The 70,818-nt window shown below is 41.9% G+C and overlaps 1 protein-coding gene across 1 annotated transcript; it reads left to right on the top strand.

Moving 5' to 3' along the window:
• The first annotated feature begins 29,383 nt into the window (after positions 1 to 29,383).
• On the top strand, positions 29,384 to 58,448 carry LOC126161586 (glutathione S-transferase D5-like). The gene is made up of 5 exons (XM_049917532.1): positions 29,384 to 29,527; positions 49,578 to 49,636; positions 50,851 to 50,989; positions 56,862 to 57,023; positions 58,308 to 58,448. The coding sequence occupies exons 1-5, from the start codon at positions 29,384 to 29,386 to the stop codon at positions 58,446 to 58,448; spliced, it is 645 nt and encodes a 214-aa protein (XP_049773489.1).
• The last annotated feature ends 12,370 nt before the right edge of the window (positions 58,449 to 70,818 follow it).

Below are 70,818 nucleotides of genomic sequence, written 5' to 3'. Positions count from 1 at the left end.
TTGCGGTCGCAAATGAGTGTGCTACGTCAAATCAATTTTCTCGAGCTTGGTGACAGGTAGAGACCTTCATCACAGTCTAAAGTGAAATTCAATATGTTAGCTAAATTTCATACCAAGCAACATACTGTGTACTATACAGTATACCAAAGCCAAACTCACAGCGGCACCTATTTTTCATTGAAAACGTTATCGAATTTCGCGCAGTGTCTCACTCCCCCGCAAATATCAAAATTGGTATGACTGTTAACGAAATGTTGGGCACATAATAATGAACCTTACCTCATGTAAAGCGACAAGTAAGTATATAGGCAGCAGAGGACGCGATATAGGGGTATATTCGAGTCACAAGGGAGGTGATTTACTGTCTGCGGCATGGACAGTTGGAGCTCCGAGTTTACCGATGACGTGTTGGGCTGAACAAAGCTGGATGGTGGCGGCGTGGCCTGTGGAGTGTTATTGACTCCTTCAGACCAGTTGGAGTTTCAACTGTCAGCTACATTACCGTTGGAGCCTGTTTGGCGAACCGTTGTGCGCCGCCTATATTGCGGACTGTTCCGGAGTAACGATAAGCGACGGCACCAGCAAAGAAGGCTGTGAGACGACGTCAGCCAGTGGCCCGCTGACAAGGACAGCACCACGACAGGAGCGGCCTTTATGCGGAGAGAATACAAGCGCCGCTCCTGCCAGGCTCGGCTGCACAGTATTAGCACAGTACTAGACCCGGCCTAGCAGAGAGCACTACTATAGTGGTTATTAATGATCCATATCAATTGCTTACATGGATCTTCTACATAGCAAAGGACTTAGTTTGCTAGTCGCCCATCGCTTGCGACACCATTGTAAATTGAAAGTTAAGTATTGTAATAAGAACTATCAACATGATTTGCTTGAACTGTTGTATAGCAACCCGCGAAAGCAGCATCCTTTCAGCGCCCTTTACACGACGAGTGGGCAGGTCCACACATGAACTACACTCCTGGAAATGGAAAAAAGAACACATTGACACCGGTGTGTCAGACCCACCATACTTGCTCCGGACACTGCGAGAGGGCTGTACAAGCAATGATCACACGCACGGCACAGCGGACACACCAGGAACCGCGGTGTTGGCCGCCGAATGGCGCTAGCTGCGCAGCATTTGTGCACCGCCGCCGTTAGTGTCAGCCAGTTTGCTGTGGCATACGGAGCTCCATCGCAGTCTTTAATACTGGTAGCATGCCGCGACAGCGTGGACGTGAACCGTATGTGCAGTTGACGGACTTTGAGCGAGGGCGTATAGTGGGCATGCGGGAGGCCGGGTGGACGTACCGCCGAATTGCTCAACACGTGGGGCGTGAGGTCTCCACAGTACATCGATGTTGTCGCCAGTGGTCGGCGGAAGGTGCACGTGCCCGTCGACCTGGGACCGGACCGCAGCGACGCACGGATGCACGCCAAGACCGTAGGATCCTACGCAGTGCCGTAGGGGACCGCACCGCCACTTCCCAGCAAATTAGGGACACTGTTGCTCCTGGGGTATCGGCGAGGACCATTCGCAACCGTCTCCATGAAGCTGGGCTACGGTCCTGCACACCGTTAGGCCGTCTTCCGCTCACGCCCCAACATCGTGCAGCCCGCCTCCAGTGGTGTCGCGACAGGCGTGAATGGAGGGACGAATGGTGACGTGTCGTCTTCAGCGATGAGAGTCGCTTCTGCCTTGGTGCCAATGATGGTCGTATGCGTGTTTGGCGCCGTGCAGGTGAGCGCCACAATCAGGACTGCATACGACCGAGGCACACAGGGCCAACACCCGGCATCATGGTGTGGGGAGCGATCTCCTACACTGGCCGTACACCACTGGTGATCGTCGAGGGGACACTGAATAGTGCACGGTACATCCAAACCGTCATCGAACCCATCGTTCTACCATTCCTAGACCGGCAAGGGAACTTGCTGTTCCAACAGGACAATGCACGTCCGCACATATCCCGTGCCACCCAACGTGATCTATAAGGTGTAAGTCAACTACCCTGGCCAGCAAGATCTCCGGATCTGTCCCCCATTGAGGATGTTTGGGACTGGATGAAGCGTCGTCTCACGCGGTCCAACTGAGGCGCCAGGTGGAAATGGCATGGCAAGCCGTTCCACAGGACTACATCCAGCATCTCTACGATCGTCTCCATGGGAGAATAGCAGCCTGCATTGCTGCGAAAGGTGGATATACACTGTACTAGTGCCGACATTGTGCATGCTCTGTTGCCTGTGTCTATGTGCCTGTGGTTCTGTCAGTGTGATCATGTGATGTATCTGACCCCAGGAATGCGTCAATAAAGTTTCCCCTTCCTGGGACAATGAATTCACGGTGTTCTTATTTCAATTTCCAGGAGTGTATATGGTAAAGCCTTGTGTAACGGGTTGTAGTTTTGTACTTTGCTGCATTCTGGTTCCTTTCGGGTCTAGTTGATATCTGAGGCCGTACTTCCGACTTCTTGTTGTGAGCAAAGGCGCTCTTTTGTATTTTTCTATCAGGCTATGTCCAGCCGCTTCTTCTGATCGCGTATTGGCAATTTGACGTAAATGCGGATTATAATTACGTTTTTGTTACCTACTCGTCACACTATTGTGTAGCCTGGCTATGTTGTTTGTGTACGCAAGAACGCACTTCCTATAAAAAAAAAATTTAAAAAAAAGTTCAAATGGCTCTAAGCACTATGGGACTTAAGAGCTGAGGTCATGAGTCCCCTAAACTTAGAACTACTTAAACCTAACTAATCTAAGGACATCACACACATCCATGCCCGAGGCAGGATTCGAACCTGCGACCGTAGCAGCCGCGTGGTTCCGGACTGAAGCGCCTAGAAGCGCTCGGCCACCGCGGCCGGCGCACTTCCTGTCAAGTATGTCTGGTGTATTATCTATTCAGTGATTACTAACCTTCTTTAATTCATTGGTGTTTTTCCAATTTATTAAAACAGTATTTAACGCATTTACTATGTAGCTACTGTCACCTACTTGTAATCAGTGCTTACCGAGCATTAATATTTGCACTGATGTTTGCATTTCGTTAGAATAATGTTTCAAACTTTCAGTGCTTGCCAAACCTATTTTATTCCTTGGCGTTTCTGTAGCCTGTTACTAGAACAGTTACAAGACCGATTAGCCGTTATTTAATGCCTTGCTTAGTGAAACTAGTGGCAAACCCAGAAAGGGGCCTCATTGTATGCTTTGGTTGCTCTGGTGGCATTTTCTTGTTGCATTCTGGAAATGATTCCTCGTACATCTGTCGAAAAGGTATCTATCTGTATAAGATAGCTGGCCAGCTGATTCTAGTACGGCTGCATTACCTATCATTAGCTATTATGCGAAGTAGCCGCCAGTATAAAAATTATCTTGTGCTTTGTTTATTTGCCTTTTCTGCTAAGAAGATTTTTGTATATTTGGTCGGTTATCGCCACTGCTTTCTTTCATGTAACCTCTGAAACTAAGCGTTTGCCTCGATTTGGTGTTTTATGTTTAAGATTCTAGATACAATGGAGCTGGTTTCTTCTAATTCCCTCTTAAATAAATCCAAGCTACACCGTCTAGAAGTAGCATTTAGTATGAATTCAAACTGATATTCGGCCATTCTGCCGTAAAGCTCATTGCGTTTGTAAGCCTGATAACATGCCTGCCCATGGATGAGTCTTCAGACGTAAGCATAAAATCCTCCTAATGGTTTCCTTGGATTTTAAACAAATTTCATTTTAATCCTGAAGCACCTTCCCCAGTTCTAAAATTTGTTCACAGGGCCGCTGACCGTAAATTTAGTCACGCTCTAACTGTCTCAAATGCTATTGAAGTCCAGTCAAATTCTGTTCACTTCAATAAACTGGTCTTTACGGCCGAGGTGACGTCTCCTTAATGGAAGCCGTTTATGCTATTGCTTTATATACTCATCTGCTTGCTCAATGATGTTCTCGCCCTTTATTTGTCTGTTAATAACGTCGATGCAACTACTTGATACTTGGTGGACATTCATCATTGGGCTTTAAGCCATTCGTGGAGACGCTAATTATAGTCATGTGCTTGATCAATTGATCTTTTTGACCTATAATTGCCTATTAACAAGCAAAGCTGTATGGCAGTTAATAATTTGGTTTTAACTGCTTAGTTCTCAGGACTATTTTGATTATTTTATTTTGGCCCGTCAACGTGAAACGATCTTCGTTGTTTTCTTAATTACCATCCTACTCCCTTGCATTTCAAGGATTACATTTAATTGAATACTTTCTCACTGCAAGTAGTTCGTTTCTGATAATAAATTGCTGTTGGTGTATACTTCATTTTATGGTCCAAGTACCTTATCACGCCGCAACCAGCTCTCCACCGCTTCACAAACACTTTGTGCAAACTGACAGTTGCTTACACATGACAGCTGGTCGACTGAGACAGAAGGTTTCAGAGGCACGTAATTGGAGATCCCTCCCTCAACATTTGCTACTGACTGCATACTTCTTTTCAGTTTCAAGAGTTACCTACTTGACGTTACGCAAACTCACAAATTCTGCAGCACAGCTGCAGAAAATTTTCCAGTAACTGTGACATGTAACGGATAACTCCTAGTCAAATCTGTGGCAGCGATAAGAAAGCTGTTTTACTGGAAAAGTCACTTGACAACATGATCTCAATGAGTCACGTTCCATTTCGGTACGGAATCCCTATAATACCAGATATAACTGGGATAAAATAATCTACTATTACAGAATATAGATCCTTACATCAAACCATGATACAACCACTTCAGATCCACTCGTGTAACGAAAATTGATTGGTTTCCCACAGTAAATACAAATACTGAAGAAATAATGTGAGCTGTGGACTTTTTGGTGTAATATGTTCGTTTTTCCACTTTTTCCTGGAAACAATAGTGAAGTTAATCATTTTGAAACGAATATTAAATGTAAGAATAAAAGTAAGAGAGATGTCTTAGGTCTCCATCACAGTCGCAGGGGTCTGTGGACTGGGAATATACATAAGGTTTTACGCAGCACGGCAATTTGGATTCTTCTTGAGACTATCTATAATTCTATGCATTTCTGCCGGAGGCTGGCTCTGTTCTGAAAATGTAGGTCGAGTACTCACCTTAGAAGGTCATTCTTAGCGCTGATGGAAGAACATTACGAGAATTTAAAAAGTTTACGGTTGTATTTTACGTTTACTATATCCCATAGCTGCTGTTACTGTCACTATAATAGTCGTCAAACGTTAATAGCTAAGTTCTAAGTATTAAATTTACTACAGATGTATAAACAGAGCTTTTTTCCTCCGTCGATTATATAGCATTTTATATGAGTCTTGGAGAGCGTATGTGGGCTATGAGCGGAAGAGCTACAGGCGCATAATTCCGTTCACGAACATTTCACTTCCTTTATGTCACACTCCCTCTCTGCAAACAATCATTGCTAGATATTGCTCCATATTCTGTATCCGTGGGGTCCTAAGTAAGTCACTGGCGACTCCTTTTCTTATAAAGTGCCAACAGGCTGTTTTAGATATTTTGTCAGCTTTAAATTGATTACACACCACACTCGGAAGTCTGTTACAAGCGCATATAGACTGGTTGTAAACAGAGCGGTTTGCCTAAACTTGTCAAACAACGCTTCATGGAAGACAACGCGTTCTAGATTTCCTTCGTCGCCACAATTCATGATGAGTGTCCTACCAAAAGATTCAAAACATGTAGCATGATTCGAAGAGAACTGAAATTGCACTTTTTCAACGTTTCCCGGGTTATCAGGAAGAGGGATTAACCCCGTCGGCTCTGAGTGTTATCTTATCGACTCTGTCAAGGAACAAACCTCTAGTCTTTTAACTGGAGTTTATTGGTGAACCTGAAGAATGTTTCCTCTGAGAATTTCTAGATTTTTGTTCCTTGGCCAACATGATACTGCACTGTAGCTAACAGTGACGTCTGTCAGGTACATTCAGAGAACCACGTGTAGTTAGTTCACTGGATTATTTCGGGGCGTTCTACACTCCTGGAAATTGAAATAAGAACACCGTGAATTCATTGTCCCAGGAAGGGGAAACTTTATTGACACATTCCTGGGGTCAGATACATCACATGATCACACTGACAGAACCACAGGCACATAGACACAGGCAACAGAGCATGCACAATGTCGGCACTAGTACAGTGTATATCCACCTTTCGCAGCAATGCAGGCTGCTATTCTCCCATGGAGACGATCGTAGAGATGCTGGACGTAGTCCTGTGGAACGGCTTGCCATGCCATTTCCACCTGGCGCCTCAGTTGGACCAGCGTTCGTGCTGGACGTGCAGACCGCGTGAGACGACGCTTCATCCAGTCCCAAACATGCTCAATGGGGGACAGATCCGGAGATCTTGCTGGCCAGGGTAGTTGACTTACACCTTCTAGAGCACGTTGGGTGGCACGGGATACATGCGGACGTGCATTGTCCTGTTGGAACAGCAAGTTCCCTTGCCGGTCTAGGAATGGTAGAACGATGGGTTCGATGACGGTTTGGATGTACCGTGCACTATTCAGTGTCCCCTCGACGATCACCAGTGGTGTACGGCCAGTGTAGGAGATCGCTCCCCACACCATGATGCCGGGTGTTGGCCCTGTGTGCCTCGGTCGTATGCAGTCCTGATTGTGGCGCTCACCTGCACGGCGCCAAACACGCATACGACCATCATTGGCACCAAGGCAGAAGCGACTCTCATCGCTGAAGACGACACGTTTCCATTCGTCCCTCCATTCACGCCTGTCGCGACACCACTGGAGGCGGGCTGCACGATGTTGGGGCGTGAGCGGAAGACGGCCTAACGGTGTGCGGGACCGTAGCCCAGCTTCATGGAGACGGTTGCGAATGGTCCTCGCCGATACCCCAGGAGCAACAGTGTCCCTAATTTGCTGGGAAGTGGCGGTGCGGTCCCCTACGGCACTGCGTAGGATCCTACGGTCTTGGCGTGCATCCGTGCGTCGCTGCGGTCCGGTCCCAGGTCGACGGGCACGTGCACCTTCCGCCGACCACTGGCGACAACATCGATGTACTGTGGAGACCTCACGCCCCACGTGTTGAGCAATTCGGCGGTACGTCCACCCGGCCTCCCGCATGCCCACTATACGCCCTCGCTCAAAGTCCGTCAACTGCACATACGGTTCACGTCCACGCTGTCGCGGTATGCTACCAGTGTTAAAGACTGCGATGGAGCTCCGTATGCCACGGCAAACTGGCTGACACTGACGGCGGCGGTGCACAAATGCTGCGCAGCTAGCGCCATTCGACGGCCAACACCGCGGTTCCTGGTGTGTCCGCTGTGCCGTGCGTGTGATCATGGCTTGTACAGTCCTCTCGCAGTGTCCGGAGCAAGTATGGTGGGTCTGACACACCGGTGTCAATGTGTTCTTTTTTCCATTTCCAGGAGTGTATATGCACAGGCCCCTGTACTCGACACACAGCTACTCTAAGCCCCTCGGAGTACAGTCGGTCTTCCAATTCTTTAACTCCAAAACTGACTGTCGCTATTGGCACTGTCATTAGCTTTTACAGAGGTAAGTAGCATCCTTAAATTTGTAGTTCCTGTACTTGTTATGTTGTACATTATGTTATACGGCATGCCCACTATACTTCAGAACTGGGCACTGTAATTATGTTTCTAATTAATTTGTACCCTAGTGTATGTGTAGATGTTTCTAGCTATGAAACTGTTGCCTAATTAAAGAGACAGAATTTGTGTTAGCGATGAAGTACATTTAAACAGTAGGTGCCGGCCGGAGTGGCCGTGCGGGTCTAGGCGCTACAGTCTGGAGCCGAGCGACCGCTACGTTCGCAGGTTCGAATCCTGCCTCGGGCATGGATGTGTGTGATGTCCTTAGGTTAGTTAGGTTTAATTAGTTCTAAGTTCTAGGCGACTGATGACCTAAGAAGTTAAGTCGCATAGTGCTCAGAGTCATTTGAACCATTTGAACCAAACAGTAGGTAAACAATTTTGTTCGCTGAATTCGTCAGTTTCTTTTCTTCACACCACTTCATAACACACTTTGATAAACTAGTGACTATTCTGAAAAACCACCTTGAGTTGGCGAAAACCACTAGAATACTATCGTCAATGTGCGCTAGACTCAGTTAAGAATACTGTCCCCATCCATTAAAACCGATGATGGATTCTATTGGCAGATACACATACTGACCTCTCAGAACATTCCTTCATGACTATCTGAATACTTTCCGGTAACCCGCAGGCCACTCTACTGCTAGTCCCTGCCAGTAATAACGGAAGATATAGCAGAATGACGCTGGCAGATGTATATACCTTATTGTCAAACTCTCGAACAACGCAAGCTAAAATAAAGAAAATAAAAATGATCAGCGGACCTTACGCTGTCGATCATAACTGACGTTGCGTATTTCCGAGAGGGTTCGTTTACTATGTCAAGTGAGTCGTCTATCCGTCCATCTTGTTCTAATGCCAGCTACGTTTATGAAGGTCCCTGTGTTCTTGGAGTCAATCATACAGGATGCGCTCCTCGACCATAGCTAGAGTATTGAAACGCGAAGCAGACATGTCGGACTTTCATTTCGATGGGTTCTTTAATTCGGATTTTTTGACAATCAACGATCTCACCAACTTCCACGATTCAGCTACGACGTACTACTGGACCCTATGGGTTTATGACATGATGACACAGAAAGTATTGATAAATAATAAAATTTAAATGACGAAAACATTTATTAGGAATGAGAAATGTAATCCACGGAGAGAAAAAACTTATCAGTTGCACATGCTTGCTGTCACCATGCACTAGAGCGAAGCTGTAAAAAACGACACCACGAAGTGGGACGTTCCACAGGCACCAGCTCCAACCCAGTGTTTCGTTCGTAACTACTTTGCATAAGGTACGGGTTTGCGACGTTATTTGTTGCATGACTTCAGCGTGGATACCGTTAAATGCCCTTGCAACCTGCTCTCGAGAATGAACTTTGTCCATTGTCTCCCTGATTTATGTGCGTTGATTGCAGGTAAGTCATTGTCGGAGAGGAGTTGTTACATCAGACGTTCCGCTGTACCTCTGTTCCCTTGTGAAATTACTGTTATTCTGAAGTAGTGCTTAAGTGTTTTGTTCCAGTCAGCCAGTTCATAGTGACCCATATACGGGTCCTACCAACAGTTTTAACAGAAATTAAAAAAAATTCTATTTACAGTATGACTGTTAACTTTTTAACATACTCTCCATGAGCAGTTGTAAATTTTTCCTTCGCTTGAAACCACTTCGAAAATGGCCCAGTCCTAGCTCCTTTAGCGAAGTCACTTAGTAAAAGTTTGTAAGCTGTGATAGCCTCGTTACCATATGAAATACCGTACCCACAATTATTTTCTTCGTCTTTGGAAACAGGAAGAAGTCACAAAGGGCTATATCAGGTGAGTATTTTGGATGCGGTATCACTTGACCCTTATCTTTCTGCAAGAAGTCCACTACACTGGCAGCCGGGTGTGCTGAGGTATTGGTGTAATGGAGAAGAAGGTGCCCACTTTTCGAATTTGGGTTCTTCTTTCGTCAAACATTCAGTCACACATAACTCACCATTGACTGTGCAAATTGTGCCCAGGTTCACAGACCCATCTTGGTGACGAAAGTAGCCACCGTCTTCTTTCCGGAGATCGTTCTTCTCTAAACGGAAACTCAAAAACACCGTACTGAAGTCTGCATTTCCATTTCGCGGTCATAATGGCACACCGATGTTTCGGCACCTGTGGTGATATTGCGTCTTTGCAGGGCAATTTGTCGAATTTTTCGGGCACAAAACGATACCAGTCCCTTCTTGTGTATTTTTGGGCTTCTGTTAGGGAATGTGGCAACCAGCGGGCACATATCTTGATTAGGTCTAAGATCGTGAAAGATGGTGTGCACCCCAGCAATTCCAATATTTAGAGCCACTGTAATGTCTTAAAATACAAGATGAGGATCACCTTCTATCATTTGCCTCAGAGCATCAATGTTTTTTTGGGCCACTTCCGTTATTGGGTGACTGGCAGGCCGTTCTTCTGCATTTAACTTCTTTTTGTAGTCATAAAACATCGCACGAAAATCGCGGCTAACAGACCCCTCTTTCACTGCGTCTGACTCAGTACTAACTTCGTCTTCACTCATTCGCAGCGTGAAGTGAAATCCAGATTTGGGGCAACCGTCGCGCGCATCCCCCAACGTCGAAAAGCAACGCTCCTTCAATCTGAAATAATTCCATTATCGACGGACTTAAGGTGCAGCAGCTGCTAAAAGCTTTCGGTACGGTCGTCGTATACAAGGCTAACCAGAAATCCATCAATAAAGTTTCAGAAGTTGTTCAGGGAAAGCTACAGAGAACTGTGATATTAAAGACCCAATGCCTCCAGCGGCTCGTTACAGAGTTAATAGCGTTATTGCACTTTATTCCCCTTGTTACGTCAGTGACACTTGGTCTGTGAATATACCTTCACAGAAGTGGAGAAGCCAGTAATGTGCAACAAACAACTCAGAGTAACGCAAGACACGAATGCCGACTATGTGGGTGCGACGGGGATTGAGCACACACATACATATCTTGAGGGTGAGCCGCACCGACAAAAATTTTACTTTGATAAAAACAAAATAAAATAAATATTTCGCACTTACCTTTATCAAAAAGTAATGAATTATTGAACCACTGAGATGGAAGTTAAAAATTCTGACCTCTAAAACGTATGTTTGTTTCAGATGTCTTTGTGCAAAGCCAATCAAACAACACACTGCCCCATTCCTTGCCTTTCTCTGGCCAAGTCAAAGGCACCCCCCAGAATAACAGTCGCACAGTACTGTCAAAAGAATCCCATCTATACCGCTTGCATTCATGTTTCCTGACAACTGATACCCGCTCTATTCGTCAAAAATGGTTTTAAAATATCTGCTTGCCAATACTGAGCAATAATTTGTTACAGACTACCTCAAAAGCTATTTTTTGTTAAATAACAGCGATGTGGTTTAAAATTTCAGTGACATTGTTTTCACGTAACCTAAACAATGATCTTTCTGTTTGTTGATAAAATGGCCTTGAATGACGTGGGAGCTTACATTATGAACTGTGTGGGTGTTACCGCATTAATAGTACAAAGAAGAGGGTCTACTAACGTGAGACATGGCGGGAAAGCTCTTCAAGAGCAACAATTTTCGCAGTTTTCAAATGTTCTGTGGTTACTGGACGAGTGTCAAAAGCCGAAACACAATATTTAGTGTTGCTTCTATACACACTTTCGAATTAGAACACTTTCCTAGTCGCTATGGACAAATTCGTCATATGTTGGTCATCAAGAAACCGTCAGGCACGTCACACCATTAAGGATGGAAAACCACCTTTCCTTGGATTTATTACGACGAAGAATTGGACGAAGTGTTCCTTAGCGTTTCAGATCAAGGCACAAAACTTTACCTATTTTTAACTATTCCCGTTGCTGTTTCTTCTTCTGAACGCTTGTATTTGTAGCTTATACTTATTATTACTTATTTTGTGGAATTCTAGGACGCAAAACAGGGTTAGTGAACTCAGCCACCACAGTATTCAACGTGATCTATTGATGCCAATGAAATAATCGATACCTTCCACCATAGAAAGTACGGTAGATGATCCGATTTCACTAGAAGTCAAGGTGAGCACAGTAAGGTTTCCTAAGTACAAATCAGTCAAACAGCAGATAAACTATAGGCCTATGCTTATTTATATTGACTGTCCACCATTACAATGTGTTTAATTTTCAATAACATTTATCGGTATTAAAAAAATTATTTAATACTTTGAATATACTAAACGAATAATCTCTCAGTTTATATTACATGGGATTTTACAACACACTCCGTTTCTGTTTCTTCCTGCTGTAATGAAAGTTAATGATAGGTTATACATTTTAACTTAAGGGGTCTGGATCTAAATTTTTGCATGCGGGCCTATATCGCGTACGTGACGCCTCTGGGTCTGAAGGTTCGTCCAAGTACATTTGAAGCCGAGTTTGATCTCTTTTCTGTTGCTTTTAAGACAGCTGTGTTACCGACTGAGCTAGGACAGTCTCAACGTAAGCTTACAGTACCGGTGCAATTTTTATTTATCACAGCAAAGATCTTTACGCAAAGGCAGTGCTCATAAAAGATTATAAATGAAACGTGATGTTTTTAAAAACATCGAGACCGCCCAGAAAACTTATACTACATTCTGCCATTGATAAGCACCCACACAAATTTTGGGAAGTCGACACCATTGACTGCAGATGTACTACTTACTGTTCGATTCTATGAAATTCTGAGTTATTGCACGTTATGTGTTAAGTTAAACTCATAGACAAGAACATAAATACAATACGAAAACACAACTGGTATAGAAGACAGCGCTTTTTAGTGGTACATGTGTAAATTCTTGTTCCTATCACAGCTGCATCACACACTTTATAGACACAGTACGGAAGATTCATTGTAGCTACTAGTATTACGGTTGTATTACTTTTCAACTACAATTGTTTCATCAGCTACAACTATTTCATGTATTGTAGTGCGTCATGACACAGGTGCTTCATACCTTTCTCAGGATTTTTTTAATTGTAACTTTTTGTATTAGAATGCTGTATCGCGATGATATTACTGTTGTTCTAAGAATCATACTTCATTTTGGCAAGCCTGTTGGATAAAGTAGTATGGTAATTCGTACCAAAGTGATGGTATAGGTAGGAAACAATAGATGGTATTCTTCATATTGTTTCTTTGGTCTTTTACCGCACTGGTAATGTAATGGTGCCTAAATAATCAAGGTGTAGATGCCATGTCAGTACTAAAGTTATTATTGTGGAACGGAATTAAACAGTCATGAAGCAGTAGTTCGAAAAGCATAAAATGTAATCAAACAAAATGATTATCGAATAAATAAACGCTTCACGTGTCAACAGTAATACAAAAGTGTATTACCTAAAAGTATGTTCTATATAGTGTAATGTTGTTCTCAGGTACAATAAAATGGTTGTCACGTCTCAGAATTACAGGAATGTTCCAGATATATTTCCGTGTAATTCGTTTCAGCTCCAGGAGTGCTGGTACTGAAATTCGCAGGACGTTCTTAAGTCAGTTACCAGGTCAACTTAGTCCACTCCTGAAGGAAGTCATTCACAAGACGTGCACAATGGGGGCGCGAATTGTCGTCCATCAAGACGAATGACTCGCCAATATGCTGCCGGTATGATTGCACTATCGGTCGAAGGAGGGCATTCACGTATGATACAACCGTTACGGCGCCTTCCATGCCAACCAGCGGCGTACGTCGGCCTCACATAATGCCACCCCAAAACAGCAGGGAATCTCCACCTTGTTGAACTCGCTGGACAGAGTGTCTAAGGCGTTCAGCCTGACCAGGTTGCCTCCAAACACGTCGCCAACGATTGTCTGGTTGAAGGCATATGCGACACTCATCGTTGGACAGAGCGTGATGCCAATCCTGAGCGGTCCAGTCGGTGTGTTGTTGGGCCCATCTGTACCGCATTGCATGGTGTCGTTGTTGCAAAGATGGACCTCGCCATGGACGTCGGAGGTGAAGTTGTGCATCATGCAGCTTATTGCGCACAGTTTGAGTCGTAACATGACGTCCCGTGGCTGCACGAAAAGCGTTATACAACATTATAGCGTTACTGTAAGGGTTCCTCCTAGCCATAACCCGTGGGTAGCGGTCATCCATTGCAGTAGTAGCCCTTGGGCACCCTGAGCGAGGCATGTCATCGACAGTTCCTCTCTCTCTGTATCTCCTCCATGTCCGAACATCGCTTTCGTTCATACTGAGAGAATCCTTCCTGGCACAAAGTAACAATGCGGACACGATCGGACCGCGGTATTGACTGTCTAGGCATGGATGAACTAAGAGAACACGAGCCGTGAACCTCCTTTCTGGTGGAATGGCTGGAACTCATCGGCTGTTGGACCCCCTCCGTGTAATTGGCGCTGCTCATGCATGGTTGTTTACATCTCTGGACGGGTTTAGTGACATCTCTGAACAGTCACAGTGACTGTGTCTGTGATACAACATCCACAGTCAACGTCTATCTTCAGAAATTCTGGGAACTGGGATGATGCAAATTTTTTTTTTTTTTTTTTTTGATCTGTGTATGTAGCTGCTGTAATGCTGGGTAGAGGTAAATAAAAGGTGGCATGGAGAAGTACAAGGAACTTGTGCAATGGGCGGGTGTGGCCGAGTGGTTCTAGGAGCTTCAGTCTAGTACCGTGCGACCAACCGCCACGGTCGCAGGTTCGAATCCTGCCTCGGGCATGGTTGTGTGTGATGTGTTTAGGTTAGTTAGGTTTAAGTAGTTCTAAGTTCTAGGGGACTGATGACCTCAGATGTTTAAGTCCCATAGTGCTCAGAGCCATTTGAACCATTTTTTTGAACTTGTGCAGAACCACAAAAAAACAGGAGGTAGTGAGGAATGAAAATTTCAAATGAACGAAGGAGATACATGAAATGTTCGTATGTCCATATTAGACAGGTGGATGGTAAAAGAACAACCGCAAAAATCGTAGCGCGTGATGTGGCGCGTTGGTTAACACACTGGACTCGCATTCGGGGGGACGATGATTTAAATCCACTTACGGCCAACTGAATTTAGATATTCCGTGAAGTCCCTATATCGTTTCCGGCAAATTGTGGCATAGATCCTTCGACAGGAAATGACCGAACTTCTTCTCCATCCCTAATGACCCAGTAGTCGACGAGACATTAAACTGTAATTTGTTTGCTTTTTTTTTCAAAATGTGTGGATATGGATACTTCCAGGAAAGTGGAAGAGAGATGGATGTGGAAAGGACTGAGCTGAAGCAGTTTCAGAGGCTGCGCAGGGAAGAACCTGTCTACAACGACATCTACGAAAACAAGTTCCTAGTCGAGTTTCGCTGTTTTTTCTCCACGTGACCACTGCTCTACTTACACTACGCAGGAAAGTCGTAAGAATGGACGCATGAGATTTTAAAAAGTATATTTAGTTTAATGAAATCAAAGAGGCGCATTGCTTAAAACAACGCTTAAAATTTCTTTTACGAAAAATCCGAAAGGCATCTGCATTAAAATTATCAGCTTTGCAGGTGGATAAGCCAGTTTTATTATTTATAAACCGACATGTAGGATATGAATTAGCTGCAGATAATGACTACGCCAGTACATACTCATCAGCAGGAATAGTGAAACAGGCTACAAAAGTAATTATAGAAGCAAAGTTATATAGCGCCAAGCGATGATTACAAAATCTAAAACAAGTTATCAGTGTTGCAAGGTGTGAGTGTATGGGCGACGACATGAGGTCAGCATCAAAAAAGTTGAAAGGCTGTTGAGTGATAGACGGCGGACTAAATGATTCGCTGACTCACATCCATGTTTATAATTAAAATGATCCAGTTAGGGAAGCGAATCAGTACGATTCACCAGTATCTGTCTTCTTATCGCGTCAGTGTGCTGGCAACTGCAGTCACCGTGACGCAGCACTTCCCAGCGCTATTGAGGCAGGAGGTAGTCTCCCATCCCGATATAGACGCCGAGGGATCCGGCAAACAGCTCTACGCCCAGCTCTCGCAGCCAGACGACACACCGGGTATGTAATGTACCGACACTAATTTTCCTAGCTGTATCACATAAATAATTACATGTTTCAAGAGCAGTGGGACTAGTCACAAAGCCAATTAAATCTTTTTTTATAAGAAACTACCTCAACACGCGGAACTGCCCGGTTACGTAAACTGTCGCAACACGAAAAACTAATTAACGTAGAGAAACGAATTTTCGGAAATACATTTGTCTAGGTAGGATTAACAATACAAGATCTCAGGTTAATGTAAGAGCGAGATAAGCCATTACAAATGTGAAATGCTCGTACATTAATAACTAGCGTAGCCACCAGAATGTTGAATGTAAGCATGCAAATGTGCTTGCACTGTGTTGTACAAGTGGCGAAAGTCAGTTTGTAGGGTGGAGTTCCATGCCTGTTGCACTTGGCCGGTCAATAAAGGATCGTTTAATGCCGTTTGTTCATGACGCTGGAGTTGTCGTCCGATAATGTCCCATGTTCTCAATTGGAGACGGATCTCGTAATCGAGCGTTATCCTGTTGGAGAACACCCCCTGGAATGTTGTTCATGAATAGCAGCACAACAAGGTGAATTACCTGAGAGATGTACAAACTTACAGTCAGGGTGAGTGGTTCAAATAGCTCTGAACACTATGGGACTTAACAGCTGAGGTCCCCTAGAACTTGAAGCAGAATTCGAACCTGCGACCGTAGCGGTCTTGCGGTTCCAGACTGAAGCGCCTAGAACCGCTTGGCCACATCGGCAGGGTGAGTGGGATAACCAGAGAGTGCTCCTGCTGTCATACGAAATCGCACCCCAGAAGGCAACAGCAGGTGCAGGCCCAGAGTGTCTAACACGCAGACAGGTTGGTTGCAGGCCCTCTACCGTCCTTCTTCTAGCCAACACACAGTCATCACCGCCACCGAGGCAGAACCATCTTTCATCAGAAAACGCGACAGACCTCCACGCTGCCAGCCAATGAGCTGGCGCTAGACACCACTTATGTCGCAAATAGCTGTGGTTTGGGGACAAGTGGAGTGCACGCAACAGAGCCACTAGATCCGAGCTGACCTGGAAGTACCCGTTTTGCGCCAATTCGTTGTCACTGTGATGCCAGCTGCTGCTGAAATTGGCGCCGCAGGTGCAGTACGACACGCCGGAGCCATACGCTGAATACAGTCGTAGTGCCTCGCGGCCGTGGGGCAATCATGTACAGTGCCTACATTCCTGCAATATCGCAGAGGGAACATTCTGCTTCTAGTAGCCCTAATACGATACCTCGTTTAAACTCAGTGAGGTGTCGCGTTAAAGGCATTCTTGACTAACTTCAACTCAACACGAGCAACAGCGTTTATTTAAAGCAACCATGATTCGCATCCTCACCTGGTTTGCACCACTAGCGCCACTCTTGTACTATAGCCGCAAATTAATAGATATAACCTTTCAGATTTAGAAACACGCCAACTAATTTTCGTTGATGTCACACCAACTCCTTCTTGGTGTTGCGAATTTTTTGCCGTCAGTGTACTGATTCCACTCTTTTATTTATTAGTCCGTCTCCTCCCCCCACCTCTCTATCAGCTCCTCCTTCTCCTCCTCCTCCTCCTCCTCCCATCTCTCTCTGCCCATTTGCTCCTCCCGCCTCTGTCAATCTGCTCCTTCCCCCTCTGTCCGTCTCCTCATCGAACCCTCTACGTTAATCTCCTCTACATTTCTATCCTCTCCTCGCCTCATGTAAATCCCTCTTCTCCCTTCCCCTCTCTCTAACCATCTCCCCCTTAGGAGTTTGTTGATTCTTTCGCTCACAGTATTTCTTCCTAGATAGTAAATACTAACCAGTATGTGTACCAAGTTTGGTTGAAATCGATCTAGGTGTTCAGCCAGAACTTTATGACCAGCTATCAGTCAGCCGGCATGTCCACTTCTGACAAGGGAAACAGCGACGACACGTTGATGCATGGAAGCAATGTGGCCTTGGTAGATCGCTAGAGGAAGTTGGCACCACATCTAGGTGCGCAAGTGACCGTATTTACACAAATTCCGGGGGGAGGTCGACGAGCTCTGACGGCACATTCAATCACATCCCAGATGTGTTCGATTGGGTTCAGATCACGCACGTTTGGAGGAGGCCAGCACATCAATTGGAACCCTCCACTTTGTTCCTCAAACCACTCCATCATAAGCCTGACCTTATGACATCGCTCATTATCGTCTTGAAAAATGCCACTTCTGTCGGGAAACATGATCCTCATAAAGGAGTGCACACTGTCTGCAACCAGTCATGGTGCCTTGCACGAGCTCCGCTGGATGCCCGCATGGATGTTCCCCAGAGCCGCCATGAGCTTCTCCCCGTGTAGCCGTGCAGGTGACAAGAACCTGTTGGCCAGGTAGACGACGGATTCGCTCCCTCCCATTGGCGCAGTGGGAAAGCGTTGCATGGTATAATGAATCCCGAAGGAATCAGGATTCATCATAAAATTCAGTGCTCTGCCACTGCGCCAGCGTCCAGGGCCGATGGAACCGTGCCCATTTCAGTTATAGTTGCTGATGTCACGATGTTAACATTGGCACATACATGCATCATGTCGGTCCATCGTTAGGAGTGTTCGGTGCCCTGTGTGTTCAGACAAACTTGTACTCTCACCAACATTAACTAACGTCTGATGTTAGTTCCGCCACAGTTCGCCACCTGTCTTGTTTTACCAGTCCGCCCATCCTACGACGTCTGACGCTTGTAATTAGGGGTGGCCGCCCAACCACACGTCTGGACGTGGTGTCACCTTGGTTTTGCCAGGTGCTGAAGACACTCACAACAGCACTCATCGAACACCCAAGTAGTGCAGTTTCAGTAATGTTTGTGCCACCGAGACTCCGGGCCATCAAAATCTGCCCGCTGTCAAACTCAGATAAACCGTGCGCCGTCCCCATTTTACAAACAGACAGCACGCTCGCTGATAATACATGCATCGTGCGTGTTTGACTAGCACTCATTCCTCGTCAAGTGACTCTGCTGTCGCCTGGACGAGTTTATATTGATATTAGGTCGTTGGTCATAATATTTTGGCTGGTCAGAAGAGACCGGATTACATGCATCATTAAAAAACCTTAAAATATGCAAGCAAATGTGCATGAAAATGCGTAAAAAATGTCGCAAAATTCAAGATCAAATAATGAAAAAAACGTGGTAGTTAAGGCGTTAATTATGTCCCAAAGTCGAATCTATGCATGTCAATTACGCGGAAGAGCACCGTCCACGCGAAAAATCCGTACGTTTAGAACGCTGATACCATTTTATGGATTATTTCTGGTGAAGGTTAGGAAGGGGGTCTTTCGGTGATTATTTTCCAAAAATTTGCAGAATGGGGACGCATCCCGTGTTTTAAGAATTGTACCTTCTATGCTACTGTTGTCGGTAACAAGCGGATACAATGTGAGTCAGTCGCAGCGAAACACTCGATGTGTACAGGACCAACTTCGAGATATATCGCACGCGGAGAGGAAGCTCAGAAACACTGTAATATTTCTTTTAAAATACAACATACAATCATGCAGAAACGGACCGTTTTACATCAACTGAGGTAACTGGCAGGATTTGAATTTGGGTGCTACGTCAGCACTCACTGTTTCTGGTAAAAGTTCACCTGTCTCATTAACAAAGCTATCAATTTGGCACTAGGGTTCAAAGCCTGGGTAATTGCTTAAAATGTTTGCAAACTTATCTTGTTTTCCTGTGAACACCTCCGGCAGTGAAGCGTTCACTAGAATAATTTTATTCGTTAACTGAACAGATTTCTTTAACGCCAAACCTTGAGTTCAAGCTTTTTAGTAGTTGCAGGTATATGGGAAAAATGAGAGCTAATCAAAGAAATGTCTTTTTCAATATCTGAATCACTAAAAGCTTCTCCGAACTGGCAAACTGCAAAAACCTCTGCAGTATCGAAGTTGTTTACTACCACTCTAATGGCCTCGAAATGTTCATTGTGAAACAACACACCTTCGACCCACGTACCCCATCGAGTCACCACTCGTTCGGGAGGTAAAGGCACATTTGGTAGTTTTTTTGTAAGTCTCTTGATGTGAGCAGAAGCCTTTCGAAACACTTTCTTTGTGGTTGAAATCAGTTTATTTGAATTCACACGTACTTCTTCAGCACGGCGAAGTATTCCATGAGAAGAGCACGTCACATGAGTCAAATTGGGATGAAATATTCCGAGGGCTTTCCATGCTTTGATCATATAGGGAGCACCATCTGATATAAACACAAACACCCTTTCGTCAGCTAAAGATTCTGGAAGATTTTTTCTAAAGCCCTCAGTCACAAATCTGACGATCGTAGAATGATTTACTTTTTGAAGTTCTTTGCAGGCTGCTAAATAGGAAGAAAAAGGCTCTTCTTTTAAAGCACCAACAATTAAACTTGCAATGTAATGACCACAAGTGTCTGTAGTTTGGTCAACTGAAATTCAGATAATGCTGTCCTTGAATTCATTGCACATTTCTTTCAGAACATTTACGTAAACTGTCGGTATATAATTTTTACGCAATGTTGATTCGTCTCGTACATTTTCATTTAAGTAATATTTACACAGGAAGCCTTTGAGGGTAGGGTTTGTAAGTTTGTGAAGAGGGATATTGCTTGTAATCAGGGGCGCCGACTTATAAAAAATATTGGGGGGGGGGGGGGCATACTGGGTGTCTTGCCCCGGGAAATTTTCTAAATTTCAGATGAAAAATAGTGAGTTTTAAAGTATTTTTAAGCATTTTAGAGTCATATGATCAACACTAGAGCCCCGAAAACTGGACTCTCTATAACTCGACACTCCGGGAAACTCGGCAAGCCTGGCACAATTTTAGGCTTTGAAAAAAAGAAACAAAACATAAACACGCAAGGTATTTTCGTAAAAAGCAAATTTAATCTACTGTAATAATCATATTTATAGACCATTACAGAGCAGTGAATATATAGCTCTGAAAAGACTGAAATTATATTTAAATAAATCATAAACTATCATTAAAAGCATGAAACATTAAATATTGCTGCCGCACAGTAATAGTATTTTGATTAATAAGTGAAATATCTAATTTAAGCTTACTCTGAATAAGGCTCAGGGTTCATTAAATAAAAACAATGTCTCAAAGTTATTACCTCAATACAGTTAATAATGTTAATACAGAATGACTAATATTTTCAGTCAAAAAGTATGTAAATAGCGAGTTTTAATTGGGTCTTATACCCTGAAAATATTTAAGTATTTGAAAATAACTAATACAGTACTATAGTAATATAGTAATACAGTACTAAACTAGTACTAATATTTGGAAACTGAAAATTTAACATTTTGTCTGTATTTAATTTTCTGTTTTATAAAGATTTTTAATGTTGCTGATTATTAGGGCTAGAGTGTCTTTAGAATGGTGCAAATGTCGACCGTCTGACTGGATTATAGAACATGAAGTCGTTGATGGGTTGTCGGATATGCAATTAATCCAAAACATCTCGATGGGTATGAAGAACAGTCAAGTTTTTCAATCACTTCTGTCCCATTGACGATCGCAGTTATGACTTCAAACGTCTAAGGGCGCTAAATGACCGTTCTGCTGTTGCTGTCGTGATTGGAACTACTTGGAGAAGCTTAATGCACTTCACTACTTCACATAACATTTCTCCAACTACAGGCTCTTGTGTAATGTACTTTCTTACATCACGCATTTTTTTTAAGACCAGTTGTTTTTTATTAGCGATATAAGCTAACATAGTCAAGCGTAAGCGCAGTCTCTCAGTGTCTAGGTCAGTTTTGAAAAACGCGAGTGTTTTTTCCAAATTTGTTTCACCTCTGTTTACTAAAAGCAACCGTTCTTGTTCAACTGCAATGATCTATGTGAGTCTAGCTGAAGCAAACCGCTCAATAATGCAAGATTGCACCGTTTGACAAACTTCAGTGCAAATAGCCTTGTAGTATTCCTTTGGGGTTTTGAAAGTTTGGAGTGAGCTGACATCGTTGTTTTCATACTTCTTTGGTATTCCGAGGAAAAGAACGATCATCAACCTGTGAAGGTTTCTCTTTGAAACACATTTCCCAAAAGTGTTTAAAATTATCACACTTTCCATTCAATACACAAATCAAGCGCTCATATATTTTTTCAGATCAGCAACACATAGATAAAAAGCACTCCGTCTGCAAGCCACAAGTGGTCCATCGGGACCACCCGACCACCGTGTCATCCTCAGCTGAGGATGCGGACAGGAGGAGCGCGTGGTCAACACACCGCTCTCCTGGTCGTTATGATGGTTTTCTTTGACTGGAGCCGCTACTATTCGGTCGAGTAGCTCCTCAGCTGGCATCATGAGGCAGAGTGCACCCCGAAAAATGGTGACAGTTCATGGTGGCCCGTATGGTCACCCATCCAAGTGCCGGTCACGCTCGCCAGCGCTTAACTTCGGTGATCTGACGGGAACCGGTGTATCCACTGCGGCAAGGCCGTTGCCAACACTTAGATAAGGGCATTGAATTTTATCATTAATCCTCTACTGGGTTCACTGCATGGCAAAAAGATGTAAACCGAAAGAAGTCTTGAACTGTAACATTGACTCAAGGTAGCCTGCCTCTCTGTTGTCCTCTGCAGAAAATGTTTCAAAAAACTCTAGAAGTTCTTCAAAGTTTTTCAATATTCTCAAGATGCTAGAAGCTCGCATAGTCCATCGAGATGGGCAAAGGTGTCGTAGACCAGCTTGGTCGTTGGTGCCCTCACAGCATACACTTCTGAGTAGTCGCATCCTTTTGTTGGATTCCCTTACAGTGTTTATTCAGTCCTTGGCTAAAGCCATAATACCCTCATAGTCGTAAGGTGGTGGAGACTGTCTACAACTGCTAATTCTAAACTGTGAGAAGTGCAGTGGTTGTATATCCAAAACTAACTTTTTTAATCCTTTGAACTTACCTCTCATATTCGAGGCACCATCATAGCACTGTCCTCTTAAGTTATCCATTGACAAATCAAGATGAGCAAAAACGTCTTTTAAAATACTAAACAAAGCTTGTGATTCCATGTTGGGGGTCTCGTATAAGCCAATAAAGTCTTTGTTGATGATTAAGAAATCATCGACAGTACGAATACAAAATGACACTTGTAAATAATAGATTTCAGCTATCAGTCGTCCTTTTGAAGTTTTATTGGCAGATCTAGATTTCAGCTAGAAGCTAGCCATTCTCATTGCACTATCATTTTTGATCAATGCATGTAATGCCTCTTGGTTGGGCTTCATCCACAATTCATTCCTGTTTTTCAGCTGGCCTGCACACTTCCGTTTCATGCATTTAAGCTACGTGTGAAACAGATGAGGAGTACCATGTATAGGGCTCTTAAAATGCAGGAAGCCTCTTGGATGCTTTCAGCTTGTAACAAGACAACTGTGAAATATTATAACTGCTGCTGTAAGACTGAGATGTACAAGAATCACCTGTAAATAATAGCTAAACACACAAAACTAAGTGGAAAAGTAAAGTGAATCATCAACATACTGAGTTACAGTGAGACACAGGTGTCATACAAAGGGTGGCAGTAAAACTGAGGCATTTGGATCTCTTTGGTGTTCAGTTAGTAACCAACCACCTGTCTTTTAAGCTTTACATAAATGCCCAAACAGAATTTTGAAACAACTTTGGAATTGATTCATGGCCACTTTTCAGTCATAGCTCTTTGATAACTATGATTCAGAAGATATACTGACACAAGCCTAAACTTTCGCAAGCGTAAGGCAAGCTTGATAGACGTGCTTCTGAAGAAAAGTGACTGATTAATCTTAGCTTGGAATTCTGCATGGATAACGAATTTTTTGTGTAATGATTCTAATCTTATAGACGACGACTCGTGCAGTGCAAATGTCATTGCTGCCTGTAGGATCGGAATCTAAAAGTACAAGGAAAGTGAAAATGTAAACCCTAAGCGTTATCGATGAAATAGCGAAGAAGACTGATCTGAACTGTGACCGCAACAATATATAATGTGGACGTGAACATACTATGTAAAATGAAGCAAAGTGCATGATGGTGCAAAGCATGTCCATTACTCTTTTCAAAGGATCCGTTAAATGGGACAAAGAGTCATGTGAAAACCAGTGCTAGGTCTTAATAATCAAAGCCACTTGGTTTCATTATCACACAAAGGGAAATTTTAATATAGTGAAAAAGAATAATGCTGATAATTTTTATAATTGCGATACAATTTTCGAGTACTTTGCTTGCATGATACGTTGCCCAGAATGAACAACGGCAACCATCTCAAATGTTGCAGAGAAAACCACTGAATTCCTAATTTTACCATAAGTAACGAAATAACATGATCAGCATAACATGCTTACTAATACTCAAGAGAGAGCGGGACTGATTTGTATGTGTGCTCACAGATGTCTTTATCCACGTGGGTCCATGCGTCTGAATATATCACGAAGGAATAATAAGTTCATAGTATTTAAAGAAAAGTGCAACACGAGAAATTTCTCTGCAAGAAAAGTGATTCAAAAGTAATGTGCGCTTAAAGGAACATAAGTGAAGTACACCTGGAACATGCAGTGTAAGCTAGGAGCATTTAGCAATCTCAGTCATATACTTGTAACAGTGGAGATAAACGTAGACTACTGTCTGTTTGATACCAAAACTAAAACCAGACAGAATGGTGACTCTTCGAGCTAACCATGCATTCTCTAACTGAAATTCGCATTAAGGCCAATGATTGGCTTGCGCAAGGCAAAGTCCTTGAGCCCTGTAATGATTTCACTAATGTCTACACAGAGATAATGTCGCATGTGAGCTAGGTGGAGCAACCTGCATGTGGGTATAATATGGGGAGTTGTTTTGACGTCACAAACTTGAAGCTGATATTCGCAGTGGTGGAAGTGTCTTGATAAAAATGGAACTGTTCTGATAAAAAATGCCAGCTTGCATCATTTACGGGCGCACTAATGAATTTGATAATAGTCTAAAGTATAAAGGAATCACATTCCATTCATAAGTGAACTCGTTCAAGCTGTATTTTCTTTTGTATACATTAATTTTTGTTGCTCTGTTCACTTTTAACATAGCGCATTTGTTTCTGACGTTTGACGTTTTCTGTCAGTCCAACTCGAAGAGAAGGAAAGATTGGAAACTGACAGAACACTACAAACAATGCCCTTAACAACGTAGGGAAGAGAGCGTAGACGAAACATCAGTTTCGTCAGTCCATATTAAGGAAAATGCTGGATTACGAAAGCAGTCTTTTCATATCACATACTCTCTTCTTGTTTTTTCGCAATATATACCCCAAAATTCATTAAAGAGACGAAATGCGTCGTATTATTGGATCAAAAATGCATTAAACACCAGAAAAGTGTCTGAAAATGCCTTCCTGTTGTAGTGTTATTCGCGAAAGCTTTGTAGCATTTTTGTATTTAAAGCTGCTGTTGCGTACATACGACAGAAATAAAGAAGGAGAAGCAATCGTAAAAGGCACTCTGACAATGTTTTGGAGCATCTAAAACGGCGGTGTCGGCTACATAGCAACACACAGCGTTAAGTCTGCAGAGCCATATCATCTTATTATACCTCCATGGCAGCCTGACAGAAATAACACTTCGGAAGGAAACGGAAGACTTGCGAATGGCGCATTTGCTCGCTTACGAAATAAATAAGCGGAGATAGCCGACTAGTTTGAATTTATCTTTGGATGTAGCGGTGGCACTATTTCTTGGCGCCACAAAGAATAACAAGGGATTTGAGTTTGCACCTGAATCATGCAACTCCACATTGGCAGAAGAATAAAAGCCTGTTGCGTAGTTTGGCACGTTTATTATGTAACTATTCCTCTCGTCAAGTCGCCAAACAACGGAGTGAAGTTTAACAAAATAATCGTATGTTTCTATCAATCTAAATAATACTTTAGACGACGAGTTGCAAGCCTAGTTCCGTGGAGCCGATGAATGTAGTTCGCTACTTCCGCTTATCTTGTAGCGTAATTTCGTGTGAGTCAGCTGCGACCGTGACGCAGCATCTTCAACGGTATAAAACAAGCTGCTGCGTCCCAGCCTGATAACAGGTGCTGGTAACTCACATTTGGTACGTTATGCACAAACAGTCTCTCTCTTACCTACCGACACTAATTCTCCATAATGCGTGACAAGAATAACACTGGCCAACAATTTTGCTGAAAATAACATATTCTTATGTTTATAGGGTGGGAAATCCAAATATGATACTTAAAAAATTGGATCACGCACCAGTTCTTCACAGTTTACAGTTAAATTTATTAAATTAAGCGATTTTTAAATAATTTAACGGCTTTTAGATAGTTAAAATTAAAAAGGAAGTGTAATGAATGTAGATGACGTTAGTAGCACTGCTGAAAAACATTTCCTGCCAAAAAAGGTCGATTCTATTTTTGTTCCTAGTCTCATGAATGAGTTTGGTATTGAATACAAAAAGGGAGACTAGAGGCTGTTTATTGATTCATCCAAAACTACACTCCTGGAAATTGAAATAAGAACACCGTGAATTGATTGTCCCAGGAACGGGAAACTTCATTGACACGTTCCTGGGGTCAGATACATCACATGATCACACTGACAGAACCACAGGCACATAGACACAGGCAACAGAGCATGCACAATGTCGGCACTAGTACAGTGTATATCCACCTTTCACAGCAATGCCGGCTGCTATTCTCCCATGGAGACGATCGTAGAGATGCTGGATGTAGTCCTGTGGAACGGCTTGCCATGCCATTTCCACCTGGCGCCTCAGTTGGACCAGCGTTCGTGCTGGACGTGCAGACCGCGTGAGACGACGCTTCATCCAGTCCCAAACATGCTCAATGGGGGACAGATCCGGAGATCTTGCTGGCCAGGGTAGTTGACTTACACCTTCTAGAGCACGTTGGGTGGCACGGGATACATGCGGACGTGCATTGTCCTGTTGGAACAGCAAGTTCCCTTGCCGGTCTAGGAATGGTAGAACGATGGGTTCGATGACGGTTTGGATGTACCGTGCACTATTCAGTGCCCCCTCGACGATCACCAGTGGTGTACGGCCAGTGTAGGAGATCGCTCTCCACACCATGATGCCGGGTGTTGGCCCTGTGTGCCTCGGTCGTATTCAGTCCTGATTGTGGCGCTCACCTGCACGGCGCCAAACACGCATACGACCATCATTGGCACCAAGGCAGAAGCGACTCTCATCGCTGAAGACGACACGTCTCCATTCGTCCCTCCATTCACGCCTGTCGCGACACCACTGGAGGCGGGCTGCACGATGTTGGGGCGTGAGCGGAAGACGGCCTAACGGTGTGCGGGACCGTAGCCCAGCTTCATGGAGACGGTTGCGAATGGTCCTCGCCGATACCCCAGGAGCAACAGTGTCCCTAATTTGCTGGGAAGTGGCGGTGCGGTCCCCTACGGCACTGCGTAGGATCCTACGGTCTTGGCGTGCATCCGTGCGTCGCTGCGGTCCGGTCCCAGGTCGACGGGCACGTGCACCTTCCGCCGACCACTGGCGACAACATCGATGTACTGTGGAGACCTCACGCCCCACGTGTTGAGCAATTCGGCGGTACGTCCACCCGGCCTCCCGCATGCCCACTATACGCCCTCGCTCAAAGTCCGTCAACTGCACATACGGTTCACGTCCACGCTGTCGCGGCATGCTACCAGTGTTAAAGACTGCGATGGAGCTCCGTATGCCACGGCAAACTGGCTGACACTGACGGCGGCGGTGCACAAATGCTGCGCAGCTAGCGCCATTCGTCGGCCAACACCGCGGTTCCTGGTGTGTCCGCTGTGCCGTGCGTGTGATCATTGCTTGTACAGCCCTCTCGCAGTGTCCGGAGCAAGTATGGTGGGTCTGACACACCGGTGTCAATGTGTTCTTTTTTCCATTTCCAGGAGTGTAGTTTAAAGGCTGTTTTATTACACAATAGTAACATGTATGCATCTACACCTGTTGGACATTCTGTACATAAGAAAGAAAGCTATGAAAACCTAGAAATAGTGCTAAATAAAATTGGCTATTCTGCTCATGATTGGATGATATGTGGCGATCTAAAAGTAACATGCACGCTCCTTTGTCAGCAAGGTGGCTTTACCAAATTTCTATGTTTCTTGTGTGAATGGGACAGTAGGGCTAGGGAACAACACTGGTGCAGGAAGATCTGGCGTGTGAGGGAGTCTTTAAAACCTGGTGAGAAGAACATTCTACGCAAAAACCTTGTAGATCCAAAAACCGTACTCCTACCACCTCTACATATAAAGTTAGGCCTAATGAAACAGTTTGTATAGGCTTTGCCTAAAAATGGACCATGTTTTAAGTATATCCTCCAAAAGTTTCCACACCTTTCAGAAGCTAAACTAAAAGAAGGCGTCTTTGTCGGACATGCAGAAAATTGAAGTTTGATGTTAGCTTTGTATCCACAATGACCTTAAATGAGAAATAAGCATGGGTATCATTCAAGCAAGTCGTTACAAAGTTCTTAGGACATGAAAAAGACCCAAAATATGTTTCTATTGTAGCTACAATGTTAAAGAAGTTTAAAACTTTAGGATGTTTAATAAGCCTGAACGTTCACTTTTTGAACAGTCACCTTGATTGCTTCCCGGACAATCTGGGAGATGTTAGTGAGGAGCAAGGAGAGCATTTTCACCAGGACATTAAAGTGATGGAAAAACGCTACCAAGGCCGCTGGAACACCAACATGATGGGGGACTAATGTTGGCCACTTCACTGAGAAGTTCAGCAAGCTACACAAGAATCTGCAAAGAAAAAAGAGAAAGTAAATACAAACCAATTCCAGCTGACAAGTGAAACCTCTATTAACACATATAACTGTTTTAAGTAGCTTATTGTAAGTACGAGGGTTGGAACTTTAATAGTGGCAACTATTTATTTACAGCTCGTACAAAATAGATATGTATTTCGAAGTTTTACTGACCTTCAAAGTAGTCACCAGAATTGTGTATAACCCACTGCCAGCGATGTGGAAGTCGTAGGATACTCTTAGCAGTCCCAGTTGTGTTTACAGTTCGAGTGGCGCGGTCTATTGCCCGACGAATTTGTAGCAGTTCTGAAGCGAATGCCGTGAAGCGTTTCCTTCAGTTTAGAAATCGAGTTGAACTCACAAGGGCTTAAGTCAGGTGACTGCAGTAGATGGTACAGCACTTGGCAGCCCCATCAGTCAAACAAATCAGTAACAGCTTGCACTGTATGTGCTTGAGCATTGTCCTGCAAAATGATGGTCAGGTCCTGCGGAAAGTGCCACCACTTCTGTCTCTGTGCTGTTCACTTTTGGGCACAACCTATCACCAGCTTCGGAGTTTTTCTCCACATTGAGTTTCAAAGAAATTTTTCCTCCCATTTTTTCTTAGGTTAATATTAATTTCTCATTTGTAGTGATAAGTGATCTGTGCTACACTTATGCTGTGCTATGCCGGATCTGTTTGCTACAGTATTTTGTAAAACAGAACCTAAAGAGGTATCAAGATTAGGATTGGTACAACTGTTATAGCAGCTGTAATCTTACAGCCTATCAGAATGGTGATATTGTGACGTAAATCAAACTGAAAATGTATCCCACAATCACCGGCTGATTATAAGGCTAATTCAAAATTAGCTGCACCACATCTGCTCGTATATTTCGTATTTTCTTAATAAAATCGTTAATATTGCAAAACTTGCTTCTATTCTCCTGTTTACTGCACAATGCGCCAAGTCCCAAATTGCTGTGGAGGAGTGGGTATTTTTGCAAAAGTTAATTATTTAATGTTCAATTTATTTTTCAGAAAGCGAAATGGCTCCGCTGATTCTTTACAACCATCCCTTGAGCCCTCCATGCCGTGTGGTACGAGTGATCGCCGGTATCATCGGTGTTGATCTCAAAATAGAGGATGTAAAGGATGTCTATAAGGACTTGAAGACGCCTGAAATGTTGAAGGTAAACTGTATGTTACTATTTACCTAAATTACCTAATTCATTATTTATTGAGCGGAAGAATATGTTTTCACAAACGTTCGAGGATGAGAGTTTATATAGAAGAAAACTATATAAATTGCTTCCGATGAGGAAAGGAAATTTCATGGGAAACATCCAGGCATTCGCTTTACGTTGTGTAGAGAATTAATGGAAATCATTTTATGTATAGTCTCCCAAATAGGAGTCAATGCCACACAGCCTCCTCTCCTCGCTGGTATGCTTTAGGTGAGAAAATGCTCGTAAACTCTATCATTACCTTTGACACCAGCGAACTTCTTTCCGTGGGATCATCATAGGAATTTGGTTTTGGTGTATTCTAATTACGTGCAGCTGGTGAAAGATCACATGGCTTGGATTTTAATGACATTCAGGTTTTCCAGCCAAAACTTAGATACCAATAGATGCACTTACTGCGTGTGTGCTGAAAGTGGACATATCGCGCCATCACCACTGCAACAGTGAGTAATAACAGAATGTTTTGTTGGCTAAGTGGACATTTGTTAGACTAAATATTCAAATGTGTGTGTTGCAATGCTAAGATGGTACAAGAACTTTTTTTCTATTAATTTTCGCTTCTTTCACCTCTGGCAGTGATTTTTGGATTTTGTAAACGTTTGTTCGGTTCATGTGTACCAATGTGCACAGCTTTTATTAATTCAGAGTTTAAACAGACACAGAACAATCGTCAAATTCAGAAAACCTGAACGCCCTGGGTAGGCAGCAGCGAGCGAACTTTATTGTGGAAGAATAAGCCGTAAACTCCGTAAAGCCTCACAAAGTCATTATCAGCACTGCAGGTAAAACTCCATATGGCAATATGTAGCCCAATCCAGAGTCGAGCAGCCAGGTTCCAGTGCATCATGAGAATGACGTCAGCAATCTTCGCTTAACAAACGCAATGTTAGTGGAGCTCTTGCCCGCTGCTTATAAAGGCATTTTGGTCTGGAAGTAGTGGGATCAGGTGAGTCACTGCAAGCAACCCTATCGTCCGTTGCCGTGTACTGCAACCTTTTTGACTCGGAAACGTCGACATCTTCACTAGAGGAATCGATGTCATTGCCCGTGAAAAATAGAAAACTGCGGCGTGCTTCGGAGTCAATGCCAGAATGTATGTCCCCATACGTATCTATGTATCGATAGGTTAGTCGATTAAGTTCACGTGGTTCAAATGGATCTAACCGCTATGGGACTATACATCTGAGGTCATCAGTCCCCTAGACTTAGAACTACTAAACCTCACTACCCTAAGGACACCTCACACATCCATGCCCGAGGCATGCGACTGTAGCAGCAGCGTGGTTCCGGACTGAAGCGTCTAGAACCGCACGGCCACAGCGACCGCCTAGTCGATTAAATGGTTAGAGGATGTCAAGGAAATACCACCTCCAACAAGACTAGGAACTGGGGATTTTATTTTGAAACCAACCTTCAGGATAAAAACCACAGTACGTACTTGTTTGAAGTGTAACAGCTACTACTGTCACTTCACTTGTTCCTACCGCGTCATCATACACAGGGTGTTAGGAAGCTGCTGTTACAAACTTCCTCGACTCGTAGTGGGGAGTGAGAACATAATACAGTAAAACTTCGTTTACACGAATCCGAAGGGACCAAAAAATCAGGAGTGCGTGTTAAAAAAATTCGTTTTACGCGAAAACCACAGATTTTAATAAGTATCATCTACAGCAGTTCACTAATGTGTAATACACTACACTATCAATCTCGTTATTGTAGACTTATATCACTATAAAGTGAATGTAAAATCCAAGTATTTACAAATTACACTCCTGGAAATTGAAATAAGAACACCGTTAATTCATTGTCCCAGGAAGGGGAAACTTTATTGACACATTCCTGGGGTCAGATACATCACATGATCACACTGACAGAACCACAGGCACATAGACACAGGCAACAGAGCATGCACAATGTCGGCACTAGTACAGTGTATATCCACCTTTCGCAGCAATGCAGGCTTCTATTCTCCCATGGAGACGATCGTAGAGATGCTGGATGTAGTCCTGTGGAACGGCTTGCCATGCCATTTCCACCTGGCGCCTCAGTTGGACCAGCGTTCGTGCTGGACGTGCAGACCGCGTGAGACGACGCTTCATGCTCAATGGGGTACAGATCCGGAGATCTTGCTGGCCAGGGTAGTTGACTTACACCTTCTAGAGCACGTTGGGTGGCACGGGATACATGCGGACGTGCATTGTCCTGTTGGAACAGCAAGTTCCCTTGCCGGTCTAGGAATGGTAGACCGATGGGTTCGATGACGGTTTGGATGTACCGTGCACTATTCAGTGTCCCCTCGACGATCACCAGTGGTGTACGGCCAGTGTAGGAGATCGCTCCCCACACCATGATTCCGGGTGTTGGCCCTGTGTGCCTCGGTCGTATGCAGTCCTGATTGTGGCGCTCACCTGCACGGCGCCAAACACGCATACGACCATCATTGGCACCAAGGCAGAAGCGACTCTCATCGCTGAAGACGACACGTCTCCATTCGTCCCTCCATTCACGCCTGTCGCGACACCACTGGAGGCGGGCTGCACGATGTTGGGGCGTGAGCGGAAGACGGCCTAACGGTGTGCGGGACCGTAGCCCAGCTTCATGGAGACGGTTGCGAATGGTCCTCGCCGATACCCCAGGAGCAACAGTGTCCCTAATTTGCTGGGAAGTGGCGGTGCGGTCCCCTACGGCACTGCGTAGGATCCTACGGTCTTGGCGTGCATCCGTGCGTCGCTGCGGTCCGGTCCCAGGTCGACGGGCACGTGCACCTTCCGCCGACTACTGGCGACAACATCGATGTACTGTGGAGACCTCACGCCCCACGTGTTGAGCAATTCGGCGGTACGTCCACCCGGCCTCCCGCATGCCCACTATACGCCCTCGCTCAAAGTCCGTCAACTGCACATACGGTTCACGTCCACGCTGTCGCGGCATGCTACCAGTGTTAAAGACCGCGATGGAGCTCCGTATGCCACGGCAAACTGGCTGACACTGACGGCGGCGGTGCACAAATGCTGCGCAGCTAGCGCCATTCGGCGGCCAACACCGCGGTTCCTGGTGTGTCCGCTGTGCCGTGCGTGTGATCATTGCTTGTACAGCCCTCTCGCAGTGTCCGGAGCAAGTATGGTGGGTCTGACACACCGGTGTCAATGTGTTCTTTTTTCCATTTCCAGGAGTGTATGTACGTTACTTTCTTGGAAAAAATTCGGTCGCTGACGTTCATGGGAACGATAATATTTTGTAATTTCACAACCAATTGTAATGACAGCGCCCATAAACCCAGCAGTGACGTCGGATGTTGAAGCGAAGTCCAATGCTGTAAACATCTCCTGATGAGTAGATGGAATTGTATCTTATTCTCTTCCTCTTCACTTTCTTCTTGTGGCCCTTCTTGCACCTCGTTCACAGCTTTTGGCACATCCGATTCCACAGAAGCACATACGGCAACATCGTCTACACTAATGAATTCTTCGAAAATAATCCTAGGGTTCGCAACGTCCTGCAGAACTGTCCATTCATCAGGTGAAGTGGCATCTTCTAACTCGTGGACATCTTCAGTGTTGCTACTGTCTCCAAGCTCTGTTAAAGCACTTCGCTATATGATGTGGCGATACTGAGTTCCAGGCTGCTCCCATGGACTTGTTGCATCAAGCAGATTCCAATTTGGGGTTGCACTATTGCTTTCAGCAGCACGAATTGCAGCTCTTACAAGTCGCTTACGATAAGCTCTCGTTATGAGAGAGATTATGCCAAAGATTGGTCCAAAGGTTGAAGGTGGCTTGTGGCGTTGGGTGGAAAAAACTGAACCTTTATGATGCATAGGTTCAGATCATGAACGTTATGGGCAGTACATCTGTCCAATGCAAGAAGAACATGTCTATTTTGAGGAACCATTCGATTGTTGAAACGAAGAAGCCACTTGCGAAATGATGTGCCATGGATCCAAGCTTTCTTGTGGTGAGAGTAGATGCAAGGTAAAGTGTCCACATTTATGTTTTTAAAATAACGTGGTTTCTCGGATTTACCGGTAACCCAGGGAGGAAACTTCTCACTGTCGTCAGCATTACAGCACAGTACAACAGTCACACGTTGTTTGCTTCGTGCTCCACCGTGACATTTATCATCTTTTATCCCCAGGGCGTGATTTGGAAAAAGATTGTAGAAAAATCCAGTTTTATCCATGTTAAACACATCAGACGAGGCCTACTTTTCCCTCACTCGGTTGAATTCATGCAACTAGCTGTTCGCGCTTTCTTCATCAACTTTATTTGCTTCAAAATTTTTACAGATGAAATTGAATGTCTCTTTTGGAACCGATACAACCAACCAGCAGAACAACGGAAGTCTTTGATGCCCATATCTTTAACAATATCATTTGCTTTTGACTGAATCACATGGCCAGTTAAAGGTATGTTAGATGCACGCATATGATTGAACCATTCTAGCAGTAACGTCTCGATGTCTTCATACTTGGCAGTACGAAGTCATTTAGATTTGTTTCCGGAACCTGATGCCGCAACATCAATAATTTTTTCTCGATTCTTAATAATCGTAGGGAAAGTAGATTTAGGTATTCCAAACTCCTCTGCAATTGCTGTTTTCTTGGTACCACGGTCCATCTAGAATCTTAAGCTTTAAGTGTACATCTAGAGCTGTCTGTTTCCTGTTTGCCATTTTCGCGTGCTACGGTACCGGTTGTAACTGTAGTTTTTATTCAGTATTCCAACTCGATACGGCTACGACTAACAGAACACCTGTCAAATTTGGCACTGAGTACATTCCTAAATGCTGCTACACATTATTGAATGTCTTACAATGTGCAGCATACGCTGATTGTTGAGTTGATAATCGCGCCTACCGACCTACAATACGTTAAAAACGAGTCAACAATAAGTATAATTATCTTTGTAGCTACATTTCTTACATTCATTTCGGAAAAAAAATTACGCCTTAGAATACTCTAAGGTCGGAAGTTTGTGTTACAGTGAAATTTAATTACGCTAGGACCTGAAACAGAGTTCGTAATTCACCTTAACCGAAATTCGTGTTAACCGATAAAACATACCATAAGAACTAATGTATTCCTGACGGGACCAATATTTCTTTCTTCTTAACCGCGAGTTCGTCTTATGCGAGTTCGCGCTAATGAGGTTATACTGTATTTTGAATAGGAACCCATGTCCGGGAACGTACAATTTCCAGTCTACGACGGTTTCAATTCAGATGTGTAACACGTCCACGTCTGCTGAGGAAAAAAAAAAAACTCTCAGAGTTCCTTTTCCTGGTATGTAATGGGGAGACAGGATGATGCGTACTACTCCTTGTGGGGTCGACAGCAAAGTTTACTTAAGGAGACTAATTTAGAAACGGAGAAAGATCTGCTGGTACGAGTTCCGGCCGCTGCGCCAGAAACAGAAGTGACCCAGGTGGCATGGAGAGAATGTACCAGAACATGTTTCGTATGTACAATGTCTGACAACGTTGGCGGCCACCACATCGGCCGGCTGCTGAAATACGTCAGTGCTGTTCCGTACGTACAGTACGCTATGTTCTTTTTCTTTTTGGAATTATGTAAACACGTGATGTTCATGTTTTAATACAAATGTGCTTAAGTGATAAATAAGTGTTTTATTGTGTTCGATTTCGAATTAGTGGGTAATAATTGTACTGCGTCGCACCTAATTCAAATCCTCAAGCAGAAGTACACAAGTTTAGCATCTGAACTGAAACAGTCACAGGACGGAAAAGTTACTTTTCCAGACGTGGGTTCCAGCACTCCGCTCTACAAGTCCTAGAAGTTTGTAAAGAGAATTTCCGGACACCCTGCAGGTCCTCAGACAAAAGTCTAGTAATGTTTGAACTTTAATTCCTAATCAAAAGAAATACGTACTTGTTGTTCACAGAAGTTCAGTAATGCAGGTTCTGAGGCTTCTGGGTAAAATTAATAAGACCTATAACACCTAAAGCGACTGAAGATCGTAAGGTTACAGAATCAGTTTCTGTCTGCTTGTTAACCGAGCAGACTGCGATGTACAAGATGAATACGGACTCCATAGACAAAATTGTGGACTTGTTCAGGAGTATTTGCTGAATATTTTGATACAATGCAGCAGTGGCCTTCGATAGCTCATTACAGAGTAATTGCATCTCGTTTGATTTCTTACCCCCGTACACCTTTGTATCTGAATGGCGCTTAAAAATCTACCCAACAGTGGAAAGATCTAAGGTACACGTTATGTGTCTTGTCTATAAAGTAACTTGTTCCATTCAGTCACCGTAGTCTTTACCCTCAGCCTTGCATTCAGACTGCTCCGTTCTGTCTCGCGTTTTTTCAGGCAGTTATAGTTGTGCATTGTCCGTGATACACAGGAGTATGGATAGGTTTACTGATAAGGAATTGGCCGATATGCACTTCGTGTGTGGGTGCACTGAATAAAGTGGAAGAGCAGCAGAACCATACTGTGCTGAGCTGACAGTTACACACCACAGTACTTTTGCATATTCTGAGAGTTGTTGATTTACTCTGTGTCCTGAGCTGAACATTTTGGTGACTGCTATTAGAAACTTTTGAACGTACGAAGAGCGTTCAATAAGTAATGTAATACATTTTTTTCCTAAGAGCATGTTGGTTTTGTCCAGGATTTCAATAAACCATATTATTCCTCACTCGTTTTGCTACAGAACCCTATTTTCCCACACGAACTCCCTTCAATGCGACGGGTTACTGGGAGGGCATGTATGCTCGCATGGTACCACTCCACTGATCGACGCCGGATCCAAAGTCTTGCTGCATCAATGACCTCCCCATCGCCCATGTCCTGCTTCCCGCGTAGTACATACTCCATTGGGCCATTCACTTGGAAGATGGAAGGTGCGAGATTCGGGCCTTAGGGTGGATGAGTTGGGTTACTCTGTGGTACGCAGATTTGTTTCCATTTTTGTGGCGACGAACACACTGAAGTCGTTTCTTCAATTTCCTTAGCGTAACGCAATAATTTCAGACTTGATCGTTGCACCATGAGGAAGGACATCAAAGAGAAAACTGTCGCCATGACTTTACCGCCTAAGGGTGCGGCTTTGAACTTATTATCCAGACGGGATATGGTGTGGCGCCACTCCATGGGTTGCCGTTTTCTTTCCGATTGGACATGGCGAACCCATGTTCCTATGACGATTTCCGACAAAAAGTGTCACTATCAGCCTAGTAAGGGGCAAGCAGTTTGCAAGATCCCCTCGCTTCTAAACTGACACTGCTATTACTCAGCTTACCCGCGAGTCCGTAGAGGGTGATATATGTGACGTACAGTATGACTGGTCAGCATTTCCACCCGGAATTTGCGAGTGTAAGTGGGACCTTCTTTGATCCGCCTTGGTGGGTCGTGTCATCGGATTTCCTCCTACCTATGCGCGGTGCAGCTCTCGTAAATGTCGTCCCCTGCAGATTCTTCATTGGCGCACTGGATGTCTCTGTCGGTGAAAGCTAAGTATCTGAAATTGCTGTCGATCAACTTTGGGGTATCTATTTCCTCGAAATTAACATTCAGAATGCCGTAATATTACTTTTATTCCTATTAGATCAATAACCGAGAGCATGGCTACCACCGAACAAAACAGGAAGAGGTGTTAACGCCGACTGCCGACTATGGCGCACAGTACGTATCTCTTACTACTTTCGTCATAGTTCGTGGATTTCCGATCAAATTCGTGCTTACTAAGATATGCATTTGTTAATGAACGGGTGTGAATTTTGACGAGGCAAAATTATGATAAATAGTTTTAAACATCCAGAGGCTCCTCCTACTATGCATGTTGTCATAAATGACTTTAATTATTAAATGTAAATAAACAAAATCGGCGACTTTGGCGCCAAGATGGCGATACTTCCCGCCATGTATATTTCCCAGGCTAACGCTTATTGCTACGGTCCAGCACCGACCCCACCCCACTACGCGCGACATATGGTCGCTTCGTCACCTAGCCAGCCAGCGTGGGAGATGCTCTCCGATTCATGGCCGGCTACGGACTACAGCACTTCCTATCGTGAACAATGAGAGACAATAATTTATTGAAACTGGTAAAAATGTCTTCCTCACTGTAATGACACATTCCGACGCAGAGACATACAATATCTTAAAAGCTGCGCCAAAGATAAATTGAGAGGCATGTATATTATAATCTTTGTAAAGTTCACATTGGATTCTCTTTTGTTTCATACTCCAAGGAGCTAAGGGACACTTTCGATTGTTGCCTCGTGGAGGATGGACGTGATTTTTGGACTGTGCGGAAAGGCAGCCATGTAGTTAGTAATTATGGTTTGTGCGACGAGCAGAGCAAGTCTTATTGTCTTGTGAATAAAAAAAATAGTGAGAAGTATCGAAGTGTTACGAAAATTATTTAAAGCAACGTAGCATTGTATTCCCTGGTTTCCACCGTCTTCGTGAAGTGAACCGATGCCGACTTAGGAAGATACACACGGTCAACAAAGAGAAGAACTTCGATGGCGACTGATAAATTAATATTGTGGCAGAAGGACTAATTCTACGTCTAAGGTGAGAACTCTGATTAAATCAACAATGACGTAGAATTCAAAATGTAATTAATCGGAATGGTAAATTATATTACAGGCATATTTCACGCAGCACTGTATTTGTCCGCATTCAAGCCGGTCAATACAATCCGTAGAAAAGTCTTTCAAAAATTATAAAGTTAAAAAACACAATTAAATCAAATGTTTTTTTATTTATTTCGCCACACTGGCGACCGCTGACAGGGACAGTGCTGGTGGAACAAAGAGTAAGTACTTGATTGTTGTGCTACAAATGTACTTGTACTAATTACTGTTTCTCTGTTACATGACGCACATGGAAAATGATGAATAAGGTGAAACAATGTTAACTGTATAAACGGATGGCACAATAACCAGAAGGAACAAGGACAAGGATTTACAAAACTAACGTAATCGTGAGTGACGCAGCTCAGCCGGAATTAAGGTAGGAAAGCGCAAACGCATGCAGTGGCTGCACCTTGGCTTAGCTCCACTTAAAGCAGAACCTTTTCCTTTCCATATTAAAATCCTGGTAGTGTTTGTGGCAACACACAATTACACTTTGATAATTACTTTTTATGTTCAACAATCGCAGAATTAGAAGACGTAGTGCGCCATCTTGTAAATTTCCGACGCGCAACAAATAACAATCGCGAGATATTTTTATTAATTAAACTGCGAGAGAATTTAAAGATTTAGATTAACAGTAAAGTACAGATAAAAATAATATCTCCACAATGGAATCGGAGAACTTTAATTTGACAAATGTTCATGGACACGCCACCGATTCTGACAATAGTGACGTAAATGATGACGCAATTAGTTTTTCCGCACAACATAATGTAGAAGTAAATACGATTCAATTGCACTCCACAGGGATTAACAATAATGAACCACTTGCAAATGAAACCTTGTGCACAGTCGATGAAGCATCGATTACCAGATCAGATGAAAATATTTCGCGTGAAACCAGTGAACCTAGCCCGGTTTCGATTCAATCAGATCGTGGTAGAGAAACAATGGCTACAAATAATGGCATAAATACAAACACACAAGCTTCGTCAGTTACGCTTGAGGCATTATATAGTCTGATGTCAAACGTGAGCGAGCAATTATCTGATTTAAAGATCAGCCACAACACAACGAACACAAAACTGGCGAATCTAGAAGTCAGCCACAACACAACGAACACAAAACTGGCGAACATGCACAGACATTTCGATCAACGCTTAAATAAACTCACCAATGAAATCGATCAAAAGATCGAAGACAAAGTCATCAAAACCGTCAATAGTGTATACAATGTATTGTCAAATGACTTAGAAAAGAAATTGTCAGATCTTACAAACAAACAGGAACAGGAACTGTCAGAAATAGTAGAAACACACAATCAAACACAAACCGTACAAAAAGAAATACATGAAAACGTACAGGCTATTCAATTAAATTTAACAAGAGTACAGTCCGCATGTGAAGAAATACCTGACCAAGTTAATAAAGTTAACGAAGAAGTCGGTTTTCTGAAACAGGAGACTCGACGTATCAAGGCGGACATTATCAAAATAAATGAAACTTTAGAAAACGGTAATGTAAATGAATCAATAACTGACCGGGAAACAAAACTTTTTGAAAAATTAGGTAATGAAATCAAAGTAGCCGAGGATAGAATACGCAAGGAAATTGCTGGTAGACTGAATGTTTCAAATGATTTGCCTACGTCAAGCAGCAGGCAGCGCGACACTTATTCACCCGTGCCAGATTACGATGTCAATAACGCAGAACATCACGCGCCCTGTCCGGCGTATGTGCACGCACCGGCACAGGCAAACAATGGCTATTCGCCAAACGCGGTGCTGCAACAGGCAGTAGGCGTGTCGCCTTGCATCTCGACGATTCTAGTCGATGAGAGCCTGTTGAAACATAGACAGTTTCCAGTTTTCTCCACAGAATCCAGAAAAACTCATCCAGTCGTATTTGTAAGAGCATTTAAAAATGTCTTACCAAGAAACTGGACTGAGGCACAGAAGATTAGATATGTAGTAGGCTTCACACAAGGCGACGCACTTTTGTGGGCCACAGACATGGCTGAACAGTGCGTCACCTACGAACAATTTGAACGGGCTTTCTTGGAGAAATATTGGTCTGCTGGGGTCCAAGAAAGACTGCGACGTGAGGTATTCAACCCGCAACCGTTCAACCTAAAAAACGGCGGGTTGAGAAAGTATTTCGAAAAGTACTTGAATAAGACGCGCTATTGGAACAATCCAATACCGCACGTAGACGTTCTCAAAATTCTGAAAAACAGACTACCCGCGAACTTACGCGAAAAAGTGGTAACCATACCGGAGAACGACCTTGAATACTTTCTTTCCGTGCTTGACTCAATTGATCTAATATACGAAGAAGAGCCGAGCACAAGTAATCGGAATGAATATTCCGGAACCAATCAAAACAACGGTAACGGATATCATTTTAAAGGCAGTGGACAAAACCCACACAGTTGGCATCCGTATGCGACAAGGCCAAATAATGGAACCTGGAATTACGGGAATCGGAGGAATTCGGCGCCACAGAGACGTGAAGACCGAAGGTATAGTACAGATTACGGTCCACGCCGGTATGGAAATGATAGAAATCATGTGAATGATTGGTCAGGCCCGCGTGATGAAAGGCGGCACACAAATGAAAATTACAATAGTTACAGTAATAGGAATGACAGACCAAGGAGGAATAGCGACGGCCGGTCGCAAGAAAATGTTGCACGCAGCGGTCTGGAACCTAATTGGCGACAGAATAACCACTCAGTACACTTTGTAGAGGTAACGGACAGTACTGAAGCAACGCCGTTGCCTCCCCCGGTAAACAACAATCGGTCGTAATGAGCCCCCACCGGCCGACCGATTTGACAACAGGGGGCACAAACAAGCACACATTACATCTTAGACAATTATTTTTAAGATATGATCAGGATGCGACCGTAGAAGATGATCTATGTGAAGAAGAGAAGAAAGCACCGGACAAGGTAAGTGACCTCGTGCAGGCTGTAATAACAGCAAAGATAGGAACTATAATTACCAACGTAATTTTAGATACAGGCGCATCTACGAATATTATTTCTAACAGTTTATTCAAAGAAGTTTCGAAAGCATTAAAAGTACCAGTGTTGCCAATGGAAAATTGTAAAATCTTGACAGCTGTAGGTAACAAGTCAAAAAGTATTAAGTGGCAGACGCAAATACCTGTTACCATTAGCGATGTCACGATAAACTGTACATTCTTAATCGTTGACAAGTTAATCGTCAATTGTATTTTAGGTATGGAAGTTTTCCGGCAGCATAAAGTAAACATCGAAACTAGTAATCATCTGGGGGCATATGCCAGCTAAAAAACGCATAGTCAACTACACCTAATGAAACATGTGTTACTGTGAGTCTTAACGCTATAAAATAAACCATACGGTACTTTTGTAGTCTAACTCAGTTATTTAAGAGAGAGGAACGAAGACAAATTAACGCGAAGGCCAGGGTTTGTTCGCTTGAGACGAGCAACAAGCCACGCGTAGAAGTTGCAATTCAACGCTCAGCTGATGAGCACGCGATAGCTGCATGTCAAGACGAGGTCATTGGCCGCGCTGTAGGCAGCGAGCCGGGGAGAAATCTTCCCCCTTCCCTGTCCGATCAGCTGAGTGTATACAAAGCGCGAAGGCGCATGCGCGGTCGAGTCCAGACGAAACGTGACTCATATTACACGATGGCGGCTATCAGGAATAATGTTCACCAACAATGCAGAGTTTTCTCCGCGCCTGCAGTCCAGTCATGGTACACAAGCGCGCATGCGCGAAACGTTTAAAAATTTTGAGACCATGCTTACTATGAGACACAGTGACGAGAGCCATTCAAAAACAAGAAAGAAAAGGATACTCAAGTCTTGTAAATAGTAGCTTAGAAAATTTAATTATAAGCTGGTATTACGTAATAAAAGTGAACATACAAGGACATACTGGTCATGGACGGTATTCTAATATTATATTATATTGAGTAAAATCTTAGCTTGTACGGAAGGAGAAAGAAAATAGAAAAAAAAATAAATAAATAATGCAGATAGATAACCGGAAGAAAGGCTATGTACACGAGAACAACACACCATTACATATAGGGAAAAAGCAGCAAAGAGGAAAGCAAAGAGATAACGCATACATTTACATTACACAGTAGCTAGCGATTTTCAGAATGAACAACAAGGTAAACGTGTGAATTTTTGTGACTAAGGAAAAGAATGACACAAGCTTTAAAATAGGAAAATAATAAACAGATCTATGCAGCGTGAGTAATGAACTGAATCGCTCTCAAAGCAAATACCTAGGATTTGAAACACATTAACGTTAGGAAACACCTAAAGCACTCAGCAAACAACTTTGTAGAATATATAAGCTATACACGAGGTTACATGTACGAAGGCTAAAGTGTAAAGGAGGAAAATATGGAATGATTGCGCATTAATGGACCGTAAGGCAGTTATGTATGTAGGAAGAAATATTTAGTTGTAAGTATTATTAGTATGAAGGGACGATGCTCAGCACACCCTGAATTATTTTGGAATATTGAAGGAATGGTGCAGGGTACCGAAAAAGGGCCCCACCAGCAATGTGTATATTTAGTGGTAGATATTTTTTTGTGTGTATAAACGTATATATGAATGTGTGAAAGGCGAAAGAAGCTCTGTACATGTACGGAACTTAAACAACGTAGAAGTGTATAAGGAAAATTAAACTCTAAGACAACTTCGTATAAACAGGTATACCTAACGTCAAGAACCAACTTAATTAAAACCGTAAGACTCTACGAGTTTACGAGAAAATGCGAAAAACCTGATACAAAGTGCAACATTAGCGATTCTTCACTCATGTATGCAGAAGGAAGGTATGGATTACTTTACACACTTGAAACATGAAATGATAAATCACGTCAAAACTATATCTTCCATACATTTCACGATTTACAGTCACAAAGAATGAAAATGATATCGCCGCTGTACGAGAAACAGGTAAGTAGTGTGATCGACGACCTGTAAGCAAAGGAATCGTCTATAAAATAAACTGTGAAAAAAAAAAGAACGTCATACAGAATTTCATGCTGCACTGAAGCTATGCAAGTCTGATTATTCGTGTACATAGATTTTCATGACAACCGATGCATTAAAATGTCTATTTTTTCTCGCATGATAACACAAGACGCCTATAAGCGTACTTAAATTGAAAATGATACACGCACACAAGGGCGTGCTGCTATTATGAAACACTGTACATATTAATAGTAGCTACACCCTGAACTTCAAGATTGTATGTTTATATGTCCATGTTAGTGTAGGAAATTTTATTAGAGGTAACGATTTACAAGCACACCAGAACGTGCTTAAGCACAAAACACTGTACATATTAGGGTTATGCTACATATAAATTATTATTTCGTGCATTTTCATATTTTATAGGTAAAAACCGTAGCATACACGTAGTCGTTGCCATTACCCTAAGTAGAAGGTAGAAAATTCCCTTCCCAAGCTTCAGTGGAGCGGCTACAGGTGTATTCTCTGCATGCTGATGCATGTCGTTGCGTATGAAGAATACGTAACGAAGGTAAACCTTAACTTACACTCGAGTTCAAGAAAGAAAACAAAGGACTTGTTCCTTCTAACTGATTAATGGAAAAGGGTGTGTGTGTCAGTAAAATCCAAGACGAAGAAGCCACTATGAGTGGTCAAAACTTTTTTCAATTTTAGTCGATAGTTTTTTCCTGTAATTAATGTAACTAATGTATTGTATGTGTTTTATGTTATTCCATTGTATGTGATGTACTTTGTATTTCATGCCAAATCCCGTGACTTACAAATTTGTGAATATTTATGTACATTGACCAGAAGTATTGAGGGGAATGAATCTCGGTACAATAGGTAAAAGGGGTTAATACGAAGAAAAAAGTGTAGTGAAAAGAAAGTTTCGATCGCAATACTCGCGGTTAAAGTGGTGTGTGTAGAAATTGAAATTGTGCAAAGTAGTGCTACGTTGCAAGTGTCAGCGAGCCTAAACAAGGGACATCGAAAAATTGAAGCTAGTATCGTCAAACGACCCATGGCGTCACAATAGGAAAGGATAGTGCCAAACAAGTTTGACATGGTACGCTTCTTACCTGCTGCTGCATCGACGGGATCGTCCTCCACCTCGCACATAGTGTGCTGTGTTCTTCGGGGCACATATTTCAATGTACCTCGTCGTATCCAGTCTAAGTACTGGAAGGAACTGCAAAAAGCACACGCATACTGAGGTTCGGAAGTCTCGACGGTACCCGCACGTCGGTGTATATTCAGTGCACTGGCGCGTGCATTCAACCAACGTCGCCAGCTAACGGACGACCAAACAATCAGGCGCGCGTATCACCCGCCCATGTTCAACACTGGGTCTAGCGAACAAAGCTCGTCGCCCCAGAATAAATACAGAAGGTAATACAAGGACTTAATTCTCACCTCTGATGAGGAAGGAAACATTTGTAAATAACGTTGTATTCATTGTATATTTTATTGTACAAACTTTACCACATGATGTTTTCTCAATATTAACCAAAACTTTGTATATTAGGATTAAGGTTTGTAAATATTAGCATAAGTATACCAAAAACTGACACACACTCAGTAATACCAAAGAATTCACAGTGCCATGAAAATGAGACAATAGAAATGAAGTTTGTACATAAAAGAACCCCAAACCTATCAATTGCAAGGTCGACTACTGTATCCTGTCAATCAAATAAAATTTTCTAGTGACAGTATACAGTAGGGGGGCAGTTGTAATGACACATTCCGACGCAGAGACATACAATATCTTAAAAGCTGCGCCAAAGATAAATTGAGAGGCATGTATATTATAATCTTTGTAAAGTTCACATTGGATTCTCTTTTGTTTCATACTCCAAGGAGCTAAGGGACACTTTCGATTGTTGCCTCGTGGAGGATGGACGTGATTTTTGGACTGTGCGGAAAGGCAGCCATGTAGTTAGTAATTATGGTTTGTGCGACGAGCAGAGCAAGTCTTATTGTCTTGTGAATAAAAAAATAGTGAGAAGTATCGAAGTGTTACGAAAATTATTTAAAGCAACGTAGCATTGTATTCCCTGGTTTCCACCGTCTTCGTGAAGTGAACCGATGCCGACTTAGGAAGATACACACGGTCAACAAAGAGAAGAACTTCGATGGCGACTGATAAATTAATATTGTGGCAGAAGGACTAATTCTACGTCTAAGGTGAGAACTCTGATTAAATCAACAATGACGTAGAATTCAAAATGTAATTAATCGGAATGGTAAATTATATTACAGGCATATTTCACGCAGCACTGTATTTGTCCGCATTCAAGCCGGTCAATACAATCCGTAGAAAAGTCTTTCAAAAATTATAAAGTTAAAAAACACAATAAAATCAAATGTTTTTTTTATTTATTTCGCCACATCACGTAAGAGGCACCTTAGAAGTTCCACACAGATGGTCCTTCGTGCTCCATATAGTTTTCTGTTAGGTGGCGAGGTACGCAGTGGGTACTAGACTTGGCCACTGTTTCTATGTTTCGATACAGTTTATCGATACCTGGAACTGTTTCAGTGTTTCGGAACGGCTATGGTTCACTGTTTCGAAACAGTGGTGTTTCATTCCGCCCTTGTCTCGGATCTCGAGCCAGACACAGAAACTGTATCGTTGTTTCAAAATAAGACTGTTTCAGTCCACCTGCGCCTGGAACGGACTAATTGTATCGAAACAGTGATGTTTCATTCCGCTCTGTGCCGGACGATACTCGGGCTCGGCACAGGTACTGAAACACAACATACCACTTCATGAAACACTTTCAAGAGTGTCGAAATCTTTTGACAAGCAATAGCATGAAGCTCAAGATATCCGAAAATAAAGCTTCGTTTCTAGCTGACTGTCCTATTCCGAAATGGCGTAACATCTGCTTTATAAACACTAACCAAACAATAAAACAACGCATACTATTTGCATTCAAAATAATAAATATGTGAAAATCATTCAGTCAAATTACACTTTCTTTATAACATACGCTTCTCTGTTCATGTACAGTAATCATATTAAGAAACGCAAGTAAGACTACAACATTTTAAATAAAAACAGGCGTAGAGTGCCAGTTATTAGACATGTTTATAAATTTGATGTAGGTATAATTGCAAGCAATCTGTTTGACGCATCACTGATAGTGTAATGGTGAACGGGAAGCATCGTAAATTCATAGTAACGGTTCGAAACACCTTGAAACACAAATTTTTTTCTGTTATATTTTGTTATTTATTCGAATTATTTGGCGTTATTTGTGAGTCTATAGTCACTGTGTCTATTATCCACAATGATTCCCTTTGTGTGCATGGAAATTAGCAGGATGGGTATATTGGCCATACTAATGGAGTGTGGGAATCCCAGTAGCATATCTGTTGTTTCTGCAGTTTGCTCCCACCTCCAGTTCCGTTCGTGGTGGTTCTTCTGTCTTCACCTAAGGCTTTCCTCAGCCAATTGAAAAGGATGAAAGTCACATGACACAAAAGCAGCGCATTTGCTGCAGGAAATACGAAACTGCCAAGACGCCTAAGTGATAGTTTCATACTTTCTGCGATATGATTAGCGCTCTCGCACCTCATTTGTGTTTATATGGACATACTTATACAGTAGACATTCAAGATGATAAAATGTGTAGATTTATTAGATTACAAAATAAACTGTTTCACTGTTTCGAAACACCGTATCGAAATATTACATTGTACTGTTTCATTTGTTTCGAAACATTTACGTGTTTCAGTTTGCCCATCTCTAGTGGGTACAGTGGTACACACTTCGAGAACACCAGCTGGCGGTCGAGTGCGTCAGCACTACCAACAGGGGTGTCTAGCTGGGCAGCGAGGTGTTTGGTTGCGATCCGTCGACCACGTTCCAGCATTGGATGAGTCACAGCTGCGTGCGACCGACCGGCACGCGAGAGGTCGCACAAGTTTGCACGACCTTGCGATAATGACATTCGCCTCGCCCAACGACTCACCGTGCTGTTGTTCACTCCCGGGTTTCCACAAATATTCTGCAAGTACCGATGAATATCTGCCACGCTCTGGTTTTGCACCAAACGAAACTCAATGACAGCTGTCTGCCTGGAACGCACCTCCGCTATAGGCGGCATTCCGAAGGCCAACGCATAGTGCATCCACTATCGGAACGTCATGGTACTGTAGTGGCTGAAGCATGAATATTCCACGATGTCCCGCAACAAACTCAAAATCTGCAATCGAAATTGGCCGAGAAAGAAATGCGTTGCGTTACTTACTGAAAACCTCTCGGTTTTCACTGAGATAAAGGTAATTTGGGTAACAAGCCGTATAATTATTAATTAAATTATTGTTCCGTAAGGTTCCATCGGATACCACGGGATCCTTATAACAAAATTAGCAGAAAGCGTCCCTGAACCGTCTGCAAAATTTTGTGAATGGCGTTCGTATTCAGCCTGCATTACGGCCAGTTTCTGCTAGTCATGCCCGTGTTTTGACTGATGGTATTAACAGTTTCTGCAGGGAACGTAGTAAGTACTTGATATCTGGTAAACTGATATGTCAGTACGTATTTTGATCTTGATGGAGTAGTTGCAGTGTTAATCTAAATAGTGAGATGTTTTGTAACGATAGTTCTGAATATCGCTGTACCTCTCCAAAACCGGGAATCATATATTGCACTGCTTCCATCCGAACGGTAAAAGTTTATTCACAATATTACGCATTATTCATCAGAGGCATCATTTGAAACCTAATCTGCCTCTTTCACTAATTCCAGTTATGTATATAACAGCATTGATAATGTTCGACATTACAGGTTCAAATGAGTTACATCGACTTCTCTGTACAATCATACTGTCGAAGAGTAATTTACGCTAACCATTGAAATTCATTACCTGAAAACTTCGTGCTTTCATCGTTAGAAATTTGATCAGAGTCACTATCAGCTCTCCATGCACATGAACAAAAGAAAGAAATCTTGAAAAATTGTAGTTAAATTTAAGAAATTATACAAGCTCATTTTAGATAATCGCGTGGAGTCCATCCAAATACTCATTTCTCTTTAACTGCCGCAAACTATCGTTGTCGAAAATTTGTGGGACATTTTCAGGACTCTATTACCGTTCTCTACAAACCTCTTATTTTTCCCTAGCATGCTCACTTTGTGGACTAAGAAGTTAGTAGGAACAATTGAAAGTATTCTCTGGCCTCACAAGCACTACCTTTGCATATACGAGGAACTGTCCAGATAGAGTGGTAATAATCGTCCCTCTCGTTCAACATTACTGATGGCAAGTCTGCAGTGTTGGCACCGCATAATATCTTTTCAAACATTACACAAGAAAAAAGAAATAACGAATAACAATTTGAAATATAAAACACACAATTGCCTTACTCTAGGAAAGAAACATCTCGATTCACATTTGGTCCTATTTAAACAGTTCTCGAACTAAGACCTCCGAGACGTCGGTCACTCTGACTTAACTTGTAACTCACCATCACCATGTACCAACTAGTAATTAATTTTTCTAGCATTCATTTCTCATGTTCTAACGTCCAGTGTTGATGATTGACAACAGCAGTAATTAGCAGGTAAGCAAACAATGAGGTGATCAATCTATAGCGGGAATATGGCTCTTGCTTGAATTTTTGTTGTTCACTGCCAGTGAACTGTCGAGGCAATTGTTGCTCAGTAAGACATAAGTTTCATGTTACAGTCCCAGTTAGCCGATGACAACCGAGGCACACACGTTACTGAAGACACCATTTGATCCTGACAGCAGTGACTTCACTGACATCTAGCTGTGTACGGCATGCCAATCAGCTGCTGCCCATGAAAGACTTATCGCGTATGTTCATATGGATATGAAATGTGGTACACACCAAACTCCGATTATAAGGACGTCATTAAATGCTGTAAAAGGTAGCAGTTAGTGCAACACCACTGCGAATCCCACACAAATGACTGCATGTTCAACGCCTGCATCGAAGTACAACTTTCTTCTGAACAAGACTGTTTGTTACCTTTAATTTCGTTCATCTTTGATGTATCCACGCATTGTAGCAAATCATCGAAATATGTGCAAAGAAGTACATATGGTAGCGTCCACATGTCATAATAACATTCTCATCATTAATGAAAGTCACGCTTTTGGAATGTACACGAAAATAGGCAGTAGTTATTTTTATAATGAAACATTCGACCTGTTTTCATATTTTGAAGTCATTAGTAATATGGATATTATACGAATAACTAAACTGACTTCTAACTTTCTTAGTTCAAATTTCCCTCTCTTTATTGTTTTAGATACTACAAACACTAACACTGAACAACGTTTTTGATGTGTTATGTTTTCTCGATCTTTTCAGAAAAATCCCCAACATACAGTTCCTATACTGGAAGACAATGGCCTGTACATTAGTGAAAGGTAAGCATTCATTATGAGTTACAAGTATGCATTAGATCTCTACTCACCATTAGCTAATGACTGATCCACATGCAGAAACACCTTAAACACCGTTATGGAAACGAAACAGACGTGGATGAAAAGTAATGCAGAATTTCAAACTATGTTGAGATATTATTTACATTCCAATAGCGATGTTAGAGACAGAGTCTTTATTCAGTCTGATAAGAAATTTTCAAGTAATCCCGCGTGGCTGTTAAGAAATCGCGACATTTATCTGACGATCGGAGAGTAAATTACATTCACTTACTATAATATGATAAAATGAACCCTTTATCGGAGAACTGGTGCACTAGGTACTAGCCCTTTGGTTTTAATAATCCTGAAAACCTAGCAATAAGCTTAGTACGTTTTTTCCAAGTTCTCAAAAATGAAAGCATCATAAGCAAAATACACTATGCACTAGATAGAAAGATAAGTGATAATAAATTAAATAAACTCATATCTTAATTTTGGTTTCGTTCTACTTCACCAAATAAAAAAAAACTCCATTTCACCTGAAACAAATAAAGAAACAAGGAGTTACCACGTATGTTAAATGTTAACATTAAATTAAATTTAAGTAAATTAAAGTTGCGCTGAACATTTAACGTGTACACATGTGTAATTGTGTACATGGCGGTACACATGTTACGATGACAATGAATTCCATGTGCTAATTTCATAGGGAAAACAATCTGTAGGAGCGTGGTTATAACATTTTGATTATATTAACGAAATTGTTACAGTGTCATTAGTTAGAGCTTGGACATCGTGAATAATTTAGGAAGTAAAGTGGCGCAACCAGTAGATCAATTACCGGAAACTAAGTAAATGTAACATTGAAATAGTTTTATTGTGTGACGCCACTGCTGGTTTCCTAGTGAGGCATGTAATGATCCAATGGCCGCAGTACATTTATCTGTATTAGTTGGTTGCAATATTGTCTACTATCATGATGGCATTGTAGCTGTTGCAGCATTTTCCGTAATCGTACTCTACTACCAAGCCAAAGTTTCCTGCAGAAACAATTTTCACTACAATCTGGGCCTTCAGAAAGCCCATCAGAAAACGTTTCAGTTGAAGCTCTCAGTAGGTTTCCACAAATCCATATTAAACTATCTCACAATGTGTTAGAATGTACAGTGATATGTCTGAGCTTGTATGTCACTAATATTTTGCTGCCTTGTTGACAGCCGCGCGATTGCCATGTACCTCGTCTCGAAGTATGCGAAGGATGACTCTCTCTACCCGAAGGATATAAACAAACGTGTTCTCGTCGACCAGAGGTTATTTTTTGATCAAGACTTGTACCATAGAATGGTGAATGTTTTCGTAAGTATTATGTCATTAATCTTCCTAAAAATGGATTCTCTTTATTAACTTCACACACACACACACACACACACACACACACACACACAGACACGCTTTGCCTCTGTCAGAAACTGCAGCCTTTTTAGATTCTATATGATATGGTTCACATTTTCGTTCTGGTTTTACTTTGTGCTTAATTATTTCTGCTTGCGAGGAAATTAGTACAACACTCTTTGATATTAGGGTTTATGCCTATAAGGTTTGCGTCATTTACGGTTACTCGTCGTGATATCCACATAGTGTTAGAATGAGAAGTCACTTCACTCACCAATCTTCGCTTGAAGATACCAACCAGCTCGCTTGCACACTAGGTTCTTCAGCACACGATTGGGTATCAGGACGTTTATATTCGGAATGTCCTTGATCACGTCCGACGACGTACGAGTCTTTGGATTCTGCAAGTATCAGTGACTCCTCACCCTTTGTATTTTGTACAGAAGGAAAGGCAAAGGAACACGGGCTTTCAGTTGCCACTAACTGTAAGTCTCTAATTCTCGGCATTAAGACGATAGTAACCGTGCTCGGGATTACATTAAAAATTGCTGTCTAGAAATGAGTTATGTCGGTGAACAAATCCTCAAATCATAGTCTTAAAATATCAGTCGCTAATAATGAGCAATCCTAGGCACCCCATATCTGTCAAATATCTACGAATAATTGGGCCACAACTCCGGAAAACATTCGCATTTCGGTATTGGCTACAAGCATCAGAGCTGTATATTATGTCTTAGTTTAGGAAACATTACCAACAACAATTTCATATAGGACAGCATGTGAAGACAAGTCTTCATATCGCAGGAATGCAGAATAAAGGACCACTACAACAACTTCTGACAACAACAAGTTGCAGTTGCAGGGATTTGTCCAAAGATACCCAAAAAGGTCGGTGTAGCATGGATCTATATGAAGCATTCATTGCAAGCACAGGCGCCGACTACATGGGGCCTGAGGAGGCCCGATCTCCCTCAAAAATTCGTTTGTCGGGGGTGGGGGGGGGGGAGTGGGGTGTAGGTGGAGCCCCTCAATAATTTCAGAAAATTATTATTTATATTATGCTTTGTAAAATCACAAAATTATGTTGGACTTTTTTATTTTCCTTGTTTGACGATAGTTACCTTTTAAAATACATTCCGTAATGACTTGAAACAAATAATTATTACGGTAGTAAACAGATTAACTGAAAACAAATAGTGTGAATCATGACAGTGTTATGGTGCTGCGGGCACACTTAAAATTTGTCCCGGTGCGTGAATCTACGGGTAAAGTCTGGCGGTGCCGGACCAGTGCTGCGGCCACAGCGACTTCAAAAGGACTAGGGCAGAAAGCGCCTGGAACCCTCCGCCTCCCGTCTACATCTACATCTACATCCATACTCCGCAAGCCACCTGACGGTGTGTGGCGGAGGGTACCTTGAGTACCTCTGTCGGTTCACCCTTCTCTATTCGTCGCCTTGACGCTTTGAGACATTACGACGCCGCGGCTATATAAAGCCCACCCTGCTGTCGCAGTCATTCAGTGTGGATAGTTTCGTTCAGTGCATTCTGCAGACGTGTTTGGTGTTCCAACTTTAGTATCTAGTGGACTATTTTATGTGACTATATTTTATTCGTTTACTTTAGTCTCTTAGTGTATTGTCAATTAAGTTTGTAGTGGATAAATTTGTTACCAAAAAGGCGCGCTTGGAAGTTGATGATACTGCAAGTCAATCTCCAACGATTATTGTGTCGTTAATTGCTTTGTCGTCTTCAGGCGAGAACCGTTCACAGCTGAAACCTGGACAATCTGGTAAGGGAATATCATTTCAGTAGTCTTGGTTGATCAAATATACATTACTAGAATAAGAAGCATTTACCGAAAATGTTTTTTGTAAAACCTGCAAAGAGGCAGATGCTAAAAATCTATTATAATTTTCTTCAAAAAACGAAGATGCATTTACTTCCGTAGAGAAAAGGCTTTGGAAAAATTCCGTCTTCATGAAGATATGTGTACACATAAAGAAGTTGTTCTGAAACTAAATTCTATCACTAACCAAAGTGTGACCTCCCAATTGAATGAACAGTTAGATAGTGATATAAAGAATGGCCCATTAGCCCTTGAGACAATTTTTACTACTGTCGAATTTCTGTGCTGACAGGGAATAGTAATTAGAGAGCACGAAGATGTAAACTCAAATATTTTTTCAATGGTTGGAACTCCAAAAGAATGACATACCTAAGTTTAAAGATTGGTTAGGGCGTTCGCGGTATAAGTGGACGTCCCACGATATTCAAATCAAGATCATTGATCTACTAGGAAAGTCCTTCTTGAGAAAGGTATTGGCTTCAGTCAAGAAGACTGAACATTTTTCTATTATGGTTGACGAAACAAGTGATTCTTCGATTCACAAACAACTGTCATTTTGTATTCGTACTGTCGATGATTCCTTAATCATCAACAAAGACTTCGTTGGTTTATACGAGACCCCCAACACTGAATCACAAACACTGTTTAGTATTTTAAAACACGTTTTTCCGTTTTTCCTTGTGTTGATTTGTCAAGTGCTATAATGGTGCCTCGAGTATGAGAGGAATGTCAAAGGACTAAAAAAGTTAGTTTTGGATATACAACCAAATGCACGTTATGTGCTCTGCACTGCTCACAGCTTAGACTTGGCAGTTGTAAACAGTCTCCGCCATCTTACGTCTATGAGGGATATTATAGCTTTAGCGAAGGACGTAAGAAACACCGTAAGGGAATCCAACAAAAGAATGGGACTTTTCAGAAGCATACGCTGTGAGAGCGCCAACGACCAAGCTGGTCCACCATTCCATTGCCCGACTCGAGGGACTATGCAAGCTCCTAGTGTCTTGAGAAAATTGAAAAACTTTGAAGAACTTTTAGAGTTTTTTTAAACATTTTCTGCAAAGGACAAAAGAGAGGCAGGCTACCTTGAATCAATGTTACAATTCAAGACTTATTTCGGTTTACATCTTTATTGCCATGCAATGAACGCAGTAGAGGATGCCAATGAAAAAATGCAATGCCCTCATGTGTTGCTGATCTGTAAAAAATATATGAGGGCTTGATTTGCACATTGAATGGAAGGCGGTATAGTTTTGAACACTTTTGGGAATTGGGTATAAAAGAAACACCTTCCAAGTTGATGATCCTTCGCTTCCTCGAAAACGAAGTATACCAAAGAAGTATGAAACGAACGAAGCCAGCTCACTACACACTTTCAAAACCCCAAAGGAATACTACAAAGCTATTTAATTGAAGTTTGTGAAATTGTGCCATCTTGCATTACTAAACGGTTTGCTTCAACTGGACTCACACAGGTCATTGCAGTTCAACAAGAGTGATTGCTTTTAGTAAACAGAGTTGAGACAAATTTGGAAAAATCAACTGAGTTCTTCGAAAATGACCTAGACATTGAAAGACTGCACTTACACTTGAATATGTTATCCGATATCGCTAATTAAAAAAACTGGTCTTAAAAAACATGCATGATGTAAGAAAGTACATTACTCAAAAGCCTGCAGTTGGAGAAATACTACGTGAAGTAGTGAAGTGCATTAAGCTTCTCCAAGTAGCTCCAATCACGACAGCAACAGCAGAATGGTCATTTAGCTCCCTTAGATGTCTGAACTCATATCTCCGATCAACAATGAGACATATTGAACTATTTGGCTGTTCTTCATGCCTGCCGAGATGTTTTGGACGAATTGGATATGCGGTCAGTCATCAACGACTTTATATTCAGTAATCCAGTCATATGGTCGACATTTGCACTTTCCTAAAGACACTCTAGCCCTAAAAGTGGCATTTAGAGCAATATTAAAAATCTTCATAAAATAGAGAATTAAACACATACATAATGTTACCTTCCCAATTTCGAAATATTAGTACTAGTTTGGTACTGTATTAGTTATTTTCAACTACTTAAATATTTTTATGGTGTAAGACTAAATTAAAACTCGTTATTTACATACTTTTTGACTGAAAGTATTAGGCATACTTTATTAACTGTATTAAAGCATTAACTTTGAGATACTGCTTTTATTTAATGAACCCTGAGCCTCATTCAGAGTAAGCTTAAATTAGCTATTTCACTTATTAATCAAAGTGCTATTACTGTGCGACAGCAATTTTTTAATGTTTTATTCTTTTAATGATAGTTCAGGGTTTATTTAAATATAATTTCAGTCTTTCCAGAGCTATATATTCACTGCTTTGTAATAGTGTATAAGCATGATTATTACTGTAAATTAAATTAGCTTTTTACGAAAATATCGTGCCTGTTTATGTTTTGTTTGTTTTTTTCAAAACCAAAAAGTGTGTCAGGCTTGTCGAGTTTCCTCACTCAATAGTGTCCAGTTTTCGGGGTTCTAATGTTGATCGTATGACACTAAAATGCTATTTTTCATCTAAAATTTAGAAAATTTCCGGGGCAATCCGCCCAGAATGGTCACATCCTCCCCCCGTCCCCAATATTTTTTATAAGTCAGCGCCCCTAACGCTGGCTCTACTATATGTTGAACATAATACATTCTTTTAAGCAGGACTCCAGGTGCTATCACTTTAAGAACAGTTGGATACTGAAATGTAACTTGCATAACAAATATAGTGTCATCTTTCAAAAATATCTGCCAATAGCACTGGCGGAGGAATAATAAGAGACTGCACATAAAATTTCTAACAATAATTTCTTAATATTCTGTCATGGAAGAGAACCCTTGAATAATTATTTTAATTTTATTTTTATAAATTCTCTTCCTTTCACTTAAACATTTTGCATGACGTTTCTTTTCCATCATGCACTAATTCACATTTGTTAACTATCCTTACACCCTTATCTAGGGTGAAGAAGAGAACGACAGCGCGTTTGAGGAATAGTTCATTTTTAAGTGCTCTATGTTACGGTCGATAAGAAGAAGAGTACCTCAGTTTCACTTTACAAGGCGGATATATACTCTAGAAGACGATTTTGTTTCCTAATTGAGCAGAATGGTAAAGAAGCTCACTATGGCAACAGAGGGGAACGCTTTATATGACTTCTGATTGAAACATTCTGGGTCACGGTATCGATCCTAGTTCGAGCTTAGATACTGAATAGAAATCATCAGCAACAGTAGCCGAAGAAATATGGTGTATAAGAAGTAACTACCTCGTCAGTGAGAGCGGAGGAGTTTTTCTTGGTGTGGGTGACTACCTCTAAAAAAGGAAGAATCAGCATGATCAACGGAATGAGAATGTACAAAGCAATGAAAATCATTTCATTAAACATATAAATGGTCTTTTTCAAATTATGTTCCACAACTTATATAAATAATATTGTTATATAAGAAACACCACATTACTGCCAACATTTTGTGAAACTAGTATCGATTGAGTCATTATTTGGTAGACTTCAGTATTTTAAAGTGATGTGTATACCAAGTCGATAATTTTAAACTGTGCCATATGTTTATTTAATGCTGTGAAGATAAGTGAGCCTTGAGCATAGCATTTAGCCCAAGACACAACTTTGTTATCTCGTCTGTATAGAGTCGTAGCTTTGATGATTTGTGCTTTTCCATCTTCTCCGTCCGGGGTGGCCGAGCGGTTCTAGGCGTTACAGTCTGGAACCACGCGACCGCTACGGTCGCAGGTTCGAATCCTGCCTCGGGCATGGATGTGTGTGATGTCCTTAGGTTAGTTAGGTTTAAGTAGTTCTAAGTTCTAGGGGACTGATGACCTCAGAAGTTAAGTCCCATAGTGCTCAGAGCCATTTGAACCATTTTTTATTCCACCTTCCAACTAGTTCGTAGCAGTTGTTGACATTTTCAATGATTTAATTTCCTACTTACAGATGCCAATATTTCAAGGCAAACAAGCGGAACCCAGCAACATCGAGAAAGCGAACGACAGTCTGGAAACTTTGAACCGAATGCTAGATGGCAAACAGTGGCTGGCCGGAGATAAGGCCACTATTGCTGATTACGCCGTCGCTATTAGCTTATCAGCATTAGAGGTAACATGAAGCTGTCAAACGTACTATTAGAAAGTTAAGAAAATATGAGAGAGTCATAAAATTCTTAATTGTGATACAGAATAGGAGAAATCTATTAAATATTTATTTTCATTATCACACCACTCTCTCTACATCAATGGAAAATATTCTGACTGACTGACTGACTTATCACCTCCCAGGGCAAACAGCTAGTGACAGAATCTTGAAATTTGATCTTGTATGCAGGAATCGTTAACAAGGGATTTTTCCAAATTCTGCACTGAAGAAATAGGGAACGAAAAGATTTTGAAAATGTGACTCTATTAAGGGAATTTTTAATCTAGATCTACGAAAATTGGTATTTGGTTTCTCAGTTAGAATTAAAGAAATAAATGTTTCAGCATTTTTGGAATTTAGCCCCTTTGGGGTCAAATAGTGGGTGCAAGTGTTTTTAAATAAATCACTATTAAAGGACTATTAAATTCTTATTAAAGCTATATTTATTAACATTGATTTTTGATATCTCGGTTAGTAATAGAAAATATGTTACCCCCTCAGGGGATAAAAGAGGGGATACAAATTTTTATGGAAATATTTCCGTATGAAAGATTTCTAAAATTTTATATTTTGCATCTGAGTTAGAAACAAAAAGGTGTTTGTTTTTTTGGAAATTCGGTCTCTAAGGCTGGTGAAATGGGGATGAAACTATTTATGAAAATATTTCGTTACCAGCTAAATCTACAAAAATTGGGGTTTGGCTTCTGATGAAATATGTGATAGGGGATGAAAGTTTCTATGGCAATATCACCATAAGAAGTCAGAAGGCTGGACTGACAAAGACCTTCGACTCCAGCTGCGAGAATCTCGTTTTCGTTGGAAGTATATTCGGAAAAGACAATGCTCCAGTGGCCTTAATTAGCGTGCAAAGTTTAGATGTTGCTCTCTGTAAACAATACGTAAGTTCGATTACAGAAAATAAAAAAAAGAAGAAACAAAACTGCTGTGCAGACCATACATCGAGCGAAGCAACATGCGCTAATCTAGTAAAAGATAATTTATGTCTCATCAGGCAATGTATTACATCATATGTAGCTCTTCTTACCGTTACTTTCCCAACATTGTAAATCTTAACAGAGACTCTGGAGTATTATGTTGAAATTCGTTGAGCTAAATCATCTGCGAAGGTGTACTGACACCATTAGATACAACGCATGAAAACAGAGAAATAAAAATTAGCTAATTTATATGACCCATAAGATTATTTTCGGCAATATTTAATGTCTGATGTCGGTATCTCTTTTTCAGATTCGGCCAAACAGTGGAGTTGATGCTACGAAGCAGCCTAATGTTATGCAATGGCTTTCGCGTGTGGAAAGTTCTCACACAAAATACGGAGATGTCGCCAAAGAATATCGAGAAGCCTTGAAGAAACTGATGCAGAAGTAAATACGTATAATATGTACGAAAATTGTATAGGTGTGAAAATAGTAAAATTGTCAAGATTTCTAAGCAAATGAAGTCATTATTTTATTAACATGCGTCATTACAACGAAACAATGACCCTCATCCTTTCCTTGTTTCTGTCATCTAAGGGGTAGTTCAAACGCGGAGTGACAAGTTCTTTGTGCCATTAAAGACAGACACATTCACACAGGACCGGGTTCTCCTTCTTCATTGTAATAATTCCATGTATAAGTATTTGCTACAGCGAAGGGCGGAAGTGCTGTCTCTGCTTGATTTCGATACTGATCTCTGTTCCATTCTTGTTAGCCTTAGCCACAGTATTTTTAACGATGTTGATCATGTGAGTAATAGAAGGATATATACCCCAAACTAAGTACAGCAGATAGTAAAATACATGTTATTTCATGTTTTTCCTACGAACAAAGGAAGTCACGTCAGTCTTTTTTGTTACACGTTCACTATTGTTCTGTTATCTGCCATAGACTTGCGGCGTCAAAGTTTTCATCGACGATACAAAGCAGAACCATGGTGCAATACTTTGCATACAGCGAAAACATGTCAGTTTTTCCTCGTAAAATATCGCTTGACCTGCTCGAATGGAAAAGATTTAGCTTCCAATACACTATAAGTCATTTAGGCTTGAAACAATTCTACACGATCCGCTGATATAACGAATATCCTCTGAACACAGTATTTAGGCACTAAGGCGGAAATCGTGCACTATAAGTTCTCCTGCAATATCCATGTCTGAAATATCAGAACCAAGGAAAGAAAGTTTAGTGACATACAGAACGATAAACTGCACTACAGGTCCCTCTATATTACGGCCCAATGTAAAGTTAGAAAACAAAATCCAAGTTTCACTTATGAGGGATTGATTACTACTATAGAAATGTATAAATCAAAAGAAACGAATGTGCTGCTCGTAAAACTAGTTCCGATCTTTGACAATATTAAATCATCACAGATGTTACTCTCTGTAAAAAATAACTGGCTGTACTGTACGCGTAACAGCGCTATGCATCTGACTGGGTGAATGTGCAAATAATGTTGACGACTTGTTTGACACCAGTTGGTTCAAGCCAGCCCCAAGTGACTCAGGTGCAGCAACATACTGTTCGTGGCTAGAAATAGAAGCCAGGAGGATCGAAGCTACGGTGACACTGTGTTATATGGTGTGCTTGTTGACGCGATTATACTGCAGCTGTTGTTGCTTCTTTCCAAAGTGAGACATATGCCAGCCGATTCCCCAATGCCAATGGCAGTGCTCATTTTCCAAGTATTAAGGCACACCACTTCTGAGCAAACTACACTGAAGTAAGAAAATCACAACATCAAAAAGCATTTAACGTAGAGTAGTGAGAATTCGGGAGCACATTTGTTGAGGGAACATATTTAAGTGATTAACATTGTAAGACCACAGGTTAATGTTAGCGGGAGATAAGTCAATGCACATGTGATATGCTGGTACATTAATAAACGGTGCAACCACCGGACTGTTGAATGAAAACGTGCAAAGGTGCATGCATTGTGTTGTACAGGTGCGGGATATCAGTTGTGTGATGGAGTTCCAAGCCTGTTGTACTTGCTCGGTCAGTACAGGGACGGTCAACGCTAGTTTTGGATGACGCTGGAGTTGTCCTCCAAGGACGTCCCGTATGTGCTCGATTGGAGACGTATCTGGTGATCGAGCAGGCCATGGTAACATCTCGACTCTCAGCAGAGCATGTTGGAATGGTGTTCAAGAACGGCAGCAGTGCGGGTCGAATCGCCAGATTGGCTTACAAATTTGCAGTCAGGCTGCGTTCGTTAACCGCGAGAATTCTCCAACTGCATACGAAATCGCACCCCAGACCATAACTTCAGGTGTAAGTCCTGTATGTTAAGCACGCTGATAGGTTGGCTGCAGGCCTTCGGCTGGCCTCCTTCTAACCACCACACGGCCATCACTGACATCACAGAACCAGCATTCATCAGAAAACACAACAGACCGCCACCCTGCCCTCCAATGAGCTCTCGCTAGACACCACTGAAGCCCCAAATAAAGGTGGTTTGGAATCAGTAGAACGCACGCAACAGGGCGTTTAGCTCAGAGCAGACTTCGAAGTAACGTGTTTGTAACGGTTACTTGTCTCACTGTGGTGCCAACTGCTGCTCATTTTACTGTTGCAGCTGCAGTACGATGTGCCCGAGCCATACCCCAAAACTGGTGGTCCCCCCTTTCGGCAGTGCCACGTGACACTCCAGAGCCTGGTCTTCTTGCGACTGTACATTCTCGTGACCACTACTGTCGCTGATCATGCACTGTGGCCACATTCCTGCCAAGTCTTCCTACAGTAATTTACATTACCTCGCTCAAACTCAGTAAGGTGTTGATAATGGTGTCCTTTTCGCCTTAAAGGCATTCTTGACTAACATTAACTCACCACGTCCATTCCCAAATGGTAACTGACGCTAACGTCCGTTAGAGCTTGTATATGAAGCGAACCTGAAATGCATCCTCATAGTGGTGCTACTAGCGCCACTCTTAAATTGAAATTTCAATAGAAGTCATCTTTCAGATGCACGAACACACGTCTGCCAACATTTGTTTATGTCACACAACGTTTTCCTGGTTTTGATATTTTTTTGCGTCAGTACCTTGAAACTTCCAAAGGAGACTGACTGCAATCTTTATTTCAGTTTAGTGCAGATTCAGACACATTGATTTTGCAGAGAGTAGTTGATATTTGTTTAATAATTTAATTAATTATCAGTTTTTTTCTATCTCTGAAACAAAAGTAGTGACCATACAAAACTAAATGTGATTACGACGGTTCATTACTAGTCTAGAAAAGCTGAAGATATTGTCAAGTATTTCTGATGCATGCTTCTGGAAATAATGGTATAGGTAAAACGAAAACATCGCCTCGATAACTGAGCGGTCAGCGTGTCTGACTGCCATGTGAAAAACCCGAGTTGACTTCCGAAATGCTGCCAGGGATTTATCGTGACTGGATGACTGGAACGTGATACCAGCTGAAGTGCTACCTGAGTGAACAGTAGTGGTTCCAAGACGTCGAAAGCTGACAACGGCCGAGAGACTTGTGCGCTCACGACTTTGTTTCTATTTCCCGGGCTGTCTCTTTCATAAGTCACACACAAACTGACAACTAAATCAGTGACACTATTAACTCAAAAATGTCTGGGTGCTTGAGGGAAATCTAATACAGTAGAGTGTTTCCTACCCTCAGACCATAATCTATTGAGCTCAGTCCATATGCAAGACGTACGTCAATGTCATTCAACTTTTTTTCAGCCATTATTAGAAGTTTTACGCGTTGCAGACCATTTTCATTCAGAACATTCTATAACTAACTCACCTCAACTCCCATTCCAGTTCCTCAGTTTTCAATATAAGAAGTAGCACCAAGATACTTCTTACGACGCGTTTGACCTCAGTATTTTCAAACTGATTATATAGATTCCAGATTATTCCCATTCTCTATTTTCGTGTAAGTACTGTTAAGATAATAAACTTTAAATTTCAGCTTATTCATGACGAACTTACGTGTTCTCGTTTTAATCATTAGGCGCATATGTGGCTCGTTCCTCTCCGTATCACTAGTGTCGTCAATACTCTACTACCTTCTTTTATAATTCTTAAACCATTAATTACGAATGATTAATTGTACTCAGTGTCTTCTCCCTATCCGCTAACCTTGTTCTCCTACTATTGTTCCTTCTCTTCCTTTTCGTAATACCGCATTTCAGTTCCCCATTACAGTTATATAGGGTGTCACACATAAAACTGGTACGCCTCGCGCTCGAGAGCCAATTGACAATGAACTAACTAAAAAGAATAGATAGTACTAACGCTGAAAACCTGCAGTTACCTGTTACTGATAGATGCTGAAGTGGTGGCCATGGGCATCTGGGCATCGCTGACTTTCGCGTGATGACGTTACCAGCAACACGCTGTAATTCTGCGGGCGTGATGTTTTTAGTTTCTCTAATAATGTCTCATTTAAGATCGTCTGCGGTGCGGGGATTGTCAGCATACACTGTGCCTTTTAGTGTGCCATATAAATAAAAATCACAGGATGTTATGTCCGGAGACGTTGGGGATCAGTGTCGTGTACTGACAAGTTAGTCTTCTGGGAAGACGTTAATGATGCGGGCCTGTTGGGTCGGATGTGTGAGCCGTTCCTCCATCTTGTTGGAATACAGAGTACAGCTTCTCTGCAACTGTCAATTCTGCATAGAAAGATTCAAAGACTTCGAGACAGCCGGCACTATTTATGTTGCAATTGAAAAATATGGGGCCAATAATGCGCATGCCGAAAGACACCGAACACTTATCTTCTCTGAGTGGAGAGTTTCTTCATGCAGAATATGTGGGTTGTCCTGTGGCCGGTATCTGAAATTCTGGGAGTTTACATAACCTGAAAAATGAAATCGGGCCTCATCTGACATGAAATATAGCAAGGCGTCCGAGTAGCCGTTAGCAACTGATTTTAACAGCCAGTTACAAAAAATATCTTTTTTCCTGATCCTCAAATTCGAATTGTTGCACGACACTCACACGGCAGGCTTTTAATTTTATATTGTCTAGCACACGATAACATGACGTACAGGATACACCAACCTGATGCGATAATCTCCTTAATGTCCTTACCGACCTACGGGGACTTCTTGTGACGTCTATGTGAATTCCGTCTATAGTTTCACGGGTCCTCCCAGTCGGTCACCCATTCGTCTGCATGTTCTGAACGGATCCTACAGCCCTCCAGTTCTTGTACAGCTTTTGAATAGTGCCGGCCGTGGCGAGTTTCCTACCAGGACACTTCGCTTAAAATGTTTCTTTACCTTCCTTAATGGAGCCTGTCTTTATGTAGCACTTCACACTATTAATATCGTTCGCTGTTCTAATGCAAAGTGCCCCATTTCCATAACAACTAAAGAATACAAGCTTCTCACAACTTACGCGCAAACACAAAGCTATACTCAACTTTCCGACAAAATTCAGTGCAAGCAGCTTCTGAGACAGTGTTGCCACTTCACTTGCAACTCGACTTGAGATGATTAACCGGTACGTGAGGCGTACCGTTTTTATGTAATATATCTGGTATTTATGTCTCTATTATCTACCTTGGCTTCGATAAATTGGTCAGTATTCATGGCAGATCGCTATTTTCAGATCAATTTTTGGATGTACTCCTGCATTACTTCTGTATGATTTTTTGCTGACCAGGAGTACCGTTCTGCTTCTGTCACATTTCACTGGTTCCCACTACAAGTTCATACTAACGATTTCTCTTTTCGGTTCTCTAACCACCCCTTCCCGTTAAGACACTTCGACTTGTAGGGCATCAGTTTCGTTTTTCGTGGTGACAATATCCTACTTAGGAGTCCCCGTCTGGAGATCCCAAAAGGGGGCTATTTTATCCCGAACATTTTGACTCAACAGGATGCCATCATCATTAAGCCATACAGTAGAGCTGCATATTCACGGGAAGTATAAGGCAGAAGTTTCCGTTTACTTTCATCTGTTTGCAGTACAGAAAGAGCAAGGACGTGCCGGTTAGTGCTACAATGCCAGGAAAGTCTGTTAACCAGACTATTGCTGCTGCACCTATTGGAAAGACTGCTGCCTGTATTCAGGAGGCTGATGTTAACCTGGTCTCTCCATAGCTAGCCTTCCTGCACCTATGCTATGACTGTCTGCCTCGTTGAGCCACGGTAGACACTGGACCGAAGAACTGAAATCGTTACCATGGAAAATCGACAAGCTTCTGCATCTACATATTAATTAATGCATCCCTTAGCTACGCGATATGTTTTCGGCTCTCCAGCTGTGCAAGGTGCAATGACCAGTAGTAGCTATTTATCTACAGAAGTTACACTAGTACAGACAAAGTCTTAAAGTGGTCTTAATTTACTTCTCTGTGATTCTTACGAGCAACGCAAGCTATCACTACTACTGTGGCTCTGGATTAGTGAAGAGAGTCGTACAACATTTCAATAAAGTATTAATACGCTGACCTAAAGTACAGTGCCTATTCCTGTAACTGGTAAGAAAGAGAGAATCCTGTACTCTCGCCCCACTCTGTCTGTAATGTTCTGATACCAAGAGTTCACTACCCTGTTACAAGTACTTAACTCCTTAGTACACAGAGTGGTCGCAAGAACACCTTCCTGACCAAATTTAGCATGAAGTACGAAGCTCCTGTGACAGGATAGGCTTAATATGAATGCTTCAAATCTGACTAAATAAATCCCTGAAATCGTCTTGTGGCTAGCTTTCCTGTTTTACTAGACTGAGATGAGCAAGGCAACACACCCACACACTTGCAAACACTCCTGTAAAGCAAAAGATAGAAACATAATGTACTTAGATAAAAAGATACTATACCGGAAGGTCTGTTGTAATGTTGATAACTGAGACCTAAACTGTTTGCTATTATAATGGATATGTGGAAATGTATCTCAATTACGTTTGACGCAATTGTTGTACAAAGGACAAGAGAACGGAAATGCTCTGTGGATTTGTATCAGGTGTTCGGTGGCGTGATTTTCAGATTGTATGTAATAGCAAAATGTTGACTATCGTAAATTTCGGTCGCGTATGAATGTGCAGAGTCAAAGAAGGGTCTGGTTATTGTGGTACCAGAAGCGCACTTGGTGTGGTGAATGGCTACAGTACATCTGTATGAACTCTGAAATCAAGGTTTCTGTCACGTGACAGTAATCTTCCGCTACCTTTCTCTCTAAGGCCTGTGATGAAAGGCATCAGTGCATCTGCATGACATCTGAAATCAACTCTGCCTTCATTCCATTGTAATCTTTCATACCAAATCGTACATTTAATCTCGTTTTCGTTACAGATACTGATGATGTACATTTCGTTAGGTTTACGCAGTATACAACAGTTTTCACATCGTACACATCCCTAAAAGTTTACATGTACTTGATTATAGTGCATTTCTGTGAGTTCGAACTCCGAGAGAGAGAATTCTAGAGATACTAATGCATTTTATGTGGTGTGGAATACTATTAATTATTTTATTGTTCAAAAAAATGTGTGTGAAATCTTATGGGACTTACCTGCTAAGGTCATCAGTCCCTAAGCTTACACACTACTTAACCTAAATTATCCTAAGGACAAACACACACCCATACCCGAGGGAGGACTCGAACCTCCAGCGGGACCAGCCGCACAATTATTTCATTAAGTAAATACTAACAGTGCTATCCGATCTTTGTTAACTTTAATTTGACAGTTTATCTAATTCTGCTTTTCATATTACATAACAATGGTGATTGTGGCTTAATGATAATTGCTGAATCGCAGATGTGGCTCACCTGGAGATGCGCCGCAGTGGAGGACGTTCTTAGCTATTGCTGCGATGGCTGCTGGACCACAGAGGAATAGCGGTGGCAAGCTGGTTGATTAGAAAATTAATTAGACAAAATTTCAAATCAATTTCCAGCGGTTGCCCCTTCACATACTCTGTGATCGGAGATACACCGTAAAAACTTCTGTTTCCGAGTGGGATGTTGGACGGGATATTTTAAATTGATCGGATTAGGGGCTTCAGGTTCTCTCTTACACGGGAGCAGGGTTTCAGACATTCAGCATTTTTTATGCTATAGCCACTATAGCAACAACAAGAATTTTAATATGAAAAAGAGTAATAAATATAGCAGTCACAGAACTGCAAACCATTTTTAATGTACGAAGAGACAAAGTGAATAAATAGTACTGTCTAAGAACTAAGGAAGTTAACACTAGCAGTACTACTACTATTACTACGGCAACTGCTGCTGCCCATAAGACGATAATAATAACAGGATGGTCATGCAATAATTAAAGAGACAAATTAACTGGGGAAAAACTGTTAGTAGGGTAAGTTTAGTACGTTAATGCCTTCAAGTTGGCATCACTGGGATGAGCCCTGATCAGCTGATGTATCAACATTGTTATGTTTATAACCTCAGCATTACATTTCAAGATGGCGAGTCCGCTTTGCACGTCCACAGTAGTTGAACAACGTTCTGTTATTCGTTTTTTACTAGCCAAAGGCGAGAAACCAGTGAATATATATTGTAGAATGTCTAAAGTTTATGGTGAAGGATGTACGAATCGTGCAAATTTTTACAAGTGGGTGGAGCAGTTCAAAAACTGTCGCGACTCAGTGACTGACGAACACCGTTCTGGGTGACCAGTTGCAGTTTCACCTACCTCACTTGAAAGTCGAATTGATGACATTATTCGTGCCGACCGCCGTGTGACTGTGGGAATGAAAGCTGATAAGTTTCAAGTGAATACTGGTACGCCCGCCCGGCTAGCCGCGCTGTCTAACGCGCTGCTTTCGGGGCGAGAAGGCGTGTCACCGCCCCGGCACGAATCCGCCCGGGGGATTAGTGTCGAGACCGGTGTGCCGGCCAGCCTGTGGATGGTTTTTAAGGCAAGGAATTGATGGAGCTACACAAGGAAACAAGGTTGACAATGTGCACAGAACTAAAGGAACGTTATGAAAGAGAAGGTAAGCACCTCCTCAAAAAAAAATAAATAAATAAAATAAAATAAAAAAATAAAAATAAAATAAAAAAATCTTAACTTGTGATGAAACTTGAGTTCACTATTATAAGCCAGAATTAAAAAGACAGCATGGAGTGGAAGCACACCAACTCACCAGTTAAGAAAAAATTCAAAATCCAAGCATCAGCAGGAAAAGTCATGTTGATGGTGTTTTGGGATGCTGAACGGATAATTTTTTGTGATTATCGCGAAGAGCAGCGTACATTGAACAGCCAATACTGCTCGGATTTGCTTTTAAACAAGGTGAAGCCAGCCATGAGACGTAGTGGGTCTCAGAGAAATGGTGTGATTCTCCAGCAAGACAATGCACGTATTAGCGTCCCCAGTGCTATATTACGAAAAGACTTAAAAACTGAATAATATATTTTTATCATGTAACCGTAAAACAATAATTTCTCTGTCGAGAAATGCAAGGAAATGCAATGCAAAGAAATAATTTATGACAAAATGATCTAAAGAGACAACAAGATACGGTCTTTTGTTAAATTTTTTTAGTTGACTTCCTCTTTTGTCTTGAGTGTGTATAGACGGACAAATGTAAGCATATTTGTATGAGTTAAGCAGATAATATATTAATTGAATATTATTGTGCACTTTTAATTTGTAAGAGGTGATCCCGATTTCATGTCCGCCTTCCTTGAATTAACCTGCATTCAAGTAATTTACAGTTCAACAATCGCAGCGGCCGATGCAGCCAACGACGCCATTACGTGGCGATATTAACTTACGAAAATTAGCGGAAGCGAAATACTCGCCCGCTATTAACATAATATTAATTTTTCTCCACAGCCGCACGAAGTTGCAGAAATACGTAGCTTTAAAATTCTTATTTTCAGTACCGTAACCGACAGCCAGAGCCAGGACTCCGACTACAAAAAATGGTTCAAATGGCTCTGAGCACTATGGGACTCAACTGCTGAGGTCATTAGTCCCCTAGAACTTAGAACTAGTTAAACCTAACTAACCTAAGGACATCACAAACATCCATGCCCGAGGCAGGATTCGAACCTGCGACCGTAGCGGTCTTGCGGTTCCAGACTGCAGCGCCTTTAACCGCACGGCCACTTCGGCCGGCACTCCGACTACAATACAATGGTTAACGGAGGTAAGAAAAATACTCTCGCACGTGTGTGGGCCGCAATTATAATTAATAACTAAAGATCTTTTGCTTTAAAGTGAACTGACTAGCCGAGGAAATTAATATGAAAAGTTTATTACATTGTTCAGCTTGTATGCTCATGTTTTAAGATGCAGCAAGTCTAACATTCATTAACGTAACAAATAATTTGAGATTAATATTGTTAAGAAGGAGAATTTCAGGAAAGCATTTAACCGTAAAATCAAAATTAAATGGAATATCATTTTTATTAAGGCCCACCACGTAAGTCGGCAACAATCAAAAAATAATAATAATAACAATAATACGACGGCTGACGTACGCGAGAACGTCCTCATATTGCTCACCTAACCAGTGAAACCATCGACAATACGGGCTGGTAAGTACTGCCTCATCCTCGTTACAGTCCTGATTGAGCACCTAGTGATTTGCATTTCTTTGGTGCACGAATGAGGAATTACGTGAAGAGGTTCCAGGACAACGAGGACGTGAAAACGTTTGTGAGAAATTGTTTCAGACATCAAGATAAAGAGTTCTTTGCAGCCGGAATAAGAAAGCTTGTAGCCTGTTGAAACAAGTGCATAGATGTTTAAGGGGATTATGTTGAAGAGTTGAAAAAGTATTGTTTTGTAAACACAAATGCTTTTTACCCCACACCAATTTGTCTCTTTAGTTATTGAATGACCCACGCAGTAATGATAATAAAGACAATGGCAGTTATAATAGTAAAGCTAGTGCAGGTACCAAAAGTATTTATTGGCATACAAAGTAATATTATGTGGTATATCGAGTTCTGGGCAAGGAAAATTTAAGTAGACTGCGACGAAGAAGATCTGGTTGCAAAGAAGAACGTAATAGGGTAATCAGTAGTTACAGGGACAAAGGTAGTCATGATTGTTGCTTCAGTAGATAAGGCATTAACTCTCTTTTTATACTGGACTTGTTACTCTCTGTTAACTGCCTTCAGAAGTCACGGTGCATTTGCTTTTATTAACGCCACTGCTTCTGGTTGTAGGTTGTTCAACGTATCTTTGCTTTCGTCTTCTTCCCAGCGTCTTCTGCGCTGATCTTGAAATAAATCTTTTCGCTTGTACGTCTTCTTAGGTCCTCCCCACTTGCGCTTACCTCTTCTGCTTCAGTCTTCGGAAAAAATAAACTCCTTCCCGAAATGTTGATAAATTATTGCAACAAAAGCGTAGCAATTGTTTTCCAGAAGGTTCTACGTTCCACTCGTCTCTGCTTGTAAATTACAGTGTTCTGCATTTCAATACACTTGAATCGAGATCTTCCAACTCTCTCCTCCTCCCACCGCTACTAAAACGGTTTTTCTTTCCATAAACTAATTAACCTTCCACAATTTAACTCTTAATTCAAACATGCTCGAATGCCACCTCAACTATCCGCTTATCAATTGCCACTTCCGCACTCAGACTATTTTTTTACATAGGTAATATGGTTCCTACTGGGCTAAAACTTCAAAAAGGAAACAAAAAATGTGACTATGGAAAATTTTACAATACATTCCTAGGAAATGCTAAATTGGTGGGATGGCTGATGCGTCATTGTTAAAGAGACTGAAATATTCCACTTAAAGACTCCAAAAAATTCTCTAAATTACGTGATTATAAGAACAAACGGCTGAAATTCAGTATATCTGGAATTTGTAGATACTTCGTTATTGCTGTCTGTAGTAGCTTGCGAGTACGTTTAGTTTTTTTCTGCTATCGTCTATCTCCGCCATACATACAGGGTGTCCTAGTGGGAATAATCAGTATTCAGGGATGTGACAGGAATGATAATTCAAAGCAAATAAGTCTAGTAAACATGGGCTCTAAAATACCTAGGTTAAGAGCTGTCAGCTCTTCTTCACCTTCGATAATGTGAACCAGATCTGCTCTACTGCAAGTTCTTTGATATCCAAATTTTGGGAGACTGTGGACCAAAATAAGAAAAAATATCCAGGAAACATGGGCTCTAACGAGCATACCTCAAGAGCTATAAGCACTTGTTCAGTGAAAGAGATGTGTTTCACAGTGGCGAAGATGAATCAGTGCTTATAGCTCTTAAGGCAAGGTATGCGTTTTAGAGTCCATGCTTAGAAAACATCTTTGCTTCGAAGGATCGGTTGAGTCAGGTCTCTGAATATTGTCCATCTCCTGGGTACTCCCTTATACAGTGTGTTAACTGATATCTGGGAAACTTCTGGGAAATCGATAGAGGAAATAAAAACTTCTATCCATTCTGGATTTGGAACACTGTGACTGTCTTGTTAAAGGTTTCAGGCATTATCTAATATCCACTGCTTATTGAATTTAATAGCAAGAATTCCTGAAACCTTTAATCGATAGAGGACTTAAAAATAAGAAAAAAATGTTCAACTACATATATAGTCAACTTAATTTCTTTTCTTGGTTACAGACGCTTTTTTCTTGTTGCACATTTCCTTTGTTTCCAGCTTAATGTTTTCAGATTTCTAGCTTGGGTCTAGCCTTCTAATGGCTATATGAAATGCTCCAAATCTCTACCATTAGTTCAAACAGAAGCTTCTAAACGCCGCATCATGGATTGTGGTGCTCGGTTCCATATTTGACGTGCCTGCTGTATGTGCGGAAACCCTTCTAGAATGAGCCGCTGAAGAATATCAACATTCG

The sequence above is a fragment of the Schistocerca cancellata genome, chromosome 2, assembly GCF_023864275.1.
Source record: "Schistocerca cancellata isolate TAMUIC-IGC-003103 chromosome 2, iqSchCanc2.1, whole genome shotgun sequence".
NCBI classification, from domain to species: domain Eukaryota; kingdom Metazoa; phylum Arthropoda; class Insecta; order Orthoptera; family Acrididae; genus Schistocerca; species Schistocerca cancellata.
This window is presented reverse-complemented; position numbering and strand designations above follow the sequence as displayed.

Excerpts from the sequence above, each read along its gene's own strand:
- LOC126161586 (XM_049917532.1), top strand. The coding sequence starts at position 29,384 with ATGGCTCCGCTGATTCTTTACAACCATCCCTTGAGCCCTCCATGCCGT. Across the intron at positions 50,990-56,861 it reads ATAGAATGGTGAATGTTTTC|ATGCCAATATTTCAAGGCAA; the intron begins GTAAGTATTATG and ends TCCTACTTACAG. Across the intron at positions 57,024-58,307 it reads TTAGCTTATCAGCATTAGAG|ATTCGGCCAAACAGTGGAGT; the intron begins GTAACATGAAGC and ends TCTCTTTTTCAG.